Raw genomic sequence first — 57,621 nt, 5'->3', positions numbered from 1 at the left:
GAGCACTAGCTGTAAAGGGAATGATTTCCTGATCATTCCTTCATATTGATAGGCAATCCTTTTCTCTGACTCTATTTGGGTCTTGTTTCGTTTTTTCCATCAGTGGTAACTTAGAGTTCTAAACTCTTTACCCCATGCCACATTCCTTATGTTCCCTCAAGGGACTATTTCAGATAGAATATTTGCTACAAGCAATTTAAGCAAAAGAGATTATTGGAATGAAAAAGATTTACTAGCACTCACAGAGCTGAAGGAAAATAACATGAAGAATCTTATCAAGGGTGAAAACACAATGAGTTCAAAACATCATTACCATCAAATGACTCAGTTCCAATCATCTCTTGCCTCTAAGACCCTTCACACAAGTTTGAAAGACTAATAACTGGTTGGACTCATTTTGGTCACATGGAGGACAGGGAATAAAATCGAATTATTAGAGAAATCTTCAAAATTTTTATGAGGGTGAAGTACAGTGGGAATAGCTCCAACAAAAGGATTGTTGCTCAGGAGGAAAAAAAAAAAAAAGGAACAAGTAGTTTTGTACCACATAACAATGTTCCAGTCAATGACAAACTACTCATACAATAGTGATCCAAGGAGATTAAAATGAAGCTAAAAAATTCCTATCACCTAGTATTTACTATACTATACTTTTACTGTTATTTCAGAGTATACTCCTTCTACTTGTAGAAAAATTAAAAAGTTAACTGTGAAGCAGCCTCTTACAGATCCTTTAGGAAGGTATTTCAGAAGACAACATGACAGCTCCATGAACTCTATTTCCCCTAAACACCTTCCAGTGAGACAAGGTGTGGAGGTGAAAGACTAATATAGATGGTCCTGACCCTGTGTAGACCTCTGTTAATGTGTGTTTTTGTGTCTTAGAGTTTAGCAAAAAAGTTTGAAAAATAAAAGTAATTTTAAAAATAGAGCAAAACTTATAGAATAAGGATATAAAGAAAGAAAATATTTTTATATGGCTGTACAGTGTGTGTTTTAAGCTAAGTGTTACTGCAAGAGTCAAAAAAGTTAAAAATATTGAAAGGTTTATAAAGTAAAAAATGTACAGTAAGCAAAGGTTAATTTATAATTAAAGAAAAATATTATTTATAACTTTAGTATAGCCTACATGTAGGGTGTTTATAAAGTCTACAGTGGAGTATATTAATGTGCTAGGCCTTCACCCTCATTCACTGACTCACCCAGAAAAACTCTCAGTCCTGCAAGCTGAATTGATGGTAAGTGTCCTATACAGATGTACCCTTTATTTTGATCTTTTAAACCATATTTTTACTATATGTGGGTTCCTTTCTCCTTTTATATAGATGAAAAATGAGGTCCAGAGGCAGATTAAACAACTTAGGTTTAATGTTATGTAGTCAACAACTGCTATAGCTGAGATTTGGCTCCAGAGTCTAGGCACTCAACCATCACACAACAGGCAAAAATATTGAAGAGTTAGAATTTGGCTCCTAACTAGAAGCAGGGGTGAGAATGATGAAGAGCTTAGGCATGACTCCTAGGATTCTGGATTCCGGATTTTACAGAATCCAGAATCTGGATTTCTATGTTTAGATATGTTTAGGTAAACATAAATATTTACCATTGAATTACAACTGCCTACAGTAATCAGCCGAGTAACATGCTGTATAGGTTTGTAGCCTAGGAACAACAGGCTATGCCATATAGCGTAGGTGTGTGATAGGCCACACCATCTGGGTTTGTATAGGTACACTCTATAATGTTCACACACAATGATGAAATTTCCTAATAATGCATTTTTCAAATGTATCCTCATTGTTAAGTGACATGTGACTGTAATCTTCATAGAGAAAACAGAAAGAGGAAGATTAAGCATGAACTCCATCAACATTATACTCAGTCAAAAACACTCATATGTATCTCTACCTACCCATTAGACCTTCTCCTTTTGCACATGTAATAAACACATTTGGCCTTTGTTTTTGTGAGCAAGCATACCATAGTTATTTAAAAGCACGAAGTTTGCAGTCACTCTCAGAGCTCACAATCCTGGCTCTGACATTTACCTTAGACAAATTATTTTATCACTCTGTTTTCTTACCCATAAAGCATGGGGATAAAAATACCTTATATCACAGACTTGTCTTGAAGAACTAACACATAAAGAGTACGTAAAGCATTGCCTGAGAGATGTTAAGTGCTATATGTGTTAGCTATATGTTATCATCATTTTATTAAATCTCTTCCTATGACATTTAATATTGTTAGGAATGTCTCCCTTGAAATCAATTCCCTTGGCTTCTGTGAAATTATTATCTTAAGGTTCTTGTAACTCTCTATTGTCTCTTCAAGATTCTCTTCCTTTATCTGACTATGAAGTACTAATGTGCCCAAGAATTGTTCTTGGCTCTCATTCCTTTTTATTTACCACACTGCCCTTGGAAATTTTATCTACTCCCTTAACTGCAATTACCAATTCTCTCCTCTTTCTCTTTCCTTCTTTTCCTGCATCTGTCATTTTATCTAACAAACATTCATTGAGTTATTCTGTGCCAGGCATCATGCCAAGCACTCTGGCCCAGGCTCCTGCTAGAGCTCCAGATCCACATAATCTATTTGACTTCTCTATCCACGTGCCTCAAAGGTACCTCAAATTCAAGCTACGCAGAACTAAATTTATCACTTCCTCATCCTCCAAACATGTTTCTCAATCTGTATTCTCTGACCCAGAGACAAGCATTATCATGCACCAGGGTGGCCAATTTGAAATCCTAGGAGTCATGTCTGAGCTCTTCATTATTCACATCCCTGCTTCTAGGTAAGTGCTAAATTCTACCTCTTCAATATTTTTGCCTATTATGGTTGAGTGCCTAGACTTTAGAACCAAATCCCAGCTCTACTACTTGCTGACTACATGATATTAAACATAAGACATTTAACTTCTCTGGACCTCATTTTTCTCCTGTGTAAAATGAGGAACAAACTCAGTTTACAGAATGTGATGAGTATTAAATGGGACAATTCACATGTAATACATAGTGTTGATGGCTGATGGCTGTTGTGACACCTTGGTTCATGTCTTCTTAGTTTAAAAGAATTTAAACAAGAGACACACAGCAAAGAAGATGCAGCATAGAGTAATTTATTGCAAAAGAAAAAGAATATTTGGAAGTTAGGTGCAGAATAGACAGCATACCATAAGAGTGAGAATTCAGGATGTGCTGCTTTTAAGGGTGAGACAGCAAAGACTTGGAACTAGGGAGACTCCCTTTATGAGAGTCTTACATGATTATTCATAAGGGGGTGGGAAGAGGTATTACAGTAAGCATGTTCTGGGTGGCCTTCTGGGTGCACATGCACAGTAGCTGTACATGCTTGCTCATACATTGCTTGTCTCATTAGCATCTTAAATCTCCACCCAGGGGTGTGTTTTTTACTATTATAATGAGCAAAGGGTCAGTCTAGAAATGGGTAAAATCAAAATGCCCATGCTTTGTAGACGGGAAATTCCCCACTGAAGATATTTTTGCTTGACTGAGCTCAATTACAATGCAAATGCTGAGGCTTATTGTGGTGACTTTACAGTCATCATGGTTGCTGCATTGCAATAACATGGTTACTTCCTTGACTACCTATCCTGCCTCAATAGTACTGTGTCTAACACATAGTAAGTATTGAATAAATACAGATTATTTCATTTACAACTTCCCTACTGACATTATATTAGTTCAAGCTTCTGTCCTTTTCTAGCTATCATCCTAACTGGTGTCCTTGTGTCCAGTCTTGATCTTCATGAGCCCATTAGTCATACTGCTGCCCAAAAATCTGATCTAAAATGCATTACTATAAAATATAAGTACATCAAACTTGAAGTGAACAGTATAACCTCAATTAACCAAGTTGAGGGAAAACTATCCACAACTTGGATCCATCTGAAAATTAGTCTCAGGTTAATAGTAAAAACAAAGACTTGCAATCAACTTTCAGACACAAATCATATTTCCCACCTATTGGAAAACTTCCTCCACAGCAAATACTATTCATACCTATTAAGCTTGGGGCTAAAGCAAGCAAGTGGTTAAGATCATTTACTACAAGACCCTAGTTCCTGATTCTTTTTTGATCATGTACAACATAAAGGAGAATTAATATTTATAACTGTCTTCAATACTGAAGGAAGTCCATTACTGAAGTCAGTATTATTCCTGTCAGTAATCAAAAATTACTGAATCCCTGATGGGATTCTTACATGATTATTCATTAGGGGGTGGGAAGACGTGTTACTAAAATTACTGAATTTTTGATAGGTGTATTTAAAATTCTGAATTGTCAACAACTTGGAGAACTTTGGGTCCTGAAAGGGATGCAGCATAAAAAGACTTTGCTGATAATAATGTATTATTTTAACATAAGAATTCAACCATAAAAAGTTTGAGAAAGGTTAAACCATATTGGTTAGTAGTTATCATTGGATATATTATAGAAAACTTATTGAAAAGCAAAATTATACCACTGAATCTTATGTTCCTATTCTAAAGTGGGAGAAAACTTACAGCATGAGTTAAGAAAGAATTCTTTTAAACCACATAGTCTGGGAAAAACTAATTTTATTTATATACATAAATACTGATCTATTTTATGTTTGCCTACCTTTTATTTCCTACTGCCAGTAATAATTTTTCTTGTCTTTATTGAAATTTAATCAACCTGCCCCTCTCTAAATCACTCAGACTGGAAAAATACTGCCCAAGAAAAGTATGGCTTAGTTTGACAAAGTAAAATAATTAATCTGAAAATTTGCAAATAGCTGGGAATTTTTCTGTTAACCATTTAATGATGTTCTAGGAAAAAAATGCATAAAGCAGCATTTTCTCTTTCATATACTGAATCACATTTTTAGTCAAAAACACACACTAAAATTAATATTGTTCACCCCTTAAAAACAAACAAGCAATATAACTTTATCGATTATCAAAAAGAGCTAGAGAAAATAGTCAGAACACCTTATTTTTCATAGTTGAATAAGCTCCGCATTGAAATGAATCTGCATTTACAACATACCTTATGGAATAACTAATATCTTCACTGCTGTTTTCTTTGGAAGTAATGTCATCTGTCATATAATCTCATCCTGGACTATGTTATTAAAAAGCTATAGAGATTGGAAGATCAAGGTTAGTTTTTTCGTAGATGAAACGACAAATTCAATGAAGCATCATTATTCATACAGAAATAGAAGGAAATATACAACTTGTATTGCTATCATACACAAAAAATGATGTCAAAAGGCAGTTCCATATCATCATACAATAAATTCTCTCCAAAAATTTATGTCATTATGTGAAGACATTTGAAGGGTTGATAATGGAATTTGTTCAGATTTTTTTCATGGCTAAAGACTAGAGACAACTCTAAAAAGAAAAGAAATGTTCAAAATTCTGCCTCCCTCTAAAATAAAATCTCATTTCAAAGAAATATTTGTTGGTAAATAATTGGATTCACTCTACAATATTTGGAGCCCAAATCTACAGTAGATTTTGGAGAGAGCGGATTATTTTACATATATTGTAGGATAAGTCGAATGAGTAATTATGTTTATATTGTTGATCACAGAGAGTTTTAGGATCTTTGAAAGGAGACAAGAATATTCATGATCAATGAGATTAAGTAACAATTATGTTGTCCTACACTTGGATTGGAAATATAAGTGTGAACTCAGGTTTTATTTTTAAACATCAATCAAGAGAGGGAGAGAGAGAAAGAAAACTCATAAATCCCTCAGAAACAATAGAAATCACTCAGAAACAACAGAAATAAGGCAAATTTAGTAGTACCCAGAATGGAGTCACCAAATACTCCTTCTCACAAAAAGGAACACTGATAATTTGGAGAAGTAGCTAATTCCAGAGGTAGGACAGGAAATGTTCAAGATGAGCCTATAACATTTTGTCATACCAGCAGTCTAGGAAAGCAATAGAGGCTACTAGGGTCATGTCACAAAGATTCAGGAGCCAACCTGAATAAGCTCCTCCTGTACAAATATGGTACAACTTGAGCGTCACTAAGATTAATACCAAACTATGTTTATAACCATTAATTCATAATAATATGAAAAAAGCTTATTTATTTTCTTTGTAGGATATTCTACCTTCCTTAGCTCTGTCTGAAATAAAGAAATACACAGATATAAAGATGTGTATATGTTTATTTTTTGTAGCAGCCAGGCTTTTAGCACAATATGAAAAAATATGATATTCAATGCAAAATAAATTTAAACCATGAATATGCTTACTAATATATTTAACTTTTAACCCAACAAAAGCATTTTCCATAGGTGGCAACAGCAGAAAAAATGGTGAGCACAATGTGATTAAAGAAATGTACATGAATTCATTCCTGTTACTTCTATAGAAGTTGATAAAATTAACAATTCTCTACAAGGTCAATTAAGAACTGCTAATGAAGTTTTCTGAAAGATTGCCTGAATCCTTTTAAATCTTTTCGTTTTGGTCTATAGCTATTACAGTCTTCAGAAAAACTTTTAGTAATAATCAACATTTTATCTTAATGCGGAAAGAAGCTTTGCAAGAAGCAGTAGTTTATTTTTCATTTGATATATTAAATCATTTTAAAGTATATACTGAATCTTTGGAGATATATTCAGTGGGGTGTTTCCAAGGGCAGCCTCCCAGTCAGTCCTATTTTCAAACCAAAGATGCCTGTTGTTTCCAATATATTGTTGTTATGTTTTGGTAGATGGCTGTGATAACATATTACTCCACCTAGTTAAGCAGGCTCTATTCACCACAGGCATGTAACTATTTCCTTTTGTATCATTTGCCAACACTCATTTCTTAGCACAAACTCTGCTTTTATTCACGTTCCATGCAATATGTGCTTGAGATCAAACATCCAATTTTGAACACTATCATTATTGTCCCTACCATTTACAATAACCTACAAGAGCAGTGTGGTGCAGTAAAAATTACATGGGCTTTGAAATAAGACAAATCTTGGTTAGAAGTACAAATCACTTACTCAATATATGACCTTGGGGAAATTACATACCCTGAGTCCGTTTCATTGTCTGTAAAGTAGGGAAAATAACACCTAACTTGCAAATTTGTTGTAAAGATTGATGTAGTACATACAGAAAGTACCTCCTCCCCACCAAATAATAAACACAAAGGCTCACATAAAAGCAATAAGTTCTCATTTTCTCTTTTTGAGCTCTATCTTTCTATACAGTAAGATAATGCTTTGTATTACTATTTTAATAATACCAACATGTCTTTCATGAGCTATTTAATCTCATACTCCACTCAACATAGTGATTGCTGATATTTTTCCTAACTCTCTTGATTTCACGCTTTCTGGTGACCCTATGAGAACGGGTGTCAGCACAGAATTTCTGTATAGAAGGAACTTGGAGCAACAATTTGATAAGGAGACATTCAGAAAATTGTAAAGCTGAATTTGCAAAGCCAGGGCACTGTTTTTAGCTACAGTGTAAATGATAGGGCCAGAAGCAGGGAAATTCTGGGCAGAAAAGGGCGGGTCCCTAGTGAGGGCCCCACTCTCAAGCTGAAAAGCCTGGAACTGCAGCCCAAAGTGAGAACACACATCCCTGTTTTCCCACTCAAATGTTGCCTTTTCCAAAACCACCCATGGCCTGACCCACCCCCATCCTGTGCCTATAAAAACCCCAGAACTCAGACAGGAGAGAGAAGAAGCACCTGTAGTCAGAGACTCCAACTGGACATTGGCTTGACTGCAGAGGGACAGCTTGATGCCTTGGGAGAGGTTTTTGGCCAGGGATGGCCAGACTCCAGAGGAAGATTACCTTCCCACTCCCTCCCCGTTTTAGCTCCCCTTCCTGCTGAGAGCCACTTTCATCAACAATAAAATCCCCTGCACTTACCGTGTTCAATTCGTTCATACAACCTCATTACTCCTGGACACTGGACAAGAACTTGGGTGCCATGAGTGCGGGTGTAAAAGGCTGTAACACTGACCCTCCACTGAGCTGTTAACACTTAAGCCACCTATGGATAGAAAAGCTAAAAGGCTACCGTAACACTTCTGGGGCTTCAGGGGTTACAGACAACCCCCAAGGGTTGTCCCCAAGGCCGTAAGGCCCACAGGGAGTTTTGCTCCTGCTGGCACCCAAAAGCACTCAACCCAGCTCCTGCACTTGCTCACCTGCACTCCTCCTGTGAGGTGTGGAATGCAGTGGGACCAAGCGAGTAGAGTTCAACCCTGCTGGTAACAAAGCAGCTGGCTAGTTCTAGCACCCGTGCACACAAAGGGGTCAGGGAGATATCCTGCTTCATAAGTAGAGAAAGTTTTGAATTGATGCTGTGCTTGCAAAGCAAATACCGTTTTGTTTTTTTTTTTAACATATATTGTTTTGTTTGGGAATAGCTCTTCAGGAGGCCAAAGAAGATAGAAAAGATCTTAAAAAACCTCCTTCTCCCATCACCTCCAGCCATCTTTTAGGCCATTGATCATTATACTCCATGACACTACATTCTCAGATTATGTTAGTATCTATACTGATTCTCTTCTTTCCTCATAACCTATTTCCTCCTCCAAAATGTTTACCCTAAGAGAAATTAAAAGTTATAAACTGCTCACTCCCCACCGACTAATTTTGACCAAATGCAATTTTCTTTAATCAAGAGAGCCACATATATTGGTTAATGCTGGAGCCAAACTGCTTGTGTTCAGGCAGTTGCATGACCTTGGGCAAATTCCTTTTATCCCATTTGTGCCTCTGCTTCTTCAGTTGTAAAATGAGGAAAAGAATAGTAATCTACCCCATAGTATTCGTGTAAAAATTAAATAAGTTAATAACTGGCACAAAGTAAGTGATATGCAAAGGTCTGCTATTATTACTTAAGTTTAAATGGAACAATCTTACATATATGCAGCATTTATATAGGCTACTTTTCTATAGGCAACTACCTCACCATCAAGTCCTCTAGATGTTTGGTAATTAAGTCCCACTCAGGTGTGCCCCTATTCCATTGTTATTCAATTTTGATCTGTGGCAAACTGTTATGTTATTATTGATTCTACAAATATTTACTGAGTACTTACTATGTGCCAGACATTGTGCTAGGAGTTTAGAATATAATGGTGAGTAAAAACATATTCCCATCCCCTTGCAATGCTTACATACAGTGGAAGAGAGCACCACAAATCCAATAATCATAAAACAAATGGAAAACATTCACTATAAAAAATGCTAAATGCTACAAGGTGAGGCACATGATGCTATAAGAAAACCAACTTACCAAAAATCAATTTTCAGAACGCCAGCTTGTCAAAAGTCAGTTTTCCAAATGGCTGAGTTGCTGAATTTCCTAATGGAAAAATCACTGAACGCTACTTTGCCAATTTCTAGAAAGCCAATTTAATAAAGAGTAGTCTGCCAAATCATCATTTCACCAAATGAGCAATTTACCAAATTACGGGGGATTTTTTTGAAGTCTTAATTTCACAGAAGTTTTAATGCATCCTTTCATGATAGCTCTTTAACCCTGAATTTGACTGTCTGTCTGGTTGAATGTTAATCCCATGTTTTCACATTTCAAATGCCAAGCCCTTCGCTCATGATCTGTGATCCAGTACTCCAATGTAAGCAAATGGTGGGCTTCTCCATAACTGTCTTCAGACTTAGGCTTCTGCTTATCTCTGTCACTGCCAGAAAGACAGCTGCAAAGAACCATCCTAGACTAGGATGTTGAATGGATTTTCTGCAAATTGTCTACTGCTAAATTTGCTTTCAGCAAATTGGTCATTTATGGAATTAACTCTCACTTAACTGTTTCTCAGTGAAATTACCCAGAGCCAATGTGTTGAGAGCTTACAAATGAGGAATTTGGGTTTGTCAGAATGATGACAGAAGGCTTCCCTGAGGAAAAAAAATAACTGAACTAAGTTCAGAAGGATAAGTAAACCACGCAAAAGAGAAAGGAAAGAATGTCTAAGCAAAGAGAAAAGAATATGCAAAGGCCACTTGGAGAGGAAGCAGTGGAATTACTGGGGTTGCAAAAAGGCCAGCGTGGCTGAAGTACAGAGAACGAGGCAGAAAATAGTGTGAATTGAGGCTAGAAATAAAGTTAGGGGCTAGGCTACACTATAGCTTAGAGACCATAATAAAGACTGCTGTCCTCATTTTAAGAATTGAAATTCTTAATATATTTTAAGTAAGATATAACATAATTGGACTTGCATTTTGTCCTTTCTTTTAATTGTGGTGGGTACATAATAGGTGTATATATTTATAGGGTACATGAGATGTTTCAATATGCAATGCATCACAGTCATCATGTAAAATAGGGTATCCCTCCCCCTCAAGCATTCATCATTTGTGTTACAAACAGTCCAATTATACTATTTTAGCTTTTTTAAATCTACAATTAAATTATTGACTATAGTCACTTTGTTGTGCTATAAAATACCCCAGTATTTTATACTAAGACTTACTTATTTATTTATTTTTTGGTATTCATTAACCATCCACACCTTCCCCAACCTGCCACTATCCTTCCCAGCCTCTGGTAACTATCCTACTTTCTTTCTCATGAGTTCAATTATTTTGATTTTTAGATCCCACAAAAAAGTGAGAACATATCATGTTTGTCTTTCTGAACCTGCTTATTTCACCTAGCATGATGACCTCCAGTTCCATACATGTTGATGGAAATGACACATTGTCATTCTTTTTTATGGCTGAATAGTATTCCATTGTATATAAGTACCACATTTTCTTTATCCACTCATCTGTTGATGGACACTTAGGTTGTTTCCAATTTTTGGCTATTGCAAAGAGTCCTGCAACAAACGTGAGTGCAGATATTTCTTTCATATACTGATTTCCTTTCTTTGGAGTATATACCCAGCAGTGGGATTACTGGATCATATGGTAGCAGTTTTTTAGTTTTTTGAGGAACCCCCATACTGTTCTCCATAGTGGTTATACTAATTTACATTCCCACCAACAATGAGGGTTCCCTTTCCTCCACATTCTCATCAGCATTTATTATTGCCTGCTTTTGGAAAAAAGCCATTTTAACTGGGGTAAGAGGATACCTCATTACGGTTTTACTTTGCATTTCTCTGATGATCAATGATGTTGATCACTTTTTCATATGCCTGCTTGCCATTTGTATGTCTTCTTTTGAGAAATGGCTATTCAAATCTTTTTCCCATTTTTAAAATCAGATTATTAGCTTTTTTCCTATAGAGTTGTCTGAGCTTCTTATATATTCTGGTTATTAATTCTTTGTCAAATGAGTAGTTTGCAAATATTTTCTCCCATTCTGTGGGTTGTCTCTTCACTTTGTTGTTTCCTTTGCTGTGCAGAAGCTTTTTAACTTGATGTGATTCCATTTGCCCATTTTTGCTTTCATTGCCTTTGCTAATCAGTTATTACTGAAGAGATCTTTGCCTGACAGATGTCCTAGAGAGTTTCTTCAATGTCTTCTTGTAGTAGTTTGATAGTTTCAAGTATTACATTTAAGTTTTTAATACATTTTGATTTTAGTTTTGTATATAGTGAGAGATAGGGGTCTAGTTTCATTCTTCTGCATATGGATATCCAGTTTTCCAAGCATTATTTATTGCAAAGACTGTCTTTTCCCCAGTGTACATTCTTGGCACCTTTGTCAAAATGAATTCACTGCAGGTGTGTAGATTTGTTTCTGGGTTCTTTACTCTGCTTTATTGATCTATGTGTCTGTTTTTATGCCAGTACCATGCTCTTTTGGTTACTATAGCTCTGTAGTATAATTTGAAGTCAGGTAATGTAATTCCTCCAGTTTTGTTCTTTTTCCTTAGGAAGGTTTTTGTTATTCTAGGTCCTTTGTATTTCCATATAAATTTTAGAATTGTGTTTTCTTTTCCCATGAAGAACGTCATTTGTATTTTGATACAGAATGCATTGAATCTGTAGATTTCTTTGGTAGTGTGCGCATTTTAACAATACTAACTCTTCCATCCATGAACTTGAAATATATTTTCATTTGCTGGTGTCCCCTTCAATTTCTTTCATTATAGTTTTATAGTTTTCATTATAGAGATCTTTTACTACTTTGGTTAATTCCTAGGCATTTTTTTTGTGGCTATTGTAAATGAGATTACTTTTTAAATTTCTTTTTCAGATTGTTCATTGTTGACATATAAAAATGCTATAATTTATGTATGTTGATTTTGTATCCTGCAACTTTATTGAATTTGTTTATGAGTTTTAATCGATTTTTGGCAATCTTTAGGTTTTTCCAAATATGAGATCATATCATCTGCAAAGAAGGATAATTTGACTTCTTCCTTTTCAATTTGGGTGCCCTTTATTTCTTTCTCTTGTCTGATTGCTCTAGCTAGGAATTCCAGTAACATGTTTAATAACAGTGGTGAAAGTGGGCATCCTTGTCATATTCCAGATCTTAGAGGAAAGGTTTTCAGGTTTTGTGTATTCAATATGATACTAGCTGTGGGTATGTCATACATGGTTTTTTATTATGTTGAGATATGTTCCTTCTATACCCAGTTTTTTAGGGGTTTTATCATGAAGAGATGTTAAATTTTATCAAATGCTTTCTCGGCATCAATTGAAATGAACATATGCTTTTTGTCCTTCATTCTGTTGATATATCACCCTGATTGATTTACATATATTAAACTATCCTTGCCTCTCTAAGACAAATTTCACTTGGTCAAGATGAATAATCTTTTTGATGTAGTGTTGAATTCAGTCTGCTAGTATTTTATTGAGGATTTCTGTATCACTATTCATCAGCAATATTAGCCTGCAGTTTTTGTGGGTTTTTTTAAAGTATTTTCTTTTCTATTTTTAGGGTTAGTATTAGCTTTTTTAAATGTTTGGTAGAATGCAGCAATGAAGCCATCTGGCCTGGGCTTTGCTTTACTGAAAGATTTTTTTTTTTTTTTAAGGCAGCACTTTTATTTTTCCTTACACAATGACATGTTGCTGGGGCCTAATGTTCTCACATAACAGTAGAAAATCAAAATTTGTTGTCACATCTTTAAAGAATCGAGAGTTATGTACAAAAAAAACCTTACATAAATTAAAAGGATGAATACATTTACAGGTGTAATGCAAACTGCTTCCAACTCAAGGCAAGTAACAGCCCACAGTGCTCTGGCAGAAAAATATCAGCTAAGAAAGGAAACTGGGTCTTATGGCTTGGACTTTCCAACCCTGACAGACTGGCAGCCCTCGCCAGCCTCTAGAGTAATGCCAGAACACTCAGCCCTGACACAGTAATACCCTGCACAGATAGGAGACTGCTGGTCACACAGACTCACCAAGCCAGACTTGTCTTCCCACAAGCACATTCTTACCTCAGCCATGAAGTGACCAAGCCAGATGTACTAAAGGTTGAAATCAAAGATATGTACAGGGTATTAAACAAATAACAAGAGGAACAGTTAACTTGAATACAAGGTCAAAATCAGCAACAAGTTCTACAATCCAGTGCTGATATCAGATACCAGCTTCAAGGGCAATTTCTTTTCGAAGGCTTATTCCAGTTTTGTGAGGCTAGCATGAGGTGTATGCATTTTCCAGGGGCCAATTTATACTTCCGAATTAACCCATGCAGCAAATGCTATGCATCTGCTCGCAGTCCATTTAGAAGCATTTGCAGTGAACAATGGAGGGGCCAGACTCATTGTACTCCTGCTTGCTAGTCCACATCTGCTGGAAGGTGGACAGTAAGGCCAGGATGGAGCCACTGATCCACATGGAGTACTTATGCTCTGGGGGTGCAATGATCTTGATCTTCATGGTACTGGGTGCCAGGGCAGTGATCTCCTTCTGCATCATGTTGGCAATGCCTGGGTACATGGTGGTGCCACCAGACAGCACATGTCACACTTCATGATGGAGTCGAAGGTGGTCTCGTGGATGCCACAAGATTCCATGCCGAGAAAGGAAGGCTGGAACAGTGCCTCCAGACACCGGAACTGCTCATTACCAATGGTGATGACCTGGCCATCGGACAGCTCATAGCTCTCCTCCAGAGATGAGGAGGATGCGGCTTTGGCATCTCCTGCTTGAAGTCCAGGGCAATGTAGCACAGCTTCTCCTTGATGTCACACAATCTCCCACTTGGCTGTGGTGATGAAGCTGTAGCCACACTCAGTGAGGACCTTCATGAGGTAGTCAGTCAGGTCCCGGGCAGCCAGGTCCAGATGCAGGATAGCGTGGGGAAGGGCATAGCCCTTGAAGATGGGCACCCTGTGGGTGACCCCATCTCCAGAGTCCATGACAATGCCAGTGGTGCACCCAGAGGCATAGAGGGACAGCATGGCCTGGATAGCCACATACATGGCCAGGGTGTGAAGGGCTCAAACATGATCTGAGTCATCTTCTCTCTGTTGGCCTTGGGGTTCAGGGCGGCCTCGGCCAGCAGCACGGGGTGCTGCTCCAGGGCCACACACAGCTTATTGTAGAAGGTGTGGTGCCAGATTTTCTCCATGTCGTCTCAGTTGGTGATGATGCCGTACTCGATAGGGTACCTCAGGGTCAGGATGCTGTGCCTGCTGTGGGCCTCACTGCCCACGTAGGAGTCCTTCTGGCCCATGCCGACCATCACGTCCTGGTGCTGAGGGCACCTGACAGTGGAGGGAAACATGGCTCAGGGAGCGTCGTCCCCAGCAAAGCCAGCTTTGCACATGCTGGAACCATTGTATATAACGAGCGCAGCAATTTCTTCTTCCATTGTGACCGGTGGAGGAGTAGGGCAGCAGAGCGATGAGAGAACACTGTACGCCAGCTGGCAGCAGAGACTGAGACCCACTGAAAGATTTTTTATTATGGCTTCAATCTCCTTACTTGTTATTGGTCTGTTCAGGTTTTGGATTCTTTCATGGCTCTGTCTTGGTAAGTTGCATGTGTCTAGGTATTTGACCATTTCTTCTAAATTTGCCAATTTATTGGCAAATAGTCAAAATGTTTGGGTAGTATGCACATTTTAACAATACTGATTTTCACAATATTTGACTACTCATAGTAGCCACTAATAATCCTTTGAATTTCTACAGTATCAGTTGTAATATGTCCTCTTTCAACTTCAATTTCATTTATTTGGGTCTTCCCACTCTCTTTCTCTCTCTCTTTTTTTTTTTTTTTTTTTTTTGAGTTAATCTGACTAAAGTTTTGTCAATTTTGTTAAATTTTCAAAAAAACAACTTTTTGTTTCATTGATCTTTTGTGTTATTTTCTTCATTTCAATTTTATTTATTTATGCTCTGATCTTTATTCTTTATTTTTTCTACTATTTTTGAGTTTGGTTTGCTCTTGTTCTTCTAGTTCTTTAAGATGCTTCATTAGATTGTTTACTTGAATTTTTTTTTCTTTTTTGTTACAGGCATATGTAGCTATAAACCTTCCCTCTTAGTATTGCTTGTGCTATATCCCATAGGTTTTGGTATATTGTATTTTCATTATCATTTGTTTCCAGAAATTTTTCAATTTCCTTCTTAATTTCTTCATTGACCCACTGGTCATTCAGGAGTATATTGTTTAATTTCCGTGTGTGTGTGTGTGTGTGTGTGTGTGTGTGTGTGTGTGTGTGTAGTTTATACGCACGTATATATCCATATGTGTGTGTATATACATATATTTTTTCTTAATTCTTGTTACTGATTTCTATTTTTGTTTTTTTTTTTGTGATCAGAGAATATGCTTGATATAATTTCAATTTTTTTTAAAGTTTTAAGGCTTGTTTTGGGACCTAACATATAGTCTTCTCTTGAAAATGATCCATGTGCTGAGAAGAAGTTTGTATATTCTGCAGCCATTAGATTGTAATATCTATTAGGTCAATTTGGTCTATAGTGCAGAGTAAGTCCAATGTTTCTATGTTGATTTTCTGTCTGAAAGATCTGTTCAATGCTAAAAGTAGGGTGTTGATGACTCCAGCTATTTTTGTGTTGGGACCTCTCTATTTAACTCTAATAGTATTTGATTTATATATCTGGGTGCTGGAGTATAGATAGGGTGCATATATACTTTAAATTGTTATATCTTATTTATCTTTATATAGTGACCTTTGTCTCTTGTTACAGTTTGCATCTTTAAATCTATTTTGTCTGATATAAATATAGCTACTCCTGCTCTCTTTTGGCTTCCATTGGCATGGAGTATCTTTTTCCATCCCTTTATTTTTAGTCTTTATGTCTTTAAAGGTGAAGTGTGTTTCTTGTAGGCAATAGATCATTGAGTCTTGGTTTCTTATTCGTTTAGTCTCTCTATATCTTTTGATTGAACAGTTCAGTCCATTTACATTCAATGTTATTATCAATACGTAAGAATTTACTCTTGTCATTTGGTTATTTGTTCTCCAGTTGTTTTGTGGTCTTCTCTTCCTTCTTTCCCTCCAGGCATGGTTTGGCTGTGTCCCCACCCAAATCTTATCTTGAATTGTAACTCCCACAATTCTCACATGTCATGAGAGGGACCCAGTGAAAGGTAATTGAATCATGGGGGCAGATCTTTCTCATGCTGTTGTCACAATAATGAGTAAGTCTCACAAGATCTGATAGTTCTAAAAAGAAAAGTTGCCCTGCAGAAACTTATTCACTCTTTGCTTGCTGTCATCCATGTAAGACATGACTTGCTCCTCCTTGCCTTCTGCCATGATTGTGAGGCCTCCCCAGCCATGTGGAACTGTAAGTCCATTAATCCTCTTTTTCTTCCCAGTCTTGGGTTTGTCTTTATCAGCAATGCGAAAATTGAATAATACACCTCCTTCTTCATTTTAGTGAAGGTGATTTTCTCTGGTGATATGCTCAGTTTCTTGCTTTCTAGTTTTTGTGTATCCATTATGTTTATGGTTTGAGGTTACCACAAGGCTTGCAAATTCTATTTTATAACCCATTGCTTTAAGCTGACAATAACTTAACATTGTTTGCATAAACAAACAAGCAAAAAGAAAACTAATAAAGAATCTATGCCTTAACTTTATCTCCCTGCTTTTTAATTTTGTTGTTTCTATCTTTTTGTACTAGATCTTGAAAAGTAGTAGTTATTATTTTTGATTGGTTCATAATTTAGTCTATTTAAAATAAAAGTAATTTATATACCACAGTTACAGTGTTATGATATTCAGCGTTTTTCTGTGTACTTACTATTACCAGTGAGCTTTTTACCTTCAGATGATTTCTTATTGCTCATTAACATCCTTTTCTTTCTGATTGAAGTACTCTCTTTAGCCTTTCTTATAGGACAGGTTTGATGTTGATGAAATCCCTTAGCTTTTTTTTCGTCTGGGTAACTTTTTTTTTTTCACCCTTCAAGTTTGAAGGGCATTTTCACTAGACATATTATTCCAGGGTAAAAGTTTATTTTTTTCAGCACTTCAAATATGTCACACCACTCTCTCCTGTACAGTAAGGTTTCCACTGAAAAGTGTGATGCCAGAAATATTGGAGCTCCATGGTATGTTATTTGCTTCTTTTCTCTTGCTGTGTTTAGGATCCTTTCTTTAACCTTGATTGAGGGAGTCTTCTTTGAGTTAAATCTTCTTAGTGCTCTGTAACTTTCTTGTACTTGGATATTGATATCTTTCTCTAGCTTTGAGAAGTTCTCTGTTGTTATTCCTATGAATAAACTTTCTACCCCTTTCTCTTTTCTATCTCCTCTTTAAAGCCAATAATTATTTTTGCCCTTTTGAGGCTATTTTCTAGATCCTGTGGGCATGCTCAATTGTTTTTATTATTTTTCTTTTGTCTCCTTTGACTGTGTTTTCAAATACCCTGTCTTCAGGCTTGCTCATTGTTTCTTCTGATTGATCAATTCTGCTACTAAAAGACTGTAGTCCCTTTTTCATCATGCCAGTTGAATTTTTCTGCTCCAGAATTTCTGCTTGATGTTTTATTTCAATATTTTCAATTTATCTGATAAAATTATTAATTCTTTTTCTGTATTATCTTGAATTTGAGTTTCCTCAAAACAGCTACTTTAAATTCTCTGTCTGAAAGAGCACATATCTCTGTTTCTCCAGGATTGGTCCCTGATACCTTATTTTGTTCATTGGTGAGGCTATGTTTTCCTGGATGGTGTTGATGAAAGTCGATGTTCTTTCTGGGCACTGAAGAGTAAGGTATTTATTGTAGTCTTCTCAGTCTGAGGTTGTTTGTACCCATTCTTTTTGGGAAGACTTCAGATCATTAAAAAAACTTGGAGTTTTGATCTAAGCTATAGCTGCTTTAAGGGACACCCCAAGCCTGGTAACACTGTGGTTCTTGCAGACTCATAGAAGTAGCACCTTAATGATCTTTGACAAGATCCAAAAAATTTCCTTGGATTACCAGGCAAAGAGTTTTTTCTCTTCCCTTCCTTTCTCCCAAATGAACAGAGTCTCTCTCTCTCTGTCTGTTCTGAGCCATCTGGAGCTGAGGATAAAGTGACACAAGCACCCACCACCAGTAGGATTGTGTTGTCAGACCCAAAGCGAGCACAGCAGTGGGTCTTGCCAAAGTCCTGCTGTAACAACTCCCTGGCTATGGCCTATGTTCAGTCAAGGCGCTGGGGCTCTACCATTAGCAGGTGGCAAAACCAGCCAGGCCTGTGTCTTTCCTTTCAGGGTAGTGAGTTCCCCCAGGTCCTAGGCATGTCCAGAGGTGCCATACAGGAGCCAGGGACTAGAATCAAATATCTTAGAAGTCTACCTGGTGTTCTATTGTGCTCAACTGGGCTGCCACTCAAACAAAATGTAGAACCTCCTCTTACTAAAGGCAAATAAGCCTCACTCCATTACTACCACCACCACAAGCCCATGAGGTATATGTCCACATTGCCACCAACGTTCTCTTTTGGCCCAAGGGCTCCTTAGTCAGCTTGTGCTGAATGCAGCCAGGCATGGGACTGTCCCTTCAGAGCAGTGGGCTCCCATCTGGCCCAGGGCAGATCTGGAAACGCCATCCAAGGACCAAGTCCTGGAATTGGAGACCCCAAGGGCCTAAGTGGTGCTCTACCCTCTTGTGGCTGAGCTGGTACCTAAGGTGCAAGATAAAGTCTCCTTTACTTTTCCCTCTTATTTTCTCAAGCAGAAGGAGTCTTAACCCATAACCATCACAGCTGGGAATGTGCTGAGTCTCACCTGAAGCCAACACATCCCAGAGTGTCACCCAATGCCCTTGATGTAGTACTCGGGTATCACTGCTGGCTATTCAGGGCCCAAGAGCTCTTCAGTTAGCAGGTAATGAATTCTGCCAGGACTGGGTTCTTCCCTTCAAGGAAATGGGTTACCTTCTGGTCCAGCGTATGTCTAGAAATGTCATCCATGAGCTAGAGCCTAGAAAGGGGTCCTCAAGACTCTGACAGTGCCCTATCCTGCTATGGCTAAGCTGGTATCCAAGATGCAAGAGAAAGTCTCCTCTCCTTGAGCAGAGGAAAAGGGCTTCTTTTGGAGCTTTGAGCTGTGTAGCCTGGATAGTGGAGAGATGATGCCAGCACTCCTTTAGCCACCCAAGCTGGTGTTTCAGGAGGTCACATGGTCCTGCATTCCCCTGTCTCTGGGTCCAATACAGCATTAGGAGTTCCCAGGAGTTGCATTCTTTGTGGCTTTGACTGCCCTTCAAGTTTATTTTGAGCCCCAGAGCATTTTATCCAGTGGTGGTCAGGCTTGCAAGAATTTAAGTTCAGATTGCTGGCTTTGGTAATTCCCCTCTGGCTAGGGTTGGTTTAAAAACTCCTTCCTTGGGTTAGCTTAAGCTGAATTTGTTCCAGTTTTCTTTTCTGTTATGATAGGCAGCACTCAGTTCAATGACTCATAATTTCCCACTCTCCCTCTTCACAGCACATAGCAACTCTCTTCACACCACACTGCCACTGCCACGGGATGGAAAAGGGTGGCATTGCTGATTCAATACTTTTTCCTACCCCTTTGTACCCATTTCAGCCAAATGAAGTTAAAACCAGGTACTGTGAGTGCTCTCCTGATTTTTGGTTCTTATGAAGATGTTTTCTGTGTTTAGTTGTTAAATTGGTGTCCTCGTGGGGGGACAATCAGTGGAGTCTTCAATTCCACCATCTTACTCTGTCCAGCATGCAAACTGGCATTTTGAAAAGATTCTGAAAGTGTGTTGTGGCGACTGGATTTTAAGTGTGTGCTAGTTTAAGGTATTTCCTCACCTGGAAATATATATTTCAGTAGTTCAGGAGAGATAATATGGTACTTGGATGAAAGGATGAGGGAAAATGAAGCAAAATTCACCACTTACAGAGTTATTTAGGAAGTAGAAACAACAATATTTGTTATGGGGTTATCGGATATGGGGGGTGAAGAACAGGAAAGTGTTATGGCCAACGCCTGTATTTCTGGTTTGCATAATAAACAGTGGTGCTATTCCCAAAAAAGAGAACAGAAGAATTGTATAATATTCTCTCTCAATGTATTGAGGTATATATAATGTATATAGATATATTATATATAATATATATATCTTTCAAATTTTAAGTTATTGAGATATTAAATACAAGTTTGAGAATTTTTACACAATTTAGTGCCTTGCATATGTGGATATGCAACTATAATCTTTTTTTATATAGCTCCATCATTTACTACTTAGTTTTCTTTATGCAACTAGCTTAACCTTTTTGTGCTGTGCTCCAATGTTTTCAACCTTAAAATGGAAATTGTATTAGTACCTGCCTAGGAAGAACTACTTACTAGTATACGTGTAATCTATCCTCTCTCTTTACTAGACGGAGGGCTTTAGGAAAGAAAAAAGGTGACCTAGTTAAATCTTCTTATGAACATTCTGATGACAAACTTCCTGGAAAGCATATTAATTATATTTGCTAAATCTAATCTCTGGAATACAATTAGTAGGATTTACTTGGTATGTATTGATTGGTTATGGCAAGTACACCTGGAATATAGGAATTTATGTGTCATTGTCCTCCAAAGCGTCATGTAAACTAGTAACTGAGTATAAAATGAAGAAGTGGGCCAGGTGCAGTGGCTCATGCCTGTAATCCCAGCAATTTGGGAGGTTGAGGCAGGGGAATCACCTGAGGTCGGGAGTTTGAGACCAGCCTGGCCAATATAGTCAAACCCTTTCTCTACTAAAAATACAAAATTAGCTGGGCATGGTGACACACACCTATAATCCCAGCTACTCAGGAGGCTGATGCAGGAGAATCGCTTGAACCTAGAAGGTGGAGGTTGCAGTGAGCCGAGATCACACCACTGCACTCCAGCCTGTGTGACAGAGCATGACTCCATCTAAAAAAAAAAAAAAAAAATGGAAAGGTGACATTAATTTAAAAAAAAAAAACTACCTTTTGTGTAATGTAGCCACATGCATTAACTCTTTAAGGACCTCATACGTTAATCTATGCCAGAGTGAATCCTGATTCATCAGGAAATCATATGAGGACCAGTGTTAGTGGTCCTGTAACTCCTACTGCTAAGTGTATACCTTGTAATTCCTTGTAACAAATATTAGCGAAGAACGATGCAGGGTAAATTTTCTAACTTTTTGTGTCTGATTTGAGAATACAGTTTATTAAGATCACTACCTCAGAAGATTGTTTTAATATTTAATATTTGGGAAAGTGCTTAAAGCAGTGCCAAGTTCATTAACTTTTTCTATTATTAATACATCATTATAATCCTAAGGAACAATAAGAGCTATAGTTTATAAAGTGAATATTATGTGATAGGCATTTATGCTAAGTACTTCCATAGATCATCTCATTAATAATCCAAAAATTCCTATGTTCTATTTTCATTACCATTTTATATGTGAGAAGCCTGAGGCTATAGAATATTTAATTTTCCCAAGGTGATATAGCTAGTAAACTTTGGCATAAACTTTTAAACCCAGGTGATCTACCTCCCCAGTAGAGCTCTTTTTCCTCCTAATTCCAAGTAACACTGCCTTGCTATATACTGTCCTATCTCTTAAAGTCCATTGGAATGGCCATTTAGGTACTAAATTAGTACGATATAAGTATAATTTATTGACTAGCACCACAATGACCTTAATATGTTAATGCAACTTCTAAATATATGGGACTTCCACTCTGAGAGTTACTAATGTCAGGAGAAATGAGAAATAAAGAAAATTACCTATTATTTTTACTCCATTTCTCAGGATGTTATGATGCTTTGATACTCCACTGAGCATAACACCCGATGCTGCCCCAAAAAGGGATATAAACTATTACATTATGAAACAATTCAACAAATGAAACTAAAATGTTTCAAGAAAATTATCAATAGTTTTGTTGAGTTTCCTTTTTCTTTCTGTTTTCACAGATTATTCAAGCTATTTCATCTCCTTGTTTTCTTATAAATAACAATAAGGATGAGAAAAGAAAAGAAAAAGTACAAGCCAACTCTATAAACTTTGCCAATAGCACTAATTAGATAAACATATATGACCAAAATATTATTTGGAATGTAAAAGAGTATTGATTTGATTGGAAATTATATTTAGGAATGACATAGGCATGCCACCCCTGTATTACACAAATGATCATTATAAGCTGTAGATACTCAAATTAGTCTTATTCCATTTTATTCATTAAAAACATTCATTTAAAAACATACAGATTGAATATTAAATTATATTCCCATGACTTTTTACAACCTACTGAGATAATCGTTTAATACTGAGGATAAAATGACTAATAGGCGGGGTGTGGTGACTCACACCTGTAAGCCCAGCACCTTGGGAGGCCAAGGCAGATGGATGATTTGAGGTCAGGAGTTCAAGACCAGGTGGGCCAACAGGGTGAAACCCCATCTCTACTAAAAATACAAAGATTACCAGGCATGGTGACCAGCTCAGGAGGCTGAGGCGGGAGAATCACCTGAGCCCAGGAGGTGGAGCTTGCAATGAGCTGAGATTGTGCCACTGCACTCCAGCCTGGGCAACAGGGCAACAGAGAGTCTGTCTAAAAAAAAAAAAAAAAAAAAAAAAAAAAATTAAACAATATCCTTGAAGGTAATACAGGCAAATGGAAGATTATCTAATAATGTTATTCAGAAAGCACTACAGTGGCCTTGTTTCTACCTGTCAAAATTATTTTTAGTCTAGATATCAATCAGGAGCAGTTTTTCCTGCCAAAGGGAGTGTTTAGCCTCTACCATTGCAGAAAAGAAGTGCTCAGCAGCCATATTACAAAAATACTACAGTTTAGTTCTAAGGCTATAGGTGTGCAGAGGTAATGACATTTCTGGAAATAATAATAAGGTCTTTGATATAAAACACGACCATTCCATGGCAAATTTGAAAGTGATAAGAACCCTCCAATAGAATATTAGGAGGACATGGTAGGAAAGAAATCTAGATTGGACCAGAACAAAGATAAATACTTGCTAAAGAGGAAATGAAAATTGACAACACTTTCCCTGTTGGGGTTCACTCAGGGTGGCTGGAAAAATATTAGGGAAATATTAGGGAAAGTTATAGATTAGTCTCAAACCTTTTGGAAGTCCAAAAGGTTTTATTGGGACAGGCTGAAGGCAGCCAGTTCATTATGTTAGCATAAGAAAAAGATAGAACCGATAAGAGGCTTTCCCAGTTAAGTCTGTCTACCCCACATCCTTTTGTCTCTACTCTGTTTACTCATGTAAACTTTGTGCTGATGATCCTCACAGAGGGAGGTCAAAGGGGAATTACCCATTAATGGTGTTTACTCTGGGCCCCGGGAACCTAAGGCTCTTGTCATTTGTAAAACCAATCTTTTAACCATGTCAATTATCCACAAGCATGTTGACGTAGAATCTCTGTTATGAAATCTATACTGAATAAATGTGAGGTTCCAGAGGGAGTCTTCGTAGGTTGACTGCATTTGCCCTCTGAAAGCTGCTGATGACCATCCCTAGCCCACTTGAATCACTGAAATAGGTGTGAGAGTGCATTTATTCATCTACCATTTGAGTCAGGGTCTGCAAGACAGACCTCCGCAGGTGGGGATTGACATCTCAGGTGCTAACCCTGATGTGATCAAGGTCACATATCCCATTCATGAAGTTATATTTAGTTTTATATACCTATACATAACTCAACTGTACATGAAAATACATTGTTGTTGTTTTTAAAAATCCTAATGTGGAGAATTTCTTTCACTAAGTACTGCCAGAAAGAGATCCCAGAACTGAAAGGACCAATTCGGAGAGGCCATCTGCATTGGCTTTTAGCATCTTGCACATTCTTATAGGGTGTGCCTGCCAAGAATGTAAGGCCCTGGCCACTTGTGGCCCAGGCCATTTCTCAAGGTTGAGTTTGTAGTAAGCAGCCTCGAGTGATAAAGTAATGCCTCCACACCAGAAAAGGAGCAGTCTTGCTTACTACTCACTATAAAAGCTGTGGAACCCCAAGTTCAGTGTTGCTGTCTTGTAACACAATTTACTGCATGACTTCCAGCTGGCCCTCTGTGTCACCCCCATGGGAGTGAGAGATAAGAGGAATCAATACAAACATACTGATGCTCCTGCTTCTTACTATAATAAGTAATAATGCACTTTCTCTCAGAAAAACAAGTCTTCCAGCAGCATGGATAAAACAATAACAGGCTAACATTTTAGCTTGCAAGCATGGTAAAATCAAATCCCAGAACAGACAAACCCTGCCTGACTGTATAATAAAGATCCCAATGCCCATAATAAACAGCATGAGGTACACAGCATATCTCACATGACCTGTTTCTAACATTTAATAATTTTACTGATTTCCCCCAAAAGAATTGCCTCTAACAATAATATAAATTGCATTAAAAATCTCAACGAGGCTCACTAAGGCATGACTCCTGAGCTATCCGAAGCAAGTAAACATTATTTTCCTGCTATTTAAATGGTATAAGGTATGTGTCACTATATAAATTTTGTCAAAATACTGTGAGTTCCTAAAGGGCAAATAGATGAGATGATAACAAGTTTGAGGAAAGGAAGATGTCTGTCTGCTGAGGGAAACCCAGGATGGTAGAGAGAGACTGTTGATACAAGGGTATGATTGATGAAGCAAGATATCACAGAAGGTGGGAAGGGATGAAAGGTAGAAAAACATCAAGATTAACAAAAGGGAGAAAAACATAATGCAAAACCTTTTCTTTTCTATTGGAGAGGAGAGAAATTAAGAGGGCTGTTATTACATTCCTCGATCTTTCCAATGCAGTAAGAATTAAGGCTGTTATAAAGAAATAGAGGCAGATGTGGCATGCTTAGGCATTGGGGGAATATGAAATATTTAGAGATAAAGATAAAACTTTGTTAACAGCAGTGAGGGCACAGCTGAGGTTGGATAGCATGATTTAACAGTATAACCACTTAAGACTTCTTCTTAACAAAATTTGAAGAGTCTGGGAACTGAAGTAGGACAGATGAATTGTACGGTTGACCTGTAATCTAACTATAAAAATTTAACCAAATTAGATAATGCCTATGGCCTTTAACTACTGATTAGTTGAAACTCTGTTCTTTGTCTAAGAACATCTTTTATTAATCTTATAATGACCAATAGGGAGTTAAAGCTACTGTGAGACATATCATTGCTAAGTATCAAAAAACCTTGGAGTAGGGCAAATGAATCATCTAAATAACTAAAATATGAATCTTCTGTAAGCTAAACTTAATAAAGTAATTTATCCTTGTGATCTTTCACTTCCAGATGACTTGATCCATAGCATAATATGAAATCTAATTATGACGTATATTAAGACAGAAGAATTTTTTGACATTGCCTATAAGTACCACTAAAAGAGGACAAGCTTTCCTTAGCTTTCCAACAATGTACTTGCAGATTATATTTGAAGTTTCTATTACAAGCTTTTTTTTTTAAAAAAAAAAAAGCCTCATTATCTTTTTATCACAAACAAACCAATAAACAACCAGAATCCAATTTTTAGCTTTTCCACTAATCCCACGTTTCTCTTCTCTTGGTCCCTTTGTAATAGACAGGCTCTCTAATTAGCACTTATAATTTCATTATTTAGTCAAGAATAATAAGTACCTTTAATTTAATAATCCTTTAGTATCTTCAATGCTTTTGTTAGAAATTTTATTTCCAATAAATTCTCCATGAGTTTCTTACAACAGATGTGATAGTCTGTTATAAGCACCAATGTAAAGGAAAATATTAGTAACTTAGAAAAATTATGCTCATGTCAGCTATAAAGCACTTTCATGTGAAAATCAGTTCCAAGTGTTTATCACAAGTTTTCTGAGCTTTCTAAATGACTCTAAGATGCAAACATAGATAGTTAAACATCCATTCTCCTTATCCCCAAATGACCTTCCTCATAATTACAAATGACAATGCAAACTTCCAACTTTACCTTTTCACAAAGGAAGAAAAAATAAGAAAAGAAGGGAGAGAGGAGCTGGTTTGGAGTATCAAAGGATATGGTTCAATAAAATCCTACACTGCTGGTTTTTCTCAGCAAAACCACCAACTGATAAAAGGTAAAAAAAATATTCTTGTTGTGTGTCCATTATGCATCATACACATTATGTACACTGGAATTTTTACTCTGAAGAACATCTCTGAGAAGAAGGTAATACTGTCACTGTTTTGCAGATGAATAGACTGAGGTTCACTTAACTGACCCAGAACCACAAATAAAAGAGAAATTAGAGTCAAAATCCAGTTTGGTTTGTATTGAAAATCAAGGGGATTTCTTTACTAATCTGCAACTAAAAATGAAAGAGTACACAACACACTGAAAAACTGAAAGATAATTTGGCCTGCTTTCTTCACAATTCTCTGGTTCTTTGTTTGCCACTGTCACTGCCTACATTTTAAAGCTAAAAAGAATACTTCAGGTGGCTGGCAAGATGGCTGAATAAAAACAGCTCCAGTCTGCAGCTCCCAGCAAGATCAATGCAGAAGGTGGGTGATTTCTGCATTCCCAGTGGAGGTACCTGGCTTATCTCACTGGGACTGGTTAGAAAGTGGGCACAGCCCACAGAGAGTGAGCTGAAGCCAGGTGGGGCATTGCCTCACCTGGGAAGGGCAAGAGGTCAAGGAACTACATAGCCAAGGGAAGTGATGAGGGACTGTGCTGGGAATAACAGTGCATTCCAGCCAAGATACTACGCTTTTCCCATGATCTTCATAACCTGCAGACCAGGAAATTCCCTTGGGTACCTACACCATCAGGGCCTGTGTTTCAAGCACAAAACTGGGTGGCCATTTTGGCAGATACTGAGCTAGCTACAGGAGATTTTTTTCATACCACAGTGGTGCCTGGAACACCAGTGAGACAGAACTGTTCACTCCCCTGGGAAAGCGGCTGAAGCCTGGGAGTCATCTGGTCTAGCTCAGTAGATCCCATCCCCACAGAGCCAGCAAGCCAAAATCCACTGGCTTGAAATTCTCGCTGTGAGCACAGCATTCTGACATTGATCTGGGACACTCCAACTTGGTGGGGGAAGGGACATTCACCATAATTGAGGCTTGCATAGGCAGTATTCCCCTCACAGTGTAAACAAAGCCATTGGGAAGTTAGAACTAGGCAGAGCCCACCACAGTTCAGCAAAGCCACAGTAGCGAGACTGCCTCTCTAGATTCCTCCTCTCTGGGCAGGGCATCTCCAAAGGAAAGGCAGGAGCCCTAGTCAGGGTCTAAGAGATAAACTCCCATCTCCAGGACTGAGCACCTGGGGGAAGGGGTGGCTGTGGGTTCAGCTTCAGCAGACTTACATATGTTCCTGCCTGCCCACTCTGAAGAGAGCAGTGGATCTCCCAGCACAGCACAGAAAGGAATAGTATCAACATCAACAAAAAGGTCATCCACCAAAAAAAAAAAAAAAAACCATCCGAAAGTCACCAGAATCAAAGACCAAAGGCAGATAAATCTACGAAGATGAGGAAAAACCAGTGCAAATATGTTGAAAATTCCAAAAACAAGAATGCCTCTTCTCCTCCAAAAAAATGACAACTCACCAGCAAGGGAACAAAACTGGACAGACGATAAGTTTGATGAATTAACAGAAGTAGGCTTCAGAAGGTGGGTAATAACAAACTCCTCCAAGCAAAAGGAGCATGTTCTAACCCAATGCAAGGAAGCTAAGAACACTGAAAAAAGGTCAGAGGAATTGCTAACCAGAATAACCAGTTTAGAGAAGAACATAAATGACGTAATGGAGCTGAAAAACACAGCACAAGAACTTCATGAAGCATATACAAGTATCAATAACCAAATCAAACAAGTGGAAAAAACAATATCAGTGATTGAAGATCAACTTAATGAAATAAAGTGTGAAGACAAGATTAGAGAAAAAAGAATGAAAAGTAACAAACAAAGCCTCCAAGAAATGTGAAACTAGGTGAAAAGAAAAAACCAGCATTTGATTGGTGTAGCTGAAAGTGACAGGGAGAATGGACCAGGTTGAAAAACACTCTTCAGGATATTATCCTGGAGAATTCCCCCAACCTAGCAAGACAGGCCAACATTCAAATTCAGGAAATGCAGAGGACACCATAAAAACACTCTTCAAGAGGGGCAACTCCAAGACACATAATCCTCAGATTCACCATGATTGAAATGAATGAAAAAATGTTCGGGACAGCCAGAGAGAAATGTCAGGTTACCCACAAAGGGAAGCACATCAGACTAACTGTGGATCTCCCAGCAGAAACCTTACAAGCCAGAAAAGAGTGGAGGTCAATATCCAACATTCTTAAAGGAAGAATTTTCAACCCAGAATTTCATATCCAGGCAAATGAAGCTTCATAAGTGAAGGAGAAATAAAATTCTTTACATAAAAGCAAATGCTAATAGATTTTGTCACCACCAGCCTGCTTTACAAGAGCTCCTGAAGGAAGCACTAAACATGGAAAGAAACAACCAGTACTAGCCACTGCAAAAACACCAAATTGTAAAACCATCAATGCTATGAAGAAACTGCATCAACTAATGAGGAAAATAACCAGATAGCATAATAATGACAGGATCAAATTCACACATAGCAATATTAACCTTAAGTGTAAATGGGATAAAAGCCCTAATTAAAAGACACAGGCTGACAAATTGGATAAAGTGTCAAGACCCATCAGTGTGCTGTATTCAGGAAACCCATCTCACATGCAAAGACACACATAGGCTCAAAATAAAAGGATGGAGGAACATTTACCAAGCAAATTGAAAGAAAAAAAAAAAAAAAAGCAGGGGTTGCAATCCTAGTCTCTGATAAAACACATTTTAAACCAATAAAGATTAAAAAAAAAAAAAAAGGCAATGAAGGACATTACATAATGGTAAAAGGATAAATGCAACAAGAAAAGCTAACTATCCTAAATATATATGCACCCAATACAGGAGCACCCAGATTCACAAAGTGAGTTCTTAGAGACCTTCAAAGAGACTTAGACTCCCACACAATAATAATGGGAGACGTTAACACCCCACTGTCAATATTAGACAAGTCAATGAAACAGAAAATTAACAAGGATATTCAAGACTTGAATTCAGCTCTGGACCAAGTGGACCTAATAAACATCTACAGAATTCCCCACCCCAAATCAACAAAATATACACTCTTCTCAGCATCACATCACACTTCTTCTAAAATTGACCACATCACTGGAAGTAAAATACTCCTCAGCAAATGCAAAAGAATAGAAATCATAGCAAACAGTCTCTCAGACCATGGTGCAATCAAATTAGAACTCAGTATTAAAAAACTCACTCAAAACTGCACAAATACATGGAAACTGAACAGCCTGCTCCTGAATGACTATGGTGTAAATAACAAAATTAAGGCAGAAATAAGTAAGCTCTTTGAAACCAATGAGAACAAAGACAATGTACCAGAATCTCTGGGACACAGTTAAAGCAGTGTTTAGAGGGAAATTTATGGCACTAAATTCCCACAGAAGATAGCAAGAAAGATCTAAAATCAACACCCTAATCTCATGATTAAAAGAACTAGAGAAGCAAGAGCAAACAAATTCAAAAGCTAGCAGAAGACAAACAATAACTAAGATCAAAGCAGAAGTGAAGGAGATAGAAACACATACACACACACACACACACACACACACACACACACCTTCAAAAAAATCAACTAATCTAAGAGCTGTTTTTCATTAAAGATTAACAAAATAGATCATTCACTAGCCAGACTAATAAAGAAGAAAAAAGAATTAAATAGACACAATAAAGAAATGATGAAGGGTAACATGATAAAAATGATAAATGATATCATCACTGATCCCTCAGAAATACAAACTACCATCAGAGATTGCTACAAACACCTCTACACAAATAAACTAGAAAATCTAGAAGAATTACGTATGTTGAACCAGGCTTGCATCCCCGGGATGAAGCCTACTTGATCATGGTGGATAAGCTTTTTGATGTGCTGTTGCAATCGGCTTGTCAGTATTTTATTGAAGATTTTTGCATCTATGTTCATCATGGATATTGGCCTGAAGTTTTCTTTTCTTGTTGAGTCTCTGCCGGGTTTTGGAATCAGGATGATGTTGGTCTCATAAAATGATTTGGGAAGAATTCCCTCTTTTTGTATTTTTTGGAATAGTTTCAGAAGGAGTGGTACCAGCTCCCCATTGTATGTCTGGTAGAATTTGGCTGTGAACCCGTCTGGACCTGGGCTTTTTTTGGGTGGTAAGCTCTTACTTGTTGCCTCAACTTTAGACCTTGTTATGGGTCTGTTCAGGGTTTTGGCTTCTTCCTGGTTTAGGCTTGGGAGAAGGGAAGTGTCCAGGAATTTATCCATTTCTTCCAGGTTTACTAGTTTATGTGCATAGAGTTGTTTGTAATAATCTCTGATGATGGTCCAGCCATGTGCGGAAAGCAGAAACTGGACCCCTTCCTGACACCTTACACTAAAATTAACTCCAGACAGATTAAAGACTTAAACATAAGACATGACACCATAAAAACCCTAGAAGAAAATCTAGGCAAAACCATTCAGGACATAGGTGTAGGCAAGGACTTCATGACCAAAACACCAAAAGCATTGACAACAAAAGCCAAAATAGACAAATGGGACCTAATCAAACTCCACAGCTCCTGCATGGCAAAAGAAACAGTCATTACAGTGAATCGGCAATCAACAGAATGGGAAACAATTTTTGCAGTTTACCCATCTGACAAAGGGCTGATATCCAGAATTTACAAAGAACTAAAACAGATTTACAAGAAAAAAACAAACAAGCCCATTCAAAAGTGGGCAAAGGATATGAACAGATACTTAACAAAAGAAGACCTACATGAGGCCAACAAACATATGAAAAAATGCTCATCATCACTGGTCATCAGAGAAATGCAAATCAAAACAACATTGAGATACCATCTCACGCCAGTTAGAATGGCGATCATTAAAAAATCTGGAGACAACAGATGCTGGAGAGGATGTGGAGAAATAGGAACGCTTTTACACTGTTGGTGGGAGTGTAAATTAGTTCAACCATTGTGGAAGACAGTGTGGCGATTCCTCAAGGACCTACAAATACAAATTCCATTTGACCCAGCAATCCCATTACTGGGTATATATCCAAAGGATTATAAATCATTCTACTATAAGGACACATGCACACAAATGTTCATTGCAGCACTGTTTACAATAGCAAAGACCTGGAACCAACCCAAATGCCCATCGACGATAGACTGGACAGGGAAAATGTGGCACATATACACCATGGAATATTACGCAGCCATTAAAAACGATGAGTTTGTGTCCTTTGTAGGGACATGGATGAACCTGGAAACCATCATTCTCAGCAAACTGACAGAAGAACAAAAGATCAAACACCGCATGTTCTCACTCATAGGCGGGTGTTGAACAATGAGAACACATGGACACAGGGAGGGGAGCACTACACTCTGGGGTCTGTCAGGGGGAAATAGGGGAGGGGCGGTGGGGAGTGGGGAGTTGGGGAGAGACAGCAAGGGGAGAGATGCCAGATGTAGGTGATGGGGAGGAAGGTAGCAAATCACACTGCCACATGTGTACCTATGCAACAATCTTGCATGTTCTTCATATGTACCCCAAAACCTAAAATACAATAAAATAAATGGAAAAAAAATTTTTTTTAAAATCTAGAAGAAATGGATGAATTTCTGGAAATATACACCCTTCCAAGACTTAACCAGGAAGCAGTTGAAGAGACCAATAACAAGGACTAAAATTGAGGCAGTAATAAACAGCCTACCTACCAAAAAATAAAAGGCCCAGGGCCAGATGGGTTCACAACCAAATTCTACCAGAGGTACAAAAAGGAGCTGGTACCACTCCTTCTAAAACTATTCCAAACAATAGAAAAAAGGGATTCCTCCCTAACTCATTTTATGAGGCCAGCATCATCCTGATACAAAAACCTGGCAGAGACACAACAAAAAAACAACATTTCAGGCCAATATATCTGATAAACACTAATGCAAAAACCCTCAATAAAATACTGGCAAACCAAATCCAGCAGTACATCAAACAGCTTATCCACCACATCGGCTTCATCCCTGGAATGCAACGTTGGTTCAACATATGCAAATCAATAAATGTAATCTACCACATAAACAGATCCAATGACAAAAACCACATGATTATCTCAATAGCAGCAGAAAGGTCTTCAATAAAATTCAACACCCCTTCATGCTAAAAACTCTCAATAAACTAGGTGTTGATGGAACATGCCTCAAAATAATAAGAGCTATTTATGACAAACCCACAGCCAATAGCATACTGAATGGGCAAAAGCTGGAAACATTCCCTTTTAAAACCAGCACTGTTGAATGGGAGTGGTCCCCTCTCTCATCACTCCTATTCAACATAGTATGGGAAGTTCTGGCCAGTGCAATCAAGCAAGAGAAAGAAAGAAAGGTATTCAAATAGGAAGAGAAGAAGTCAAATTCTCTCTGTTTGCAGATGACATGTGTGTATATTTAGAAAACCCCATCATCTCAGCCAAAAATCTCCTTAAGCTGATAAGCAGCTTCAGCAAAGTCTCAGGATACAAAATCAATGTGCAAAATTCACAAGCATTCCCATACACCAATAAGAGACAGAGAGCTAAATCATAAGTGAACTCCCATTCACAACTGCTACCAAGAGAATAAAATACCTAGGAATACAACTTACAAGGGATATGAAGGACCTCTTCAAGGAAAACTACAAACCATTTCTTAAGGAAATAAGAGAGGACACAAACGGAAAAACATTCCATGCTCATGGATAGGAAGAATCAATATCATAAAAATGCCCATACTGCCCAAAGCAATTTATAGAATCAATGCTATCCCCATCAAGCTACCATTGACTTTTTTCACAGAATTAGAAAAAACTACTTTAAATTTCATATGGAACAAAAAGACTCTATAGCCAAGACAATCCTAAACAAAAGAACAAAGCTGGAGGCATCACGCTACCTGATTTCAAACTATTCTACAAGCCTATAGTAACCAAAACATCATGGTACTGGTACCAAAACAAATATATAGATCAATGGAACAGAATAGAGAACTTATAAATAATGCCACACATCTACAACTATGTGATATTTGACAAACCTGACAAAAACAATCAATGGGGAAAGATTCTCTATTTAATAAATGGTGTTGGGAAAACCAGCTAGCCATATGCAGAAAACTAAAGCTGCACCCCTTCCTTACACCTTATAGAAAAATTACCTCATGGTGGGTTAAAGACCAAAATGTAAGACCTAAAACCATAAGACCCCTAGAAGAAAACCTAGGCAATACCATTCAGGACATAGGCAAAGGTAAAGACTTCATGACTAAAACACCAAAAGCAATGGCAACAAAATCCAAAATTGACAAATGGGATCTAGTTAAACTGAAGAGCTTCTGCACAGCAAAAGAAACTATCATCAGCATGAACAGGAAACCTACAGAATGGGAGAAAAAAATTGCAGTCTACCCATCTGACAAAGGGCTAATATCCAGAATCTACAAGGAAAAAAAAAAAACAACCCCATCAAAAAGTAGGCAACAGATATAAACAAACACTTCTCACAAAAAGACATTCATGTGGCCAAGAAACATATGAAATAAAAGCTCATCATCACAGGTCATTAGAGAAATGCAAATCAAAACCCCAATGAGATACCATCTCACTCTAGTTAGAATAGCGATCATTAAAAAGTGTCAGGAAACAACAGATGCTGGAGAGGATATACAGAAACAGGGAATGCTTTCACCCAAGGAATTGCTTGTGGCGATTCTTCAAGGATTTCAAACCAGAAATGCCATTTGACCCAGCAATCCCCTTACTGGGTATATAAATCATTCTACTATAAATACACAAACATACGTATGTTTACTGAGGCACTATTCACAATAGCAAAGACTTGGAACCAACCCAAATACCCATTAATGATAGACTGGATAAGAAAATGTGGCACATATACACCATGGAATACTATGCAGCCATAAAAAAGATGAGTTCATGTCCTTTGCAGGGACGTGGTTAAAGCTGGAAACCATCGTTCTCAGCAAATGAACAAAGGAACAGAAAACTAAATACCGCATGTTCTCACTCATAGGCAGGTTTTGAACAATGAGAACACATGGACACAGGGATGGGAACACCACACACTGAGGCCTTTCAGGGGGTGAGTCTAGGGGAGGGATAGCATTAGGAGAAATACCTAATGTTGGTGACAGGTTGGTGGGTGCAGCAAACCTCCATGGCATATGTATACCTTTGTAACAAACCTGCACCTTCTGCACATGTATACCAGAACTTAAAGCATAATTTAAAAGAGAGAGAGAGAAGAAAAAACAACAAAAAAGGGAATACTTCAGATGAATGCTCGGAACTGCTTTTCACATGAAAGTGCTTCATACCTGAAGCTGACTTGAGCATTTTTTTTTTTTTTTTTTTGAGATGGCACAATCTCGTTCACTGCAACCTCCACCTTACAGGTTGAAGTGATTGTACTACCTCAGCCTCCCAAGTAGCTGGGATTACAGGCACATGCCAACATGGTCAGCTAATTTTTTGTATTTTTAGTAGAAACAGTGTTTCACCATGTTAGCCAGGCTGATCTTGAACTCCTGACCTCAGGTGATCCACCCACCTCAACCTCCCAAAGTGCTAGGATTACAAGAATGAGCCACCACACCTGATCTTAGCATCATTTTTCTAAAATACTAATATTTTCCTCTACATTGGCACTTATAACACACTATCACGTCCTATTTAATCTAAAAAATAAATCTCCCTGTTTATACACCTTTGACAAATCGTATGTACAAAGCCTCAGAAATAAGGCAGTAAAATATTATATGAAATATTTGTTTGGCAATGTTTAACATATGTATGTATATGTATATGTGCGTGTGTATCCAATTATGATAAAGTAAGTTAAAATGTGTAATTCCTAAGGATTTATGACACACAAAAAACTTACTGCCTGTCAAATCTCTCCTTAAAAATATAGATATATGTCAAATGAGCACATATCTCTAAAGCTTTTCATAGTTATTGAGTTCTGAGTACTATGAGATAGCATGCTGGATGCTGGGTGAGGAGCAGAAGGGAAGATACACATTATCCGTGTCCTCAAAGAACTTGTATCCTAGTGCAGAATAAAGATATTTAAGAATTACAGAGACAATTATGGTAAGTACTAGAGAGAAATTAAGGATGGTATAAGGATACCATGCAGAATAAGATCTATTTTGTGAACTTAGGTAAGGCTTCTCCTGAAGATGGGATATAGCTGAGACCTGAAAGCATGCATGTGTTAGTGAGGCTATAGGAAAGGGATTATGACAGGAAGCATCTAGTGTGATTTTAAAAGCAGAAAAAAAAAAAAAAAAGATGCATATAGCTAGCATAACATTAAAGAACTTATCTAAATAGCTGGAGAGGTTCATTGCAGCCGGAAGTCATTCCCTTATTTCTATAAGACATTCCAAAAACTAATAGGATAATTTCTCAAAAAAAAAAAAAAAAAAAAAAAAAAACTTTGAGGAAGGAAAATGCAATGTAAGCCAAGCATTGAGCTATGCACCTTATGTATTTTCTTTATTCCTCCAACAAATCAAGGAGGTGGCTTTTTAAAGACCCTGGTTTTATTATCTCTAAAATCTACTGTGCTGAAAAGTGTCTTGCACACCAATTGTCACAGCAGACTTAAGAAAACAATCTAAACAAATAAACTCTCCCTCTTGCCTGCCCTTTAAATCTTCAAAACCACTAGATAAGCATTACACTATTGTCTATTCCAGCACTTTCCTCCTGTTTTAGCAAATATGAATTTTCAGACAAACACCTTAATCACATGAAAATTAAAACTGTAACCATGCCATAGTGACCTCTTTTCTTGCTCATTCCTGAAGTAACATTCTCCTCTCCCAGCCAGTCAATGCATTGATTTTTCTCCAACCAGAAAATTGTTTGCCTCTCAACATTCAGCAGTAAACATGATAGTTCTGAGTTCCTGTTATAAATAAGTGAACAGGAGAGACACGCAAGTCCAGGCTTACAGGTAGAAGATAAGTGGGTTGACAAAAACAAGAATGAAGCAAAAACTAATATTCTCACCATTTTCTTCTTTGTTACATGTAGATAATTTTAGGCAGCATAGGGGAAACCATTACAGTTTTTATATACCTATAAACATTTATATCATTTTTCTAGGTTTGGAGTCAGACCATCATTTCTTTATTTCGAATTCATGTTCAGCCAATTATGGCTGCTTTGGTCTTTTGAAATTTTTCAAAATAAAAATGCAAAATTCAAATTTTATTTGAATGTAACAAAACAATAGGAAAAATGTGTATAAAACAAAAAGATGATTCAAACTCTTGTCAGGCAAGAAGGCATAAACTTTTTGCCTAGATTTTGATCCATAAGAGGACCATGAAAATCTTTGAAATAGCAACAATAATTGCTGGATGATGTCAATTGAAGATAATGAATAATAAGCCTTGATTATTTTCAAGGTCTTCATAACCTCACATATTACTTCGTGGCCTTCACAGGGCAGACATTTTGCCAAGAGGCATTTCACTCATGACTAATCTAAGCCCAAACTTGTCCTTGAATCTGCATTGAGGTTGTACATTTGCTTCATTATAGCTTCAATCATGAACTTAAATCTTACCAAAGGTTTTCATGAAAATTAACCTTATTATACCCTTTATGCCTGTTGATTTTAGTTGCAACAAAACGTCAAAATCAACTCATCCTCATGACTCTAATTCCCAAAAGACTCTGAACATCCTCTTATTTAACCCCATTTATTATCTCTCCCCAACTCCTGAAATCTTTGCACTATGCTCTCTGAGACTCAGTCACCAGCAAAATCACCTCAACATCCACTTAATTTTTACTTGATCACACTGTAGCCCTCTTTTCTGCAGCTTACTCAAAAGGTAGATGCTTTTTCCCTCAAACTCTACTACTATTGGATCTAGAGACTGAGAAGGTAATGGACTCCATCTCTGGATCCCCTCCCACAGCATCGTGGGAGCTGCTTTTCTTTCTCCTCTCTCTCTCTCTTTCTGTCTGTCTCTCTCTCTCTCTCTCTTTGCCTAAATAAATCACTTTCTGTAAAACTCTTTGGGGTCTGATATTTACTTAAAATGAGCTCACCGCACCTGGAAGTGTCCTCTCCCCCATTCTTGGGTGAGTGAGGGGCCAAGGGCCTGGAAGAACACATTCTACCGGGGAGCTGAGCGTCCCCAACTTCCCAGAACTTGTTCTCATCTTTGGTGAGCCAGCCAGGAGGTGAAAACATTGGAGTGGTGAGTAAATCCAACACCCCTCACTTGCTTACATCTGTCCTGTTGCTTTAAGGAGAAAGCATACGGCACAGAGCCAGCTGGGCCTTTGTGGGACTGTGGGGGTTTGGGAGGTGTCTCCAGGAATCCCTGGCCAAATTAAAAGGTGTGCTGCACCCAGCTTCCTCCAAACTCTCTCTGCCTGCTCTCTGCTCCGTCTCTATCCCTCTGCTGTATCTCTGGCCAAGTTACCGGATGTGCACAATGGCTGCAGCTGTGAGAAGACTCTGAAGCTTGCAGTCCTGGCTCCATGGGTGCCATAGCCAGGCTCCTACTGCTGCTCATGGCCCTCAGTGCCTGGCCTATTTGCTCGCAGGCCTGAGACCACGGGACCACCACTCAGTCCCCGAGCCAGGAACTGCATGGGACCACAGAAGCACAGCCTTGGAGGCCAAATATTTAAAGTGCACGCACCACCACCCCCACCCAAGCCCACTGGGGAGTGCAGCAACCTAATGCACAACCAGGGAAGCCTCTCCAGCATCCCAGGGTAGAAGGCTGCAGTGCAGGGAGGGTGCCAACACGTGCCGCCATGTTTGGGCTTCCCCCTCCCCACAGTGCCTCAGGGCACAGCGTTTCCATGCAGGGAAGGATTAAGGGAGTGGCACAAGGCACGTTTCTGGGGGGAGGCAGCAGTGCAAAGAGGCACCCAAGATGCACACGTGGTCCCATATGCCATGGCAGAATGGAACACCACAAGGGCAAGGCAAGGTTTCCCCTCTGGTGCATAGCAAAGGCTGCAGGCACTGGCTATGTGGGACACACCTGGCATCCCTCTAACAGAGGCTACCTGTTAGCATACGGGTTAAGGTGTAGGGCCTGCAGCCACAAGGTTGCCAGTTCAAATCCCCAGTGGGGTCAGGCCTGAATTGGGGAAAACTTTTGGGGAATCCAGAAGCTGAAGGCTATGGGACATTGTGTTTTGTGTCACCTACACATTTCCCAATGCAACTGAATAGTGCCAGAATCTAATAATGTACAGTTTGTCTTGCGTAGGATTGACTCTCTCTATGGCAAAAATTCTCCACCTAGAAGATCATAGTCAAAATGAGTCCTAGCATTTTCCTGTAATGGAATATGTGGTTGGGGAAGAGGCCAGGGTCCTGAGGGCATTGTCCCAGCCTCGGCCACGTGGCCCCATCTTCTTCAGAATAATGTGCATAGAGGTCCCTCCCCAGAAGTTTACCCTCCTAGGGCAGTTTTATAATCAGGCCTGTGTAAATTGGACTTTTGCCAGGGAATATTAGTACACATCTTCCAAACCTCACTAGCCTGGTTCAGAGACGCACTGGTACGAATCACCCATCCCAGCAGTCCACGTGTCTTTATGGTGGTCACTAAAGGGATGCAGTGAGTGTGAGTACCCATGGTGCTGGTAGCATGACTAAGCCCAGCACATGGGAGGCCCCAAAGATGATCACGCATCTTGGGCATAAGAAAATTATGAGGTACTGACTAGGGGATTCCCCAGATCCAGTGCCCAATCTGAGGGATACCTCAGATCAAGTGGTTACAATTAATAATCAGGGATGTGGGCATCCCTTGTGTTGGATTTCAGATGGGTGCTACTCTTCCCAAAATAAAGTCGCCATTAAAATGTATCCTGGAGAACTGGGACCAATTTGACACATGATCTTTGAAGAAGAAGTGGCTCATTTTTCTCTGCTGAACAGCATGGCCAAAATACCCCCTGCTGAGTGGAAAAACCTGGCCTCCTAAGGGAAGTGTTGATTATGACACTATTCTGCAATTAGACTTGTTTTGTAAAAGTGAGGGTAAATGGTTTGAGGTCCCTTATGTGCAACTTTTCTTTTCTCTAAGGAATAAACCTCAGCTCTGTCAGGCCTGTTTCCCATACCCTACTCAGTTATCCTCAGGACTACCTCCACATTTGGGACATGCCAATCAGGGCTCCTTAGTCCTTATACCACAACAGAAGCTAGGGAGGGCCAAGACGGCCAAGGCATCTCAGGCTACTAGGATGCCCAGACTCTGCCCACTACAGGGAGTAGGAGGAGAATTTGGTCTGACCAAGGTGCACACTCCCTTTTCACTTTCTGACTTAAAGCAAATTAAGGTAGACTTAGGAAAGTTTTCAGATGACCCAGACAAGTACATAGATGTTCTTCAGGGCCTGGGTCAGTCCCTCAAATTAGACTGGAAAGATATCATGCTATTGCTTAAGCAAACCCTAACCAGCAATGAGAGAGAGGCTGCTCTAGCAGCGGCTCAAGACTTTGGGGACACCTGGTACCTTAGTCAAGTATACAACCTAATGACCCCAGCAGAAAAAGATAGATATCCTATGGGTAGACAAGCAGTCCCTAGCATGGACCCTCACTGGGATCCTGACTCAGAACAAGAGGACTGAAGCCATAGGCATTTCCTGACCTGCATACTTGAGGGATTAAGGTGAACTAGGATGAAGCCCATGAACTATGCAATGTTATCCACCATAACTCAGGGAAGGGAAGAAAACCCAACAGCTTTCCTTGAGCGATTATGGGAGGCCTTAAGAAAGTATATTCCCCTGTCACCAGACTCCATCAAGGGTTAGTTAAGGACAAGTTTATTATGCAGTCAGCAGCAGATATTAGGAGAAAGCTCCAGAAGCTGGCCTTGGGGCCAGAACAGAGTCTAGAATCATAAGTAAACCTAGTAACCTCAGTGTTTTATAATAGAGACCAGGAGGAACAGGCTGAAAGGAACAGGAGAGGCCAGAGAAACCCTAGTCATGGCCTTCAGGCAATCAGAACCAAGGGGCTCAAATGAGGGAAAGGCTCGGTCAGGTTAGCCACCAGTTTGGCAGCTACCAGTGTGGGTTGAGGGGACATTTTATAAGAAATTGACCCCAGAGGAATGAACCACCACCTCATCCTTGCCCACTGTGCCAAGGGGATCACTGGAAAGCACAATGTCCTAAGGAACAAAAGTTCCCAGGGCCTGAGGTGGCTAACCAGATGACCCAACTGCAGGACTGAGGGTGGCCAGGGCAAGCACCAACACACATCATCACCCTCACAGAGCTCAGGTAAAGTCAACCATAGAGGACCAGGAGGTTGATCTCCTCCTGGACACTGGTGCAGCCCCTTCTCCGTTTTACTCTCCTGCTCTAGACAGTTGTCCTCTAAGTCTATAACTTTCTGAGGAGTCCTAGGATGAGCAGTCTCCCGATATTTCTCCCAGCCCCTAAGCTGTAACTGGGGAGATATACTGTTCTCCCATGCCTTCCTCATCATGCCAGAAAGTCCCACTCCCTTACTAGGGCTGGACCTGTTAGCCAGAGCAGGAGATATATAAACCTCATCAGGGAGGAAATCCCTCTCTTTTGCCCATTAGAAGGGATTAATCCTGAGGTTTGGGCAATGGGCGGACAATTTGGATGGGCAAAGAATGCATGCCAATTCAAATAAGGCTAAAGGATCCCACCTCTTTTCCTTACCAAAGACAGTACCCACTAAGATCAGAAGTCAAAACGGGGCTACAGGATATTGTAAAGGACGACAAAGCTCAGGGTCTAGTGAAGTCCAATAACAGCCCTTGTAATATTCCAATTTTAGGAGAACAAAAACCTAATGGACAATGGAGGCTGGTGCAGGATCTCAGGCTTACTAATGAAGCTGTCATTCCTTTATGCTCAGCCGTACCTAATCCTTACAACTTGCTCTCTCAAATACCAGTAAAGGCACAATGGTTTACAGTCCTGGACCTTAAAGATGCCTTTTTCTGTGTACCATTACATCCTGACACTCAGTTTCTGTTTGCCTCTGAAGACCCTTTTGACCAGAGTTCTCAGCTCAACTGGATAGTATTACCTCAGGGCTTTTGTGGTAGCCCCCACCTGTTTAGCCAGGCTCTAGCTCAGGACCTTAGTAATTTTTCACATCCAGGTACTCTGGTTCTTTAAAATCTGGATGACTTTTAACTGCGAACTCAGAAACCCAGTGTCAGCAGACCACTCAGGACCTCCTAAACGTTCTTGCCATCTGTGGATATAAAGTTTCCAAACCAAAGGCCCAACTTTGTAGGCAAGAGGTAAAGTACCTAGGCCTGGTCTTATCTAAGGGCACTCAGGCCCGAGATAAGGGATGTCTCCAATCTATATTGGCCTTCCTCCATCCAAAGACATTAAAACAATTACAGGGATTCTTGGGAATAACTTGTTTTGGCCTATTGTGGATTCCCAGATATGGTGAAATGGCAAAACCTCTGTACACTCGGATTAAGGAAACCCAAAACGCTAACACCCATCTAGTACTATGGGACCCTATAGCTGAGGCAGTCTTTCAGACCCTGAAGCAGGCACTACTGCAGGCTACTGCTCTAAGCCTTCCTCCAGGGGACAACTTCTCCCTATACACTATGGAGAAGTCAGGAGTGGCACTGAGGGTTCTCACCCAGCCTCAGACCAGGCCACAACCGGTGGCATATCTAAGTAAGAAAACTGATGTAGTAGCAAAAGGCTGGCCACACTGCTTGCGAGTCATAGCTGCGGTGGCTATACTAGTCCCAGAAGCTGTTAAAATAGTGCAAAGGAAAGGTCTAACTGTATGGACTTCACATGATGTAGCTGGAATTCTGGCCTCTAAAAGAGGCTTATGGCTATCTGACAATTGCCTACTCAAATATCAGGCCTTAGTGCTCAAAGGGTCTATACTTCAGCTGCACACATGTGCAGCCCTCAACCTAGCTACTTTTCTTCCTGAGGAAGGAGCAGACACAGAACGTGACAGTCAGCAGATTATAGTTCAGAACTATGTGCCCAGAGAGGATCTCTTAGATACTCCTCCAGCCAATCCTGACCTTAACCTATACACTGACAGAAGTTCCTTTATGGAAAATGGAGTTTGAAAAGCAGGATATGCAGTAGTCAATGATCAAACAGTGCTTGAAAGTAATTCTCTTCCTCCTGGGACTACTGCCCAGCTGGCAGAACTGATAGCCCTTACTCAAACTCTCAAATTAGGAAAAAGAAAGAAAGTAAACATACACACAGATTCCAAATATATTTACCTGGTTCTGCATGCCCATGCTGCCATATAGGAGGAAAGAGAGTTCCTAACCTCAGCAGGAACTCCCATTACATATCATAAGGCAATTTTAGGCTTATTGCAAGCAAAAAGGGCAGCTAGATAAAAATTTATAGAAGGACTTTTAATATGGGAAAATCCATTCTAGGGAACAAGACCTCAATACTCATCATAAGAGGCAGAGCGGGCAACCTCCCAGGGACATAATCTTCTCCCTTCAGGATGGCTAGCTACTGAGGAAGGAAAAGTGCTCCTACCTGCTGCCAGCCAGTGAAAAGTACTTAAAACTCTGCATCAAACCTTCCATATGGGTATAGAGAATACACATCAGATGACCAAATCTATATTTACAGACAATGGTCTCTTCAAGGCTGTCCAACAAATAGTCAAAGAATGTGAAGTATGCAAGGAAAGTAATCCTTTGGCACATTGCAAAGCTCCTCCTGGGGAATAGTGAGCAGGTCGTTACCCAGGTGAGGACTGGCGAGTGGACTTTACCCATATGCATAAGTCTCAGGGATATCAATATCTGTTAGTATGTGTAGATACCTACACAAACTGGGTTGAGGCTTTCCCCTGTAGAATAGAGAAAGCCCCAGAGGTAATAAAAGTCCTGATTAATGACATAATCCCTATATTTGGACTCCCTCACTGTCTTCAAAGCAATAATGATCCTGCCTTCAAAGTTGCAGTCACCCAAGGAATTTCCAGGGCGTTAGGAATACAGTATCATCTCCACTGTGCTTGGAGGCCTCAGTGCTCAGGGAAAGTAGAAAAGATGAATGAAATTCTTAAGAGACACCTAAAGAAATTGGCACAGGAAACCCACCTCTTGTGGCCTTCTCTATTACACATAGCACTCTTAAAAGCTCGAAACTCTCCTCAGAAAGTAGGACTCAACCCCCTATGAGATGCTTTATGGACAGCCCTACCTTACTAATGATCTTGTATTAGATAAGGAAACAGCAGATCTAATAAAAGGTATAATCTCCTTGGCTAAGTACCAATAGGCTCTTAGGACCTGACCTGAAGGACACCCTAGGGAAACAGGGAAAGAGTTGCTCTGCCCTGGAGACTTGGTGCTTAAGTCTCTCCCCTCAGACTCTCCCTCTCTAGGCCCATCTTGGGAAGGAAGATTTTCGATTATTTTGTCTACCTCAATGGCAGTTGAGGTGGTAGGAATTGATGCATGGATTCATCCCACTCAGCTGAAGCCTTGGACACCTCCTGAAGACAGTCATCAACCCTCCACTCCACAACCTGAAATTCCAGGAGATGACCCTTCATATGCCTGCAAGCCATTAGAGGATGTATACATCTGCTATTCCGAAAAGATCCCCACCAAAGTACCTACTCATGAGTGTAATTTACATCCCGACATTAACAACAGAGAGAGAGGGAACCTGTCCCTTTTCAGGAAAAAATGCTGCTACTTTGTAAACCAGTTAAGTGTTGTCTTAAACAAAGTTAAAGAACTCAGGAATCAATCGAACACAGGACTAAAAACTTTCAAGAAATGGTATCGTGAAGCTTGTTTAACAACTGGCTGTCCTGGCTATATCCTCTCCTAGGCCTGTTTATATCCATTCTATAATTGTTGGCCTCTGGGCTTTTCATCTTTAACCTTCTTGTCACATTCGTTTCTTCTAGAACCATAAGGTCACAAATAATCCTGCAACTGGAACCCCAGATGTCCTTGGCTCATGAGCTCTATTGTGGACCTCACGATCAACCTGCAACCCCGAAAGGCTCCCCTCTGGAGGAAACCTCAACTGCAGGGCCCCTTCTATGCCCCATTTCAGCAGGAAGTAGCTAAAGGGTGACCAATGCCCATGTCCCAACAGCAGTTGGACTTTCCTATTCAGAGGGGGGACTGAGGAAATGTATTCTCTCCTTGGGGCCACAACAGGGCATAGTTTAAGAGGCAAGAACTTTCCAGCACCATACCTTCACCCAAGTCTCCATCTGGGAGCTTGGAGGTCTTTGTTTAACTTTCGTGCATGCAGGAAGAGGGACTGCCTAGAAATCAAAGGTCAATCACTCCAGCAGAAGTTTAAAGGAACTCCTTTCATAGGACAGAAAACTTGAATGGGGCAGGAATATCTCCCACGTTAAAAGTCCCCTTCCCCCACATCGGTGCAGACTCCATCTGTGGATCCCCTCCCATGACATCGTGGGAGCTGCTTTTCTTTCTCCCTTTTCTCTCTCTTTGCCTAAATAATTCACTTTCTGTAAAACTCTTTGGGGTCTGATATTTACTTAAAACGAGCTCACCATGCCCAGTGAGGTCCTCTCCTCCATTCTTGGATGAGTGAGGGCCCAAGGGCCTGGAAAAACACATTCTATCGGGAGCTGACCCTCCCCATATCTCAGAACATAGTCTCAGTCTCATTCTATCACCCAGGCTACAATGTAGTGGTGTGAACATGGCTCACTGCAGCCTCAACCTCCTGAGCTCAAGGGATCCTCCTGTGTCAGTCTCCTTTGTAGCTGAAATAACAGTTGTGCACCACCACACCTGGATAATTTTTTATTTTTTATTTTTTTTTAATGGAGATGGAGCCTCACTATTGCCCTGGCTGGTCTCAAGCTGCTGGGCTCAAGCAATATTCTCTCCTCACTTGAGGCCAGGAGTTCAATACCAGCCTGGCCAACATGGTGAAACCCCGTCTCTACTAAACAAACAAAAATGAAATGGGTGTGGTGACATGCACCTGTAATCCCAGCTACTTGGGAGGCTGTAGCAGAAGAATGACTTGAACCTGGGAAGTGGAGGTTAGAGTAAGTCAAGATCATGCCACTGCACTCCAGCCTGGGCAACAGAGTAAAAATATGTCTCAAACAAAATAAAACTAGAAATATTTCCTTTTTCTGTGGTATGAACCAAAGTATTATATTACACAAGTAAGTCTGTTCATTTTATTTCATAGAGATTTCTTCTTTTTCTTTTATTTTGTTCTATAATTATGCAAAATATTTACGTGGTCCTAAAATAAAATACACAAAACAAGAAATTTTCAAAGAAATCAAGCTTCTCTATGTTCTTCTTCCTTTTTGTGTATCCTTTTATATGGTTTATTCTTTCATTTTTTAAAAAATAAGCAAATCTGTGTGTGTGTGTGGGTGTGTGTGTGTGTGTGTGTGTGTGTATTTCCACCCTAAACCTTTGGAGATCAAAGATAGCTTCTTACAAACACCAATAGAGGACTTTTTCTGCCACACTTTTTAAAATTAATTGTATATTCTGAAGATCACTTTTTTTTTTAAGAAACACAATTGTGTAGATTTACTTTAGTCCCCATTCCCTACTCATAAATACTCAGTTTGCTTACTGTCATCTTTGGTTCTAGAAAGATTGCTACAATAAGAAGACTTGCACATATAGTATACGTGTTTTCATACTTTTTACCAGTATATTTTGAGGATAGATTCCTTCAGGTAAGATTGCTGGATCACATGGTAAATGCATGTAATTTTATTAGTGCCATATTCTTCTCTATATGGGTTATGTCATTTTACATTCCCATAAGCAATGTATGAGAATGCCTGTTTCTCCACAGCCTCAACAACAAAGCATGTGATCAAACTTTGGAATTTTTGTCGGATACATGAGAAATACATTCAACCATAATTTTACTTTACATTTATTTTATTAATAGTGCTGTATATCTCTTCATATGGCTAAAGGTCATCTCTTTGTAAACTGTTCTAGCCCATTTTTCTATGGAGTTTTTGGCCTTTTTCCAATCTACTCTCAGGAGCTCTTTATACAGTAAGTATATCAAACTCCTTTTTTTTCCTATGACTAACCTGCAAATCTTTCTTTTTCCTAACTTGTAATTTACCTTCTATTTTTCTTATTTCCTCCCATACAAATTATTAATTTTTATGTAATAAAACTTTTTAATTTTTTCCTTATTTTATCTGGATTTTGAGTCATAGTAAGGTTTCCTCACTTCTAGATTAAAATTAACTCACCCATGTTTTCTAGTACTTGTATGGTTTTCTGTAATTTAAATTTAAATTAACTTAAGCACATTTAATAAAAAATTACCTGGTGGCACTGTTGCTGCAATTGTATTAAATTTAAAAAAATACTTTGGGAAAGAATTGACTTTTATAATGCTGTAGATTGATACTTTTAAAACTTCAAGCCAAATCATGCCAGCTCTCTGCTTAAAACCTTCCAATGTCTCTTTACCTCACTGGAAGTACAAGCCAAAGGGTTTGCAATAGTCCATGCTATTTGACTTCTGTAACTAATACCCTTCCCCCGAAATCACTGCAGCCACACCAGACTTAGCAGTTGCTGGTTCTTCTGTAGGGCCACTCTTTCCCCCAGATGTTTACAGGGTCTTTTGCTCAAATGTCACCATCTTAACAAGCATTTCTTAACCATACTATTTAAATTTCTAGAGGGATCCAAGATGGCTAATTAGGAGCCGCTCAGGATTGCAGCTCCCAGTGAAAGCACGGAGGGTGAGTGGATGCCACATTTCCAGATGGAGTTTTATTGCCCACAGACCAGGAGATTCCCAGGCAGAGGAGCCCAATGGGTCACCAGAGCGGCTGGTTTGGCCGGCAGGGCTGTTTTCACTGGCACGGCTGTTTTGCCGGCACCCAAGCGCAGCAGTTCTCTGTACAAAATACACGGGTCTGGGAGCCATTTTAGCTGGCGATTGGAGCTCCAGGAAGGCAGAGTTGCCCATTCATCTGATTAAAAAGGGGACTGAAACAGGGAGCCAGGCCAGGAGATTCCTGGGCAAAAAAGCACCGCGAATCTCAGCACTGCTGTTTCAGCGGTGCAGTGGGTCACCACATGGGAAATCACACAGATCCCAGCGTCTTTTCAACAGGCGACTGGAACACCTAGGAGACAGTCTACCTTCAATTAAAAAAAAAAATAAGGCTCTGAGGCAGGGAGCCAGGTGATCAGGCTCGGCTGGTCGCACCCCCACAAAAAAACAGCAATCAGAAACGCTCTGGATTGAGAGTTTCACAGCAAGCATATCTGAACCCAGGACAGTCCAGCTCTGTGCGGGAGGGGCGTCTGCCATTACTGAGGCACTCCACCACTACAGAGGTAGTTTGCCATTGCTGAGGCATCCCACCATTACAGAGAGAGTCTGCCCTTATAGAGGTGGGCTGCCATTGCTGAGGCAGCTCTAAATAAACCAGCATAAACAGGATTGCAGGGAAGTTTACACAGCAGCAGGGCAGAGCCCACAGCAGCTCGGCAAAGTCTCTGCAGGCAGACAGTGACTAGGCTGCCTCCTGCTGGGCAGGGCAGCCCTGAAAGAAGGCAGCAGCACAACAGAACCTCATAAATAAAGCCATAACTCCCTGGGAAAGAGCACCTGGGGAAAAAAAGGGGGGGGGCGGTTTATGAGTTCTGCTGCAGCAGACTTAAATGTACCTGCCAAGCAGCTATGAATGAACAGTGGAGCTCACAGCTCAGCATTTGAGCTCCTATAAAGGACAGACTGTCTCCTCAAGCAGCTCCCTGACCCACATATAGCCAAAGAGTCACCTCATAAAGGAGAGCTCAGACTGACATCTGGCGGGTATCCTTCTGGGACAAAGATAGCAGAAGAAACTGGCAGCAATCCTTACTGTTCTGGAGCCACTGCAGGTGATCCCAAGGCAGGTAGGGCCTGGAGTGGACCTCAGCAGTCCTATAGCAGAGGGGCCTGTTAGAAGGAAAACTAAGAAACAGAAAGAAATAACTTCATCATCAACAAACTGGACATCCACTCAGAGACCCAATATGAAAGTCAAAAACTACAAAGACAACAGGCTGATAAATTCACAAAGATAGGAAGAAACCAGTGCAAAATGGATAAAAACACCCAAAACCAGAACACCACTCCTCCTACAAGGGATCACAACTCCTCACCAGCAAGGGAACAAGGCTGCATGGAGAATGCATGCAATGAAATAACAGAATCAGGCTTCAGAAGTTGGGTAATAAGAAACTTCTGTGAGCTAAAACAACATATTCTAACCCAATGCAAAGAAACTAAGAACATTGAAAAAAGATTTGACAAAATGCTAACGAGAATAAACAACTTAGGAATATAAGTGAATTGATGGAGCTGAAAAACGCAACATGAGAACTTTGTAAAGCATACACAAGTTTCAGCAGCAGAACTGAACAAGCAGTAGAAAGGATATCAGAGGTCGAAGATCAACTCAATGAAATAAAATGAGAAGGCAAGATTAGAGAAAAAAGGGTAAAAAGGAATAAACAAAGTATCCAAGAAATATAGGACTATCTGAAAAGACTTAATCTACATTTGATAGGTGTACCTGAATATGATGAAGAGAATGAATCCAAGCTGGAAAATGCTCTTCAGGATATTAACTAGGAAAACTTCCCCAACATAGCAAGGCAGGCCAATATTCAAGTCCAGGAAATACAGAGGACACCACAGAGATATTCCTCAGGAAGAGCAACCCCAAGGCACATAATTGTCAGATTCACCAGGGTTGAAATGAAGGAGAAAATGCTAAGGGCAGCCAGAGAGAAAGGTCAGGTTACCCACAAAGGGAAGCCCATCAGACTCACAGCAGATATCTCGGAAGAAACCCTACAAGTCAGAAGAGAGTGGGGACCAATATTCAAAATCCTTAAAGAAAAGAACTTTCAACCCAGAATTTCATATCCAGCCAAACTAAGCTTCATAATTGAAAGAAAAATAAAATCCTTTGTGACTAAGCAAGTACTCATAGATTTCATCACCACCAGGCCTGCTTTACAAGAGCTCCTGAAAGAGGCACCAAACATAGAAAGGAACAACCAGTACCAGCCACTCCAAAAACATACCAAACGGTAAAGAGCATCAACACAATGAAGAAACTGCATCAACTAATGGGTAAAATAGCCAGGAAGCATCAAAACGGCAGGATAAACTTCACACACAACAATATTAACCCTAAATGTAAATGGGCTAAATGCCCCAATCAAAAGACACAGACTGGCAAATTGGATAAAAAGCCAAAACCCATTGGTGTGCTGTATGCAGGAAACCCATCTCACATGCAAGGATACACAAAGGTTCAAAATAAAGGATGGAGGAAGATTTACCAAGCAAACGAAGAGCAAAAAAAAAAAAAAAAAAAAAAAAGCAGAGTTGCAATTCTCGTCTCTGATAAGATAGACTTTAAACCAAAAAAGATCAAAAGGACATTACAAAATGGTAAAAGGATCAATGCAACAAGAAGAGCGAATGATCCTAAATATATACACACCCAATTTAGAAGTACCCAGATATATAAGGTAAGTTCTTAATGACTTACAAAGAGACTTACACTCCCACACAATAATAGTGAGAGACTTCAACACCCCATTGTCAATATTAGACAGATCAGCGAGACAGAAAATTAACAAGGATATCCAGGACTTGAACTCAGACCTGGACCAAGCAAACCTAATAGACATTCACAGAACTCTCCACCCCAAATCCACAGAATATACATTCTTCTTAGCACCACCTCACACCTCACCTAAAATTGGCCACATAATTGGAAGTAAATCACTCCTCAGCAAATGCAAAAGAACAAAAATCATAACAAAGTCTCTCAGACCACAGTGCAATGAAGTTAGAACTCAGAATTCACAAACTAACTCAGAAACGCACAGCTTCATGGAAACTGAACAACTGGCTGTTGAATATTGACTGGGTAAACAATGAAATGAAGGCAAAAATAAAGATGTTCTTCCAAACCAATGAGAACGAAGACACAACATACCAGAATCTATGGGACACATTTAAAGCAGTCTCTAGAGGAAAATATATAGCAAGAAATGCCCACATGAGAAGCAAGGAGAAATCGAAAATTGACACCCTATCATCAAAATTGAAAGAGCTAGAGGAGCAAGATCAAAAAAACTCAAAACCTAGCAGAAAACAAGAAATAACTAGGATCAGAGCAGAACTGAAGGAGATAGAGACACAAAAAACCCTTCAAAAAATCAATAAATCCAGGACCTGGTTTTTCGAAAAATTCAACAAAATAGACCACCAGCCAGATTAATCAAAAACCAAAGAGAGAATAATCAAATAGATGCAATAAAAAATGATAAAGGGGATATCACCACAGATTCCACAGAAATTCAAACCATCTTCAGAGATTTTTACAAACAACTCTATGCACATAAACTAGTAAACCTGGAAGAAATGGATAAATTCCTGGACACTTGCATCCTCCCAAGCCTAAATCAGGAAGACGCTGAAGCCCTGAATAGACGAATAACAAGGTCTGAAGTTGAGGCAGCAATTAAGAGCCTACCACACAAAAAAAGCCCAGGTCCACATGGGTTCACAGCCGAATTTTACTAGACCTAAAAAAGAGGAGCTGGTATCATTCCTTCTGAAACTATTCCAAACAATCCACAAAGAGGGAATCCTTCCCAAATCATTTTATGAGACCAATATCATCCTGGTACCAAAACCTGGCAGAGACTCAGCAAGAAAAGAAAACTTCAGGCCAATATCCATGATGAACATAGATGCAAAAATCTTCAATAAAATACTGGCAGACTGATTGCAACAGCACATCAAAAAGCTTATCCACCATGATCAAGTAGGATTCATCTGGGCATGCAAGGCTGGTTCAACATACACAAGTCTAAAAACGTAATTCACCACATAAACAGAACCAAAGACAAAAACCACATGATTATCTCAATTGATGCAGAGAAGGCCTTTGATAAAATTCAACAACGCTTTATGCTAATAAACCCTCAATAAACTAGGTAGTGACAGAACATATGTCAAAATAATAAAAGTTATTTATGGCAAAGCAACACCGAATATCATACTGAATGGGCAAAAACTGGAAGCATTCCCTTTGAAATCTGGCACTAGACAAGCATGCCCTCTCTCACCACTCCTATTCAATATAGTACTGGGAGTTCTAGCTAGAGCAATCAGGAAAGAAAAAGAAATAAAGGGTATTCAAATAGGAAAGCAGGAAGTCAAATTGTCTCTGTTTGCAGATGATATGACTGTGTATTTAGAAGACCCCATCGTCTCAGCCCCAAATCTCCTGAAACTGGCAAGCAAATTCAGCAAAGTCTCAGGATACAAAATCAATGTGCAAAAATCACAAGCATTCCTATACACCAATAACAGACTTAAAGACAGCCAATTCTAGAACGAACTGCCATTCACAATTGCTACAAGGAGAATAAAATACTTAGGAATACAACTAACAAGGAACGTAAAGGACCTCTTCAAGGAGAGCTACAAACCACTGCTCAATGAAATAAGAAAGAACATAAACCAATGGAGAAACATTCCATGTTCACGGTCAGGAAGAATCAATATTGTGAAAATGACCATACTGCCCAAAGTAATTTACAGGTTCAATGCTATCCCCATCAAGCTACCAATGACCTTCTTCACAGAACTGGAAAAAACCACCTTAAACTTCATATGAAACCAAAAGAGAGCCCGCATAGCCAAGTCAATTCTAAGCAAAAAGAACAAAGCGGGAGGCATCACACTATCAGACTTCAAACTATACTACAAGGCTACAGTAATCAAAACAGCATGGTACTGGTATCAAAACAGACATATAGACAAATGGAACAGAACAGAGGCCTCGAAGGCAACACAACATATCTACAATCATCCGATCTTTGACAAACCTGACAAAAACAAGCAAGGGGGGAAGGATTCCCTGTTTAATAAATGGTGTTGGGAAAGCTGGCTAGCCATGTTCAGAAAGCAGAAACGGGACCCCTTCCTGACACCTTACACTAAAATTAACTCCAGATGGATTAAAGACTTAAACATAAGACCTAACACCATAAAAACCCTAGGAAAAAATCTAGGCAAAACCATTCAGGACATAGGCATAGGCAAGGACTTCATGACCAAAACACCAAAAGCATTGGCAACAAAAGTCAAAATAGACAAATGGACCTAATCAAACTCCACAGCTTCTGCACAGCCAAAGAAACAGTCATTAGAGTGAATCCGCAACCAACAGAATGGGAAACAATTTTTGCAGTCTAACCATCTGACAAAGGGCTGATATCCAGAATCTACAAAGAACTAAAACCGATTTACAAGAAAAAAACAAACAAGACCATTCAGAAGTGGGTGAAGGATTTGAACAGACACTTTACAAAAGAAGACATACCTGAGGCCAACAAACAGGAAAAAATGCTCATCATCACTGGTCATTAGAGAAATGCAAATCAAAACTACATTGAGATACCATCTCACACCAGTTGGAATGGCAATCATTAAAAAATCTGGAGACAACAGATGCTAAGAGGATGTTGAGAAATAGGAACACTTTTACACTGTTGGTGGGAGCGTAAAATAGTTCAACCATTGTGGAAGACAGTGTGGCGATTCCTCAAGGACCTAGAAATAGAAATTCCATTTGACCCAGCAATCCCTTTACTGGGTATATATCCAAAGGATTATAACTCGTTCTACTTTAAGGACACATGCACACGAATGTTCATTGCAGTACAGTTTACAATAGCAAAGACCTGGAACCAACCCAAATGCCCATCGATGATAGACTGGACAGGGAAAATGTGGCACATATACACCATGGAATATTATGCAGCCATCAAAAACGTTGAGTTCATGTCCTTTGTAGGGACATGGATGAACCTGGAAACCATCATTCTCAGCAAACTAACACAAGAACAGAAAATCAAACACTGCCACTCATAGGTGGGTGTTGAACAATGAAAACACATGGACACAGGGAGGGGAGCATCACACACTGCAGTCTGTCAGGGGGAAATAGGGGAGGGACAGTGCAGGGGTGGGGAGTTGGGGAGAGATAGCATGGGATGAAATGCCAGATATAGGTGATTGGGAGGAAGGCAGCAAATCACACTGCCATTGTGTACCTATGCAACAATCTTACATGTTCTTCACATGTACCCCAAAACCTAAAATGCAATTAAAAAAATAAAGAATTGATCATTGGTTTCCATAGCAGGGAGAGCTGTAGCTCTGACCAAATACAGGAGCCCATATAATAGCTCACAAGGGGACAATCCCAAGTCTTTTTTGGAGACTGTCCTAATCCTAAGGAATAGTATTGGGAGATATTTGGTCCAAGGTATTTTAGTTTCTAAGATTAGTTTCATGATATGCTTTTTGAGAGTTTGATTCATTTTTTCTACCTTTCCAGAGGAAGGGGGATGCCAAGGGATGTTATAATTCCATTTAATTTGTAAACCTCCCATAATTCCTGTTAACATCCTGGAAGTAAAGTTAATCCCATTGTCTGAATCAGTATTTTTCACCAGGCCAAATCTAGGTATAGTGTTATATTATTTTGACCACATTCTTGGCAGTGACTGTTGGAAGGGGAAAGGCTTCCACCCAGCTAGATAGGTAATCTATAATCACTAGTAAATACTTTAGTCTTCCTACTTTGGGCATTTATGTGAAATCTACTTGAATGCTCTGAAATAGTTTTAGTCCAGGAGGTTTTCCTCCTGTGACCTGTTTTCTAATTACCTATTTGTTTATCCTTTGACAAGTTACACAACTTGCAAGTACTTGTTTAGTGAGGCTATAAATCCCTATACGCCCATAATTCTTAACTATTGAATCACACTGACTCTAGGGTCCCCACTGGCTCCCTTTGTGTAATACAGACATCAGTTCTCTCATCAGGGGTTTACTTATCATTTCTCTCACATCAGAAAGTACCCATTTCCCATCTTCAGTTTGAGGCACCCCATCCTAATTTTTCCTTCTCCTCTCTGGTAAACTGGGGCCTTAATACTACATTAGGGATGTCTGGTATCAGACTAATTTCTTCCTCCAGGGAGGCTTGCCTAGCAGCTGCATCTGCAAGCCTGTTTCCTACAGCTGCTATAGTGTTTCCTTTCTGATGATCACTTACATGAACTATGGCTACCTCTGCTGGAAGCAGAGGCTTTCTAAAACCTGTTTGACCAGTTCCCCATGTACCAATTCTTTTCCTCTGCTATTCACCAGGCCCCAATCTGTCCAGATTTTTCCAAGGTGTGTACTACACCACAGGCACATTTAGAGTCAGTATATATGGTGCCTTTTTGGCCTTCAAGGAGATTCAGGGCCTGGTTAAGAGCATATAATTCTCAGGTTTGGGCTGACCAGCCATTAGGCAACCTACCTTTCTCACATAATGAGTGTTTATTTCCATAAAGGACAGCATAACCATTATATCCCTTGCCATCTCACTTGGGATGACCCATCTACAAACAGCCTTATTCCATCATGTAGTGGATCTTCCCTAAGGTCTGGTCTAACTTTAGATTGGTATACTATGATACTTAAGCAGTGATGGTCTGATGTCTCTTTGTTCTCTTCTTTCACTAAGAAACTGGCTGGATTCAGGCAAGTATTTGTTGTTACAAACAAATCATCTTTTTCTAGTAATATGGCTTCATATTTTAGAATCTGAGAATCCACTAACCATCTCTTGGCTTTTTGATTTAATATATTCCTGACCTCGTGTGGGGTGTTTACTATTAGAGCCCCACCAAAGGTTAGCTTTCAATCCTCTACCAGCATGGCTGTGGCAGCTACTGCTTGCACACATTCAGGTCACTCCTGAAAGACAGGATTGAGAAGCCTGGAGACAAAAGCAACAGGTTGACTCTTCCCTCCCCAGAGGGAGCACCCCAAGGGCCATGCCCTGGCCTACTGTTACAAACAGTTGGAATGGTTTCTCTAAAGATCAGAGGTTCGGGACTGTAGTGAGGGTCTGCTTTTTTGTGTAAATTCATTTATTATACTTTTAGTTTTGGGGTACATGTGCAGAACATGCAGGTTTGTTACATAGGTATAAATGTGCCAGGGTGGTTTGCTGCATCCATCACCCCATCATCTATATTAGATATTTCTCCTAATGCTATCCTTCCCCAATCCCTTTACCCCCTGCTGTCCCTCTGCCAACCCCCCACCCCCTGACAGGCCCGAGTGTGATGTTCCCCTCCCTGTGTCCATGTGTTCTCATTGTTTAACACCCACTTATGAGTGAAAACATGCAGTGTTTGGTTTTCTGTTCTTGTGTCAGTTTGCTGAGAATGATGGTTTTTTTCCAGCTTCATCTATGTTCCTGGAAAGGACATGAACTCATCCTTTTTATGGCTGCATAGTATTCCATGGTGTATATGTGCCCCCTTTTCTTTATCAAGTCTACCATTGATGGGCATTTGGGTTGGTTTCAAGTCTTTGCTATTGTGAACAGTGCCACAATAAACATACGTGTGCATGTGTCTTGATAATAGAATGATTTATAATACTTTGGGCATATACCCAGTAGTAGGATTACTGGGTCAAATGGTATTTCTATTTCTAGATCCTTGAGGAATCACCACACTGTCTTCCACTATGGTTGAACTAATAATTTACACTCCAACCAACAGTGTAAAAGCATTCCTCTTTCTCCACATCCTCTCCAGTATTGGTTATCTCCTCATTTTTTAATGGTCACCATCCTAACTGGCATGAGATGGTATCTCAATGTGGTTTTGATTTGCATTTCTCTAATGAGCAGCGATGATGAGCTTTTTTTCATGTTTGTTGGCTGCATAAATGTCTTCTTTTGAAAAGTGTCTGTTCATATCCTTCACCCACTTTTTGATGGGGTTGTTTTTTTCTTGTAAATTTGTTTAGGTTCTTTGTAGATTCCAGATATTAGCCCTTTGTCAGATGGGTAGATTGAAAAAAAAAAAAAAATCCCATTCTGTTGGTTGCCAATTCACTCTAATGAGAGTTTCTTTTGCTGTGCAGAAGCTCTTAAGTTTAATAAGATCCCATTTTCCCATTTGTCTATTTTGGCTTTTGTTGCCATTGTTTTTGGTGTTTTAGTCATGAAGTCCTTGCCCATGCCTATATTCTGAATGGTATTGTCTAGGTTTTCTTCTAGGGTTTTTATGGTGTTAGGTCTTATGTTTAAATCCTTAATCCATCTGGAATTAATTTTTGTATAAGGTGTAAGGAAGGGATCCAGTTTCAGCTTTCTGCATATGGCTAGCCAGTTTTCCCCATACCATTTAAAGACAAAAACCACATGATTATCTCAATAGATGCAGAGAAGAACTTCAACAAAATTCAACAGCCCTTAATGCTAAAACACTCAATAAACTAGTTAGCAACGGAATGTATCTCAAAATAATAAGAGCTATTTGTGACAAACCCACAGCCAATATCATACTGAATGGGCAAAAATTGGAAGTATTACCTTTGAAAACTGGCACAAGACAAGTATGCCCACTCTCGCCAATCCTATTCAACACAGTATTGGAAGTTCTGGCCAAGGCAATCAGGCAAGAAAAAGAAATAAAGGATATTCAATTAGGAAAAGATGAAGTCAAATTGTCTCTATTTGCAGACGATGTGACTGTATATTTAGAAGACCCCATCATCTCTGCCCAAAATCTCCTTAAGCTGATAAACAACTTCAGCAAAGTCTCAGGATACAAAATCAATGTGCAGAAATCAAAAGCATTCCTATACACCAATAACAGACAAACAGCCAAATCATGAGTGAAATCCATTCACAATTGCTACAAAGAGAATAAAATACCTAGGAATACAACTAACAAGGGATATGAAGAACCTCTTCAAGGAGAACTACAAACCACTTCTCAAGGAAATAAGAGAGGACACAAACAGATGAAAAAAAATTTCATGCTCATGGTTAGGAAGAATCAATATCACGAAAATGTCCATACTGCCCAAGGTAACTTATAGATTCAATGCTATCCCCATCAAGCTACCATTGACTTTCTTCACAGAATTGGGGGGGAAAAAACCACCTTAAATTTCATATGGAACCAAAAAAAAGCCCACATAGCCAAGAC

The 57,621-nt window shown here is 39.4% G+C and overlaps 1 pseudogene across 1 annotated transcript; it reads right to left on the bottom strand.

Moving 5' to 3' along the window:
- Window positions 1-12,937: 12,937 nt before the first annotated feature.
- On the bottom strand, window positions 12,938-15,017 carry LOC116529008 (annotated as a pseudogene). The gene has a single exon (XR_004259329.1). The product of XR_004259329.1 is annotated as an actin, cytoplasmic 2-like (transcript).
- Window positions 15,018-57,621: the final 42,604 nt, after the last annotated feature.

The sequence above is a fragment of the Sapajus apella genome, unplaced genomic scaffold, assembly GCF_009761245.1.
Source record: "Sapajus apella isolate SASKATOON/1434 unplaced genomic scaffold, GSC_monkey_1.0 scaffold61, whole genome shotgun sequence".
Taxonomy (NCBI): domain Eukaryota; kingdom Metazoa; phylum Chordata; class Mammalia; order Primates; family Cebidae; genus Sapajus; species Sapajus apella.
This window is presented reverse-complemented; position numbering and strand designations above follow the sequence as displayed.